The sequence below is a fragment of the Salvia miltiorrhiza genome, chromosome 2 (assembly GCF_028751815.1).
Source record: "Salvia miltiorrhiza cultivar Shanhuang (shh) chromosome 2, IMPLAD_Smil_shh, whole genome shotgun sequence".
Classification (NCBI taxonomy): domain Eukaryota; kingdom Viridiplantae; phylum Streptophyta; class Magnoliopsida; order Lamiales; family Lamiaceae; genus Salvia; species Salvia miltiorrhiza.
The window spans coordinates 30182628-30243575 of NC_080388.1; the positions used below are offsets into that span (position 1 = coordinate 30182628).

Below are 60948 nucleotides of genomic sequence, written 5' to 3' on the forward strand. Positions count from 1 at the left end.
TTAGCGGCGGCGGTAACGCCGTCGGTAACTGTGGCCGGACGACGGTGTTTCTATTGCCGGACCTCACCGGTGGCGGATGCCGCCGGTAACCTATTTACGTATATAAATTAATTCATATTATTGCTGCCGGCGGCGGCGCCGCCGGTAATCACCGGCGGCAGTGTTGCCGTCGGTAATACCGCTGTTATTTTGACAAACACGGGTCATCCGCTCCGCCATCGGTGAGCCGCGGCGGCGCTGCCGCCGGTAATTTTCGCCGCTAAATCGACGTTTTTTTGTAGTGAGCATCCACATCGAGCTGGCTCATTGCTTGCTTCGAATAAATTTTCACGATGAGTTGATCGATACAAACCCCCGACTCGAATCTCAACTCATTCATATGAGTCGGGCTCATCTGATCTTATGTCAAATTGCATGCATATACACGCTGAAATAGAAAAAAAAATACTTACCTGACTGAGAAGCAACTACACGCAGAGAAGGAAAGAGAAGATGGTGGAGAGGAAGAGAGAGGCTTGTTGATTTTAGGATTTTTGTTGTTTTAATTTTAGTTTTTGGACTTCTTAAAAAAATTAGTTTGGGCTTTTAATTTTTAAAAAGGATCCATTTAATTTTGTAATTATTTTAAATTTCATTTTTTTAATTACTTTAACTTTAATAATTTAAATTAATGTAATTAATTTAAGAAAATATGTTATTTAAATTGGTGTCATTTAAATTAAATTAATGTAATTTAAATTAACATAATTTTAGTTCAAGTAATTTTATTATTTAAATTTGTATTATTAAAATTAAATAAATAAAAAGGCAAAAATCAAAACTAATTCATATGAATGAGTAGGGTGAGTCAGATAAATGCAGACCTTAGTTGATATGTGATCCCGAAACATGGATGGCTCAGTAACGGCAAGTGAATTAGTTTCAATTTATCGAAAGAAATTCTAAATTTGTTCAAAACTCCAAAATCTAACTTCGACTTCTTTAATACAAATACATACATCCGTAAAAAAGTTAAACCATAATTCCTTTCTTTTTCATATAATTGAATTCACATTCATGACTTCACTTCACTGCCCTAAATTACAAAGGAGTAGGACAAGACAAGTGGAGGGAGTCAAAATTAGACAAATTTGAAGGATTAGTATACGCGTAAAATGTAACCATAATTTAATTACATATGTTAAATGTTGATAATACTATCACTTAACCCACCCTGCCTCAAATAATATTTACAAATTGAAAAAAAGTGTGGAATACACAGTTGAAAACACGATCACAAATTATATAGTATTGGAAACTTGGTTGTTGGCCTTGAATTTCCTGTCATTGTTACGATAGCTTATGTCGGGATTAATACTTATATAAAAGCATAAAAGATGTTGTCAATAAATAAATTTAGTAACTAAACATGAAGCGGGGTCCACAAAGTCCTGCGGCGACAGGCTGGACAGCACCATGTGTGTACGGTGGGTGTACACACGGTGGCCGCCATAAATACACACGCAGCTCCTTCCACCATTTCACTCGCTCTCTCCTTCCTTCCTTATCCTCTCTCAGATTTCGATTCCTCCGCCGCCGCCCTTCCCCTGATTTTGCATGGCTATCAGTTTGTCAGCCTACCAGGTGGCTGATCTCTGCCTCGGCAAGCCGCCTCTCCGCTCCCTCTCCTCCTCCTGCACCGTCGCCGCCGCCCTCGCTGCTCTCAAATCCGCCGACGACACCTTCATCAGCGTGTGGAGCTGTGACCACAAGAGGAATCTCGACTGCGACTGCGTTTGCGTCGGCAAAGTTTGCATGGTCGACATCATTTGCTACCTCTGCAAAAAAGAGAATACGTCGTCTCCGGCGTTGGCTCTCAATAAACCTCTCTCTGTTCTACTCTCTGATGTCAATGACGGAGTCAGACACGTCGATCCCTCCGCCAGGTACAATCTCTCTCTCTCTCTCTCTCTCTTTGGATAGGCATTGAAGCTATCTGAGCTAATTTTAGGTTATTGAGCTTGATTACAACAAAATTGATACTTAATTTGGTAATTTTGTGATTGCAGCTTACTAGAAGCTATTGATCTCATGATCCAAGGAGCGCAGAATCTGGTGGTCCCGATAAGGAGCAGCATTTCGAGGAGAAAGCAGCTCCAGAGATCATTAACCACCATCCACAACGCCCAGGAATTCTGCTGGTTAACGCAGGAAGACGTGCTGAGGTTTCTCCTCAGCTCGATCGGCCTCTTCTCCCCCATCGCGCCGCTCCCCATCGAAACCCTAGGCATCATCAACACCGAATTCCTCTCCGTCGAGTACAATAGCCCCGCTTCCTCCGCAATCGCGGCGATCTCTCGCTCTCTAGCGGACCAGACGTCGGTGGCGGTGGTGGACGACGAGGGGAGCTTGATCGGAGAAATTTCCCCCCTGACGCTCGCCTGCTGCGACGAGACGGCCGCCGCGGCCATCTTAACCCTCTCCGCGGGGGATCTCATGGCCTACATCGACTGTGGCGGCCCCACGGAGGACATGGTGAGGGTCGTGGAGGAGAAATTGAAGGAGAAGAAACTCAAAGGAATGCTCAAGGAGATCATGGCCGGTACCACCAGCTCGCAAGATGTGTCGAATTCCTCGTCGTCCGACGAGGAGCTGTCCTCCCCGACGACGACGTTGTACAGACGGACGAGCAGCCATTCTGGGCGGATGGCGAGACGGGCGGAGGCTGTGGTGTGCCACCGGGGGAGCTCGCTGGTGGCGGTGATGATCCAGGCCATCACGCGCCGCGTGAACTATGTGTGGGTAATGGAAGATGACTGCAGCGTGGTTGGGATTGTCACCTTTGCTAATATGCTTGATGTTTTCAGGGAACATTTGGAATCTCTCATCTGAATCTCATCTCTTTTTTTCTTTTCTTTTCTTTTTTGAGTCATAAAAGATCAGTAAACTGAAGAGCTTATTGTGAATATGCGGCTCTACTGCCTTATTTTTTTTTTCAATAGTAAATGTTTTGAATGATATATTTAAATGAAGTTGAGGTTTTTTGATGTTGTATTGTTGAAGCGTGCTACACGATTTTCGCCTCCAAATCTTGGTTTTCGTATTTTTAATGTTGTATTGCAATCATTAGTCATCCAAAATAATTACACTTTTTGACCCTTTTTACACTTTCCCTTTCTTGTTTTGATTTTTAGTGAAGAGTAGGCAGAGGCCATGGCCCAGCTAGTAGTAAACTTGGTTTTGTATACAACGCAGTCTTAGAATTTCAAGATTCAGTTGCAATCATAAATCATAATAATTGTATATTATGCAAGTGGATAGTTTTAAAAGTGCACATTAGATACAGACATATATATTCTAAATCTAGTCTACGTCAACGTGCATCATCTATAAATATTAGTATGTGCGATCGGTATGGAAGTTGGATAGTTATTGATAATACCAATATTATACTGATTTAAGTAGGCTATTGATGGATTAATTGATAATATCATTAGATTCAACAATTATTTGTTGATCTAGGTTTCTATTAATCAATACTCTGATGTATGCATTAATGTCATTAAATTCATAATTGTACTTTGCATAATTGTAGTATAAAAATAGTAAAATAGGTGAGCTGCATCCACTTGTACTTTTTTCTTGAAAGAGAAATGATATTAAAGGATAATCAATGTTTTCATTTACAATATCAAGCAACCATTGCGGAAAGTCCTCCACCCAAAGGTGAGGCTGCCGAGCCAAACTATGAGCAGCCAAGTTGGCATCTCTACAAAAGTGGAAAACCCCAATAAGGAGGTGTGATCTCACAACCTCAAAAAACACCCGGATATCATCCGGGATAAGATCCTCGTCCTCATCCAGATCAATTAAGAGGCGCGCAGCAAGGCATGAATCTCTGAACACCTCAAACGGAGACAAATGATATTCCATACACACTGTTATGCCACAGACCACCGCCATGATTTCTGCCATAAGCAAGCCGGATCTCGGTGCCGTTTTTTTGCCATCACCAACTTGATTCGCCCGGTATGATCTCGAACTATCACTCTCATGCCAAAACAGCCTACCTTAGGAATATAGCTTGCATCCACTTGTACTTTAATTATTAGGTAACCGTACATAATGTTTGATGTTTTTCTTTCTAAGATTTTTTTTAAAAGGGCATCAATAGTGATTCTCATTTTCTGTCAATAGCGATTGAAATTCATCTCTCAATCTAGTGATTGTCCCGACCTAGTGATGGAAGGAAGACGTCTTATCAATTAAATTAGGCTTCATTATTCTATAAAATTAATATTACTTTCACATACGTTTAAATTTGGTCTATTGAATTTAAGGAGAATTACAATCAAATAGTCTAAACCCCATAAAACCAAAAGTGGGGAGGGAGGGGTAAAACTATGGTACCATTAGAAAGCTCTGATCGTGAGCTTTGTCCAAAGATAGTTTTAGTTTGACTATTGCATGTCGCATGGAGTGTAATTGAACATAGAGGTTTGTTTTAGAGTGAAAATTTAAAATGCCTTATTTCTTAAGTTATATGTGAAAAATGCTCTCTTTTATAAATACTAGTACACTCGCCTGTGCGATGCACGGCGAACATAGCTTTGCATCAAAATTAAACGATGTAGTGTGTGTATCGACTAAGTGTTAGGGGTTAATGTCTAAAACCGAAGGTCTTGCGTTCGAGCCTCCTGTGGCGCGACCTTTAAATTTCTTTATTTAATCATGTTAATTTATCAAAAAAATAAATAAATGATGTATCATGTTGGGTTATCCAACAGGTGTAAAAGGATATAGACTCTGGTGTATAGAGTCTGGTAAAGGGAAAACTATAGTCAGCAGAGATGTGGTGTTCAAGGAGAATGTCATGCCATTAAAAGCTCCATCCACCACCAGCACTAAGAGTACAGAAGTTGTAGTAAATATGGAAATTAAGGAATAATACCAGTACAGCCATTGATATTGAGATACCAAGAGCACCAGAAGCAGATGTAAAGCAGGAAGATGGTGATCAAAATGTGGTAGAATCTGATGACCTTAGTGAGTACCATTTAGCTCGAGATAGAGTTAGAAGAGTAATCAAGCCTCAAGCCAGATATTCTGAGGCAGACCAAGTGAGCTTTGCATTCACAGTAGCTGAAGAAATAAGCTATAAAGAACCAAGAAATTATAAAGAAGTTGTTCAGAGTCCAGAAAGCAAACATTGGATCAAAGCTATGGAGGAAGAAATAGAATCATTGCTGAAAAATAAAACTTGGAAACTAGTGGATAAGCCAAAGAATAAGAAGTGTGTAACTTGTAGATGGCTGTATAAGAAGAAGGTGGAGGTTCACAAAGGCATTGAGGCAATCAGGTATAAAGCCAGGTTAGTTGCTAGAGGTTTCTCTCAGCAAGAAGGTATAGATTTTAATGAAATCTTTTCTCCTGTTGTTAAACACTGTTCTATTAGACTTATACTTGCTCTAACTGCACACCTAAATTTAGAATTGCAACAGATGGATGTTAAAACAACTTTTCTAAATGGTGAGTTAGAGGAAACCATTTACATGAATCAACCAAAGGGTTTTGAAGTAGCTGGCTGTGAAGGTCAGGTATGTCTCTTGAAAAAGTCTCTGTATGGACTGAAGCAAAGTCTAAGACAGTGGAATAAAAGGTTTGATGAATTCATGATAAGTATAGGTTTCAAGAGAACATTGCATGATAGATGTGTATACTTGAAAGAAGTTGCTAAGTCTGTGGTTGTTTACTTACTCTTGTATGTTGATGATATGCTTATTGCTAGTAGTTCTAGTACTGAAATTGATAAAGTAAAGCAATCATTGAGTGCTGAATTTGATATGAAAGATCTAGGGGTTGCTAGAAGAATTCTTGGTATGGATATCAAGAGAGATAGGAAAAATATGAAACTTATGCTTGTTCAATCTGATTACTTGAAGAAAGTATTGTTAAAATTCAATATGAATGAAGCAAAAGTTGCTCAGGTCCCTATAGCTCAACATGTTAAAATGTCTAGTAGTCAGTGTCCTGTTACTAGTGAAGCGCTTAAAGACATGAGTGTTATTCCTTATGCAAATGTGGTAGGAAGCATCATGTATTCTATGCTTTGTACTCGGCCTGATTTGGCTCATGCTGTTAGTCTTGTAAGTAGATTTATGGTAAATCCAGGAAAACCACATTGGCTTGCATTAAAAAGAGTTTTAAGATACCTTAAAGCTACTATGAATAAAGGAATTGTATTTCACGGTGGAGCTACTGATTTAAATCAAGTTCTAGTTGGCTTTACTGATTCTGATTATGCAGGAAGTATAGATACAAGGAAGTCCCAATCTGGATATGTATTTACACTTTATGGAACAGTAGTGAGCTGGAAATCTACACTACAATCTGTGGTAGCTCTTTCCACTACAGAAGCTGAATTCATGGCTGTTACAGAAGCAGTGAAAGAAGGTATATGGCTGAGAAGTATGCTATCTGAGTTAGGTATTAATCAACAGGTAGTCTCTATTCTTTGTGATAATCAAAGTGCCATTCACCTTATTAAACATCAATCTTTTCATGAGAGGTCTAAACATATAGATGTTAGATTTCATTTTGTTAGGGATTTAGTTGAAAAAGGTGAAGTTGTGATAGAGAAAGTGTCAACTGATGATAATGCTTCAGATATGCTTACCAAATCTTTACCAACTATTAAGTTCCAAAAGTGTTGTTCTTTGATTGGTATGAGCTCTCTTGAGGAGAGCAAGTTGTTTGTCTAATCTATGCAGGTACATGCAAGTAACTCGGTGTATTCTAATTGTATTAGAGAAGGTGGAGAATTGTGAGTAAAGTATCTGCCTACAATTAGTTTATAGCTGAGGGGTCAGTTAGCAAATTAGTAAGAGTTAAGGGAGTTCATTTAAAGGTTGATAAAAGTGGTTAAAACAGATCCAACGGATCTGTTCCTTCATTCCAGAAGTCAGTTCACAGCTCAACCTTCCCGATTGTTGTTTCTCTTGTTTAAATACTTAGCTTAGCATTTTTTAGTTGTTGCTTAAGATTTTCAGTTGTTGTACATACTAGTTGAGAGTGAGGAATTATAGCAATCTTGATAGATTTGTAGGCTATACACTTCTTCTAGTGTTGAGAGTTATCAATTGTAATTGTAAAGTTCTTGAGTGTTCATAGTGAAATAGAGTTGATCGTTTCTTCTCCGTGGATGTAGGATTGAAAAATCCGAACCACGTAAATCTTATTTGTATTCATTTCTTTTATGTTCTTGCTGCGTTGATTGTCTTCCCAAGCAATTCCACAACATGTAAGAATTATGGAGAAAATATTGCGGTCACTAACCCCAAAGTTTGAGCACATTGTGGTGACGATTGAAGAAACTAAAAATTTGGAGGAGATGACAATTGATCTCTTGTTGGGATCGTTGCAAGCATATGAGGAGAAGCAAAAGAAGAAGCAAGAAATTTCAGAGCAACTTTTAAAGTTGCAAGTAAGTCCAAAAGATAAAGAAGAAGGTCCAAGCAATGGCTGTGGACAATTCGGGAAAGGACGTGGCGAAAGACAAGATCGTGGCAGAGACCGAGGACGTGGACGTGGTCGAGGACGAGGAGGTTTTGTCAACAGCAACGAAAGAAATGAGTATACAAGTGGTCGAGGGAGGAGCAATCCGCAGTCGAGGTATGATAAATCTTCAGTAAAATGTTACAATTGTCATAAATTTTGGCACTATGCTTCCGAGTGCAGAAGTGAAAGATTAAGGATTGAAGAGAAGGCCAATTATGCTGAAAATACAAGTCAAGAAATTGGTAGTGTGCTTCTTGCATATAAAGGAGAAGCTGGAAGACAAGATGACACGTGGTACCTCGACACTAGTGCTAGCAATCACATGTGCGGGAAAAGAAACATGTTTGTGGAGCTCGATGAGTCGGTAAGTGGCAACGTCTCCTTTGGTGATGAATCTAAAATTCCAATTAAAGGAAAAGGAAAAATTTTAATTCTCTTGAAGAATGGAAATCATGAATTTATTTCCAACGTTTATTATGTGCCCAATATGAAAAATAATATCTTGAGTTTGGGACAACTCTTACAGAAAGGTTATGATATTCGCATAAGAGATTATAACCTTTCAATAAGAGACGGCAAAAATAATCTTATTGCCAAGGTGCCAATATCTAAAAATAGAATGTTCTTATTGAATATTCAGAATGACGTGGCAAAATGCTTGAAAGCATGTTACCAAGATAAGTCTTGGTTATGGCATCTTCGGTTTGGGCACTTAAATTTTGGCGGTTTGGAGTTGCTATCAATAAAAGAAATGGTGAGAGGCCTACCATCCATCAAGCATCCCGATCAGCTATGCGAAGGTTGTCTACTCGGGAAGTAGTTCAGAAAGCCATTCCCAAAGGAGTCAAGCTCAAGAGCCCAAAAACCACTGGAGTTGATTCATGCTGACGTGTGTGGGCCAATAAATCCCAGCTCCCTCAGTAAAAATAATTATTTTGTACTCTTCATTGATGATTTTTCAAGAAAAACGTGGGTATATTTCTTGAAGCAGAAGTCAGAAGTATTTGAAGCATTCAAGAAATTTAAAGTTGCCGTTGAGAAGGAGAGCGGACAACAAATCAAGGCCCTGAGGTCCGATCGAGGTGCAGAATTCACATCAAAGGAGTTTCTAGAATTTTGTGAAGCAAATGGAATTCGACGGCTCCTGACAGTTCCGAGATCCCCCCAACAGAACGGAGTGGTGGAAAGAAAGAACAGAACAATCATGGAGATGGCGAGGAGCATGCTAAAGATAAAGAATCTGCCTAAAGAGTTTTGAGCCGAAGCAGTGGCGTGCGCGGTGTGCCTATCCAACCGATCGCCGACAAGGAGCGTGTGGGAAATGACTCCATAAGAAGCCTGGAGCGGGAGAAAGCCAGGAATTTTCCACCTATAGGTATTTGGGAGCAAAGCCTACGTGCATGTACCAGATGAGAGAAGGAAGAAGCTCGACGATAAAAGTGAAACATTCATCTTTATCGGGTACGACTCTGTTAGGTCCGGAGGGTCTCGAATAAGTGTATGGGGGGGAGGAATACACCTATGGGCTATTTTCTCCTCTAAAGCAGAGGGATCTCAATGATAGAGATCAAAATGAAACTTTACAAGCAAACTAAGACACCTGTTAACAGAAAAGAGTTTTGGCCAAACAGGGTTGACGACTGATACTGAAAAACTCTTCAGTAAGGAGTTATCAGTTAAGTTACTGGAACTTAACTGATGCACATAAAGGCTTCAGTCGAGTTTGCTAAAACAGAGATGATATCACTCTTCCTGACTATCAGAGGATAGATCAGTCAGACTAATATCATACGCAGCGGAAATAACTTTGTTTCGTAATAGCCTCGGTTGAGCACGTTGTTAGTCTTAGGTATCAAATGAAAGAACACAAGTAAGAATGTAAAACTGAAAGTTATAAATAACACAGAGACTTTTACGTGGTTCGGAAAACACTTCCTACATCCACGATCGGTTGATCAGACCAACAATTCACTCCGCAAGTGCTTAACTGGTGCACTGCAAACCGAATCGTGTGCTTGCCGGGTGCACACAACCGTACCACTGAAGAAAACCCTTCTTCAGTACCCACACTTCACTCGTGTCGGATTTCTCTTGCTTAGCACAACCCGCGCTAAGACTCTCAGAGTCAGAATACCTTCTTGAACTCCGAATCACTCAAACACTCAAATCTTTCTGTCTGAAAGGAGGTTTGAACGGGTGCCAACTTTACTGCAAAGAACAAGTTCTTTGGAGCAAGTTTGACCTTGGCTTCTGGGTAAACAGAGGTTCGCCTAAGGTCTAAGAGAATGTGTGTAATCAGCAGTGACTGATTTTTAGCTTTGGAATTCTCTTCTTCGATTCAAGCTTTGGGGAGGTTAAACTTTTAGCTGAGAAACTATTTTGGCAGAGTTTCAGCTTATGTCGTTGAATTGGTGAAGATTGAAGTGATCCTCGAGCGCTATTTGTAGGAGAGGTCTTGAATAGATCCATTGGCGGAGAACGTCTTCAAGATTTCTTCCATTGGAGAGCTTTTCGAATTTGGGCTGACGCTTCAATCTTCGAGGTTCCTTGTTTGGTGAGAACGGCTATGTTGAAGAACGCCTGGCCTTTTCGAATGACCTCTGCAGAGAGGGATGATCTTGAGATCTCTGCATTTAATGCGGCTGTACTTTTGGAGTACGTGGCTTCCTTTGAACGTTGGAAGTTCAGTTCGAGGAAGAATGTTTAACTGATACTTGACTTTAGTATCAGTCCGCTGAGTCCACGCGGCACGCATTAAGTAATCAGTTCCGAGCTGATTCTTCAACTGATACTTCAGTTGGTATCTTCAGTCTTCAGTCTTCAATCCTTCGTCCTTCAGTCTTCAGTCTTCAGAAACGTAAGCTAAACTAGAAATGAACTCTAACACTTGAGTTCAAATAGTTCTAGTCTATTACAATTAAGACCTATGGATTTTGGTATCATCAAAACAAGGATTAGGATATTCCATAACGTTCCCAACAATTTTCCCCTTTTTGATGATGCCAAAACCACACAGCAGTCTAGACAAACAAAAAGACTGAACTCAGAGCACAAGTTCTAAAACAGGGTGAATACTATTCCCCCTTAATAATATAACCTAAAAACTTGTACTTAGAGTCAAGAACGTAACAGTTCTAACACAGAACAAGGAGAAGACAGTAAAACATTAATCAGAGCCTGGACAAAGAGTCATTGTCTTTAGGTTGAGATCAAAAGAAGTTCTTTTCATTAAAAATAAGACTGATAAGTCACCAGTCGAGGTACAGAGCAAGACTTACATTGGAGTAAAAAGAAAAACAAAAACATCATGGGAAACCCATGGACTCCAGCAGTCTGCATCGCTGTGCCTTGAACTTTTTGATCTTCATCTTCTGTCTTCGTGTTCCTAAGCTTGTTCCACTCTCACTTGTTTTCCGTTGATTTGAGGTCTCCCTGGCTAATCTTCCTCATGATCATTGTGATGATAATTTTGCTTAATCGACTTCAGTCTTTTGACTTTTTCCCCTTTTTGGCAACATCAAAAAGGTAGAATTGACTGAAGGATGAAGCTAAGACCATGCGAGGAAACAGAATCGTAGAATGGTCCAGAGAAAGATGCTGAGAGTAAGAGGGAGGTGGAGAATATATGCGGAGGTTTAGAGAAAGAAAGAAGTGAAAGAGGAGGGAGAAGATGAGAAAGGGGGAGACGAAGAAAGGGGTAGGGGTTGATTTGCATGGCTCTCCAGAATGGGAAGAGAAGAAAGCGGCTATCATGCAAACCAAAGGAGGTTGAGGAGAGAGGTTTTGATGAAGAGAAAGAGACATATGAGGAGAGGTGTGTGGGTAAGAAAAATCGAATCAGTGACTATCGTGAGGATAGACACTGTCGATGTTGCACCGGGTGACAACGAGCTCCTGCTCATTGCTGTTGCACCACACGGAAGCTTCACAAAAAGGTGAGGCTTTCCTGAGAGACAGGTGAAGTCCGTTTTCTTGAGACATGTACTTCAAACCGTATGGTCCGGGCATGAGGATGAAAGACACTCGCTTCGCTGGATACAAGTGAGGGTAGAGCAAGCTTTGACGTCGGAGAGACGTTGAGATCCAGTGGAAGGGTCCGGTGAAGACCAAGTGTGTGAGCGTCATTCTCCCACTCCATGACTTTGCAGTCATTGAATTCTCCTATCGTCGGAACAAATTTTTCTGCAACTTTGAAAAGATTGGAAATTTTTCTCACATTGAAGGTTGTGGAGAGTTGTTAGTTGATGCAGAAAATATGTGAAGACGTCATGGTATAAATATACAAATTTTACCAAGTAAGAAGATGAAAAAGTTTTTCGAAGACTGTGCCTAAAATGTTTTTGAAGTAAAAATTCACGTCCGCCGTCACTGCAGGGGACGGAAGCTTCAAAAAGGTGAGAGATATCATTGCATTATGTCATGTCAATGAGATTCTCAAGAAATTTGATCACAGAGGCGAAAGGTTGGAAAGATTTTTAGAGAAGATCAAGACAAGTTCAATCAAATACGAATTTTCCCTTTTAAAAAGTACTTGTCCTTCTCGGATATTCCATTTTCCAACAATCAGTTAAAGTTTTTGAAAGAAACTGATCAGTTAGAGAAAGATTTTGAATTTAAAACACAAAGCTCTTAACTGAAGTAACTGATTTTAAATAGTAAGCTTTTTAAAAATACTTACTGATCGACTGATCATTGTAGTCAGTCGATACCACTTGATCCTGGTTGACTTATCAGGATGAGTTTCCTTCAGACGAGCGCTTGTCTTCATTGCTTTCTGATTTATGCTTATTTTACTCCATTTTTAAGGGTTTGTTTGTGCGTGTTTTAAGATAATCTTCTGGAAATTGGTGTGTTTATGGTGTATTTTATGCTTTGCAGGAGATTTAGGCTTTTCAGATGGAAGAATGCAGTTTTGGAGAATTTTGGATGAATTTGGCGTTTTCTAGGTGTTCTGGTCTCCAGAGCAGAGGAACCGACATCTCCAGAGCAGAGAAATCATCATTCCTCTGGAGTCAGAGAAATCAAAGACCAGAGCAGCGACATCAAGTCTCCAGTGCAGCGGAATTAATTGCCAGAGAAATCACCATTTCTCTGGAGTCAGCGAAATCAAGAAGCCAGTGTAGCGAAGTCATCACCAGAGGAGTCAAGAGTCAGAGCAGAGGGGAGAGAGTCCATTACAGCGGAATCGAAAAGCCAGAGAAATCACCGTTCCTCTGGCGATAGCAGAGAAATCCCCATGCCGCTGGCGACTCATTTCTCTGGCGAGGTCAGAAGAATCATCCATTCCTCTGGCGCGACCCGTTTCCCTGACGACACCCGTTCCTCTGGCGAGAGCTGCGAATTCGGCAAGAGTAGGAGTATTTTCCGGAGCGCGCATCCAGCTGGAGAGTTGCCTTATTTTACACGATTCTATTACCATTAGAATTCTACTTTGCATGGCAACTTCCATGGTGATCCGAAGGAAATCTGAAATCTATAAATAGGTCCTCTGTTGACCTATTCAAGAAGACCCCGAGATCCTTCGAACCCTAGCATTCATATTTTCAGTTTTTTAGCTTTAGAATTTTATTGCTTTTCAGTTTTCAAGGCTTGGATCAAGATTGAAGATTCAAGTCGCTACAATCGTTTTCATTCTATTTTATTTAATTCAGTTTTTACAATTGCTTTCTTTTTAATTATGTTTATGCTTTCTTTTATTATGTCTGGCTAGTTTCTTTTTCTGATTCTAGGGTTTGTAAATAGTTAATTAGGTTCATGTGATTTATTTGTTAATGCCTATTTACCTTTCAGTTTATGATTCATAATTCCTGGTGCTTAATTTCTTGTTGATTATTTGGCCAATAATTTACATGTGTAGCTATTCGGTTTGAGACCTAGCGGAGATAACTATTTAGCGGATTCAGGAATGTATGATATGATTTTAACCTTGAGACCTAGCGGAGATAGGTGGATCATAGAGAGCTATTCTTAGGAGCTATTGGGAGTTAGTAGATTTTCTTGAGACCTAGCGGAGATAGAGAATTTACTAATCTACGATCGTTGCTGCTCTAGCGAGAGTGATTGATTAATTGAGTGATCTCTCATCATAACTGGATTAAAATTGGTTAATAGGATTAATAGATTTATTATGTGGATTTAGTTAATGAAGTTACTACCCTAGGATCAGCTGTCTTTATTATTTGATTTTTCTACGTGATTTTATTTGTTGCTTTTTAAGTTTAGTTTTAATTAAACCTTCTTTATTTTCGTTTGCCTGTCTACTGTTATAGTCTGTTTAGGAGATAGCTAGAGTTATTTCGGTTTTCAGTCCCTGTGGATACGATACTCGGTTACTGATTATTTGCTACAATTGCACCGTGTTAGTTGCGGTATTTGTTGCTAAGAAATTAGTGATCAACTTTTTGGCGCCGTTGCCGGGGACTGATTAGAAGTTTCTTTAATATTTCCGATAGGACTTAGTAGTACTTCAGGCGTTTACTGTTTTTTTTGTTCTTTCTAATTCTCGTTTTTTTTTCAGGCACTACCATACGATTGCTACTAATGAACAGATTCGTGCTCTACAGGAGCTGCTGCAACAGCTGTTGGGCGCTCAAGCTGCTAAAGAGGCTCGGAAACAACCAGCCATAAATGAAGCGTTCATTCTGCAGTATGTGTATCAGGAGCCTCCACGAGTGAACGTTAACAACTTTGAGCTGAAAACGGGTTTGATCACGATGGTCCAACATAGCCAATATGGTGGACAAGCGATTGAAGACCCTAATGCGCACCTGGCGCATTTCCTGGAGCTGTGTAGCACGGTAAAGATAAATGGTGTCCCTGATGACATTATACGTCTTCGTCTGTTTCCCTTCTCACTGCGGGATAAGGCGAAGTCGTGGTATCATACGCTGCAGCTGGGAGAGAATATAGTGTGGGAGGATTTGGCTCATGCATTCCTACGCAAGTTTCATCCGCCTGGCCTTACGTTGAAACTGAAGATGGACATTGTGCAGTTCCAGCAGTTTGAGGGAGAAAAGCTGGCAGATACATGGGAGAGGTATCAAGAGAAGTTGAGAAAGTGTCCGAGCCACGGATTTGATGAAGGCACACTCATTATCATGTTCTACAATGCTTGTGGAGAGCGTACAAGAATGCATTTGGACACAGCTGCAGGAGGTTCTCTGCTTCAGAAAGGCAGTTCAGAGGCTTGGAACATCATAGAGAGTATGGCAGCTACAAGCTATCAATGGCCAGTAGAAATAGTACAATTTAAAAGGGTGGCAGCTGCTTCCAGCTCTGATCCTATGGCAGCGATGGTTACACAGCAGGCAGCGATGGCTACGCAGCTGGCAGAGCTGACTACTAAGATCAGTGAGTTGAATCGAGGTCAGCCAGGAGTATATAGCAGAGGTCAGCAGTACCAGCCGAGTCAGCAGCAGTTCCAGCCAGGAGGACGCCCGCATCCGAATATTTCTTATGGCAACCCAAATAATGCTGTGCAACCTCCACCAGGATTTTCTGTTTCTAGTGGGGGAGTTATCAATGAGCCAAAGAAAGATTTAATGGAGGACATGATGAAGCAGATGCTCATGAGGATGACTGGAATGGAGACAAATGTGGGAAATAAAATTTCTAACATAGAAAATAATTTCTCAGCACTGTCCAAGCAAGTGCAGATGTTGGAGACTCAAATTGGTCAGATTGCCAACCAAGCAGCCGCGCAGCACAAGTCGGGCCAATTTCCGAGCAACACTACTGTCTATCCAAAGGGCCAATGCAATGCTATTTTCGATGGCACTCTGTCTCCAAAAGACAGGAGGATGAGCAAGGAGAACGAACAACCAAGTGAGGAACCATACAAATCTCCTATTCCACTTAGGGAGTACATCCCAAAAGCTCCATTCCCCCGTAGTCTGATGAAGAGGGAGGTGCTTGAAGAGCAATGTGTTGTGAAGCCGAGCAAAAAGTGCAACGCAATTCAATTGAGAAGTCGGCCAGAGCAGAGGGACGACAAGGATGCCAAGGAAATCAAGCTAGAGATCTCCCGTTGTAAGAAGGAGAAAAAAATTGCCAATCCCGAGGAGACAGAGCATGGACGTATAGTGGATGAGCTAGAGAGACTACTTGAAGAATCAGACCGACGTGCACAGCCTCAAACTCTCTCGCAATTGCAGGACCCCAAGGATAAAGAAGAAAAGGCAATTGTTCACACCAAGAAGATGGGGGATGAGGATAAGAAAATCTCGCAGGCGACAACTGTGGGCACTGAGCTGCCAATGAAGCTACTTTCGAAGAAGAAAGATCCGGGTAGCTTCACCATTGAGTGCGAGATTGGAGGAGAGCTCTTTCCCAAGGCTCTTTGCGATTTAGGGGCTAGTGTCAATGTGATGCTCATCTCTGTTTTCAAGCGGTTGGGAATTGGAGATCTCAAGCCGACCTCGATGGAGATTCAAATGGCGGATAGATCAAGAGTGAAGCCGAGAGGAAAGCTCGAAGACATCTTTGTGAAGGTTGACAAACTCATCTTCTCTACGGATTTCTTGGTCCTCGATATTCCTGAAGATGCAAATCCTCCGTTGATTCTTGGTCGATCATTCTTAGCTACGGGGAGGGCTATGATAGATGTGCCCAATGGAAGTGTCGTCTTTCACGCAACTGATGCACATGAGTCCTCTGTCTCTGTTCGTGTCAGGCGATCTGTCACGCCCGCTGTGTTTGATGTTCATTGAGACCATGAGGTATCGTCGAGCTCTAGACGTTAAATTAAGCACTTGTTGGGAGGTAACCCAACTGTTTGCCTTGTTTTGTTTTTCGTTCTTTTAGTGTAGTTTTGTTTCGTTTTGTTTCTTTTTGTTTTGTTGTCTTGTTTGGGTTTTCGTGCAGTGTTGAGCTTGGAAGTTGTGAGACTCGCGCTTTGTTCATGCCACCGCCAGAGGAACAGGTGTTTCTCTGCAAGATTTCTGGAGGTCTTCATGTCCAGCGCAACCTTTTCTACACTTCGCTGCCCTACCCAGTGCAGCCACTCTCTACTTTGCCCAAGGTCACAAACCTTTTCACCGCCTCTCACGATGGTTCAGCTTTTCATTGCCGATAATCAAGGACGTTTTCTACACTCTTCGTATTTCTTTTATGCCCTGAGGACATGGCATGCTTTAAGTGTGGGGGGGTGTTTTGTTGCTTATAATTTTCAAAAATTTGGGTGAGATCAATCTTTCTACGCTTAGTTTTTGGTCTTTGAATCTTGCTAATTTTTATGAATTTGTGGAAGAGAAGATGGTTTTCGATGTGCATTTCGGGTTTGTGTTTGTTTGGTGGTTATTCTTATTTTACTTTTGATATATGTTTCTTGATTGTGCAAAGAATTATGAGTTTTGTTGCAACACTTTTGTAAGTTAGTAAAACGTGATTTGTCCGGTAGATGCTAGAAGGAGTGTTGTCATTGTGATTGCCTACGATCGTATCTTATCTGTGAAAATGTTGGACGAATTGCCAACTTCAAAATTGCCAGCTCTAAAACATCTGGCCTGTTCTGAAAACGTGATAGCTCTGAGTCTCTGCTCCTCTAGTCTAACTATGAGCATGGGAAACCACGTGAAAAGACTTTGGATTACATCCAAATGGTTTTATTTCATGAATTATGGCTCAACTGTCGAAATCTCAAAGCACACAAAGTGTGAAAATTGGTGATATTAATTATAAAGGCGATCACATTAGGGAATTCACTTACTTGCATTACTCTTTTGTTGCTTCTTAAACTTTGAGTTACTTGCATGATCGAGAGATGTATGTTGATTGTAAAGTTTTGAATAGACTTTGTGAATGTTTCGATGGAAATGAACATTGTTGAAATCAATCTCTTCCTAGGATTCATATAGATTTTGCTTGAGGACAAGCAAAAGGCTAAGTGTGGGGGAGTTGATTTATGCTTATTTTACTCTATTTTTAAGGGTTTGTTTGTGCGTGTTTTAAGATAATCTTCTGGAAATTGGTGCGTTTATGGTGTATTTTATGCTTTGCAGGAGATTTAGGCTTTTCAGATGGAAGAATGCAGTTTTGGAGAATTTTGGATGAATTTGGCGTTTTCTAGGTGTTCTGGTCTCCAGAGCAGAGGAACCGACATCTCCAGAGCAGAGAAATCATCATTCCTCTGGAGTCAGAGAAATCAAAGACCAGAGCAGCGACATCAAGTCTCCAGTGCAGCGGAATTAATCGCCAGAGAAATCACCATTTCTCTGGAGTCAGCAAAATCAAGAAGCTAGTGTAGCGAAGTCATCACCAGAGGAGTCAAGAGTCAGAGCAGAGGGGAGAGAGTCCATTACAGCGGAATCGAAAAGCCAGAGAAATCACCGTTCCCCTGGCGATAGCAGAGAAATCCCCATTCCGCTGGCGACTCATTTCTCTGGAGAGGTCAGAAGAATCATCCATTCCTCTGGCGCGACCCGTTTCCCTGACGACACCCGTTCCTCTGGCGAGAGCTGCGAATTCGGCAAGAGTAAGAGTATTTTCCGGAGCGCGCATCCAGCTGGAGAGTTGCCTTATTTTACACGATTCTATTACCATTAGAATTCTACTTTGCATGGCAACTTCCATGGTGATCCGAAGGAAATCTGAAATCTATAAATAGGTCCTCTGTTGACCTATTCAAGAAGACCCCGAGATCCCTCGAACCCTAGCATTCATATTTTCAGTTTTTTAGCTTTAGAATTTTATTGCTTTTCAGTTTTCAAGGCTTGGATCAAGATTGAAGATTCAAGTCGCTACAATCGTTTTCATTCTATTTTATTTAATTCAGTTTTTACAATTGCTTTCTTTTTAATTATGTTTATGCTTTCTTTTATTATGTCTGGCTAGTTTCTTTTTCTGATTCTAGGGTTTGTAAATAGTTAATTAGGTTCATGTGATTTATTTGTTAATGCCTATTTACCTTTCAGTTTATGATTCATAATTCCTGGTGCTTAATTTCTTGTTGATTATTTGGCCAATAATTTGCATGTGTAGCTATTCGGTTTGAGACCTAGCGGAGATAACTGTTTAGCGGATTCAGGAATGTATGATATGATTTTAACCTTGAGACCTAGCGGAGATAGGTGGATCATAGAGAGCTATTCTTAGGAGCTATTGAGAGTTAGTAGATTTTCTTGAGACCTAGCGGAGATAGAGAATTTACTAATCTACGATCGTTGCTGCTCTAGCGAGAGTGATTGATTAATTGAGTGATCTCTCATCATAACTGGATTAAAATTGGTTAATAGGATTAATAGATTTATTATGTGGATTTAGTTAATGAAGTTACTACCCTAGGATCAGCTGTCTTTATTATTTGATTTTTCTACGTGATTTTATTTGTTGCTTTTTAAGTTTAGTTTTAATTAAACATTCTTTATTTTCGTTTGCCTGTCTACTGTTATAGTCTGTTTAGGAGATAGCTAGAGTTATTTCGGTTTTCAGTCCCTGTGGATACGATACTCGGTTACTGATTATTTGCTACAATTGCACCGTGTTAGTTGCGGTATTTGTTGCTAAGAAATTAGTGATCACTTTCCATGTCAGCGATCGTAGAACAGTAGTTGGTTGAGAAAATCTTCAAACACAGCATCACTCTTCTGGGTTGATGAGGCCGATCCTTCCACACAGGTCGTTGAACCTTTCTTCTGGAAGAGCCTTGGTCAGCAAGTGCGCTCTCTGAACAACAGTTGGAATCCATTCTACAGAGATATCATTCTTTTCGACGTGGTCACGAATAAAGTGATGTCGAATGGCGATATTCTTGACTCTGGTGTGATGAACTGGATTCTGGGATATTGCAATAGCACTAGAGCTGTCGCAATAGATTGGGACTTCCTTTTCGTCTATCCCATAGTTCTTCAACTATTGGACTAACCATAGGAGTTGTGAGCAGCAGCTTCCCGCAGCAACATATTCAGCTTCAGTTGTGGAGGTGGCGACTGAAGTCTGCTTCTTTGAAAACCATGAGATGAGCTTGTTGCCTAGGAATTGACAGGTTTCGGATGTTGATTTACGATCAATTTTGCATCCTGCAAAATCTGAGTCTGAATATCCGGTGAGCTTGAAGTCGTCGTCAGCTGGGTACCACAATCCTAAATTGGGTGTGCCTTTGAGATATCGCAAAATTCACTTTGCTGCATCCATATGAGCTGCATTTGGATCTGACTGATATCTCGTACAAACTCCGACTGCATATGCGATATCTGGTCTGCTCGCAGTCAAATACAGCAATGATCCAATGATTTCTCTGTACTTGGTTGAAGATACAGATTTCCCTTCTGATCCTGGATCAACTTTCTAGTTTGTATTCATTGGGATCTTGACTGATTTCATGTGCTGTATACCGAACTTGGCTATCAGTTCCTTGGCATACTTGGACTGATTGATCAGTATTCCTTCGCTGGTCTGCTTGACTTGCAATCCTAGAAATAAATTCATTTCTCCCATCATGGAGATCTGGAATTTGTTGGTCATGATATCAACGAACTTCTTGCACATGCGTTCGGATTTGGATCTGAAAATTATGTCATCGAGATAAATCTGAACAAGTAGAAGATCTTCTCCTTCTTTGAGGGTGAACAACGTTCTGTCCACGGATCCTTTCTTGAAACCTTGTTCAACAAGATACTCAGAGAGAGTATCATACCATGCTCTTGGAGCTTGCTTCAATCCATAGAGCGCTTTCTTCAGCTTGTACACCTTTTCTGGTCCTGCAACCTCAAAGCCTGGAGGTTGTTCCACGTAGACTTCATCGGTGAGCACTCCATTGAGAAATGCACACTTCACATCCATTTTGTGTACCTTGAATCCTTTGTGAGCTGCGAAGGCTAAGAAGAGTCTGACTGCTTCCAATCTGGCAACTGGGGCAAACGTCTCATCGTAGTCGATACCTTCTTCTTGACTATAACCTTTTGCTACAAGCCTTGCTTTGTTTATCACAATATTTCCTTCTTCGTCTTTCTTGTTTTTGAAAATCCATTTCAAACCAATCACCTTTGCATCGTTTGGTCAATCCACAAGCTCTCAAACTGAATTCCAGTTGAATTCATTGAGTTCTTCTCGCATTGCGATGACCCATTGAGTGGACTTCAGAGCTTCTTCGACATCCTTGGGCTCTGTAGATGATAAGAAACAGCTGAAATTTTTATCTTCGTTGATGCAGTTCTGGTTGATATCAAAGACGAGGTTGCACATTGATCTTCGAGTCTTGACACCGTCTGATGGTTCTCCAATGATGTTCTCCTTTGAATGGAGTTCAAACCATCTTCGATACTTCTTGATCTCTTCTGGTGATGGTGGGACTTCTTCAGTTAGAATGGTTCTGAGGTGTTGAGCACCTTCTGGAGCAGTGGAGAGTTGAGCTGGAGCTGCTTCGGCATGATCAACTCGTTCTTCGGTAACTGGAGTTCCCCCTTGACTGATGCCATCTGCATTGGCTCCAGTCTGAGCTTCAGACCTTTGGCTGATCTTCTGATACTAAAGCTTTTCAGTATCTTCATATTTTCCAGGTCCCCACAGCAGGACAGTAGAAGGTTCGGTGTTGTCGATTTCAGTCTTGGAAACTTCAGTGTTCTCAACACTTCTTTCAGTTTCCTGTTTCCTGAAATCATCTGTAGATTCATCAAAGACAACATGTGGTGTTTCTTCAATACAAAGGGTTTGAGAGTTAAACACTCGATAGGCTTTGCTGGATCGTTCTGTTCCAAAGTATCCAAGAAAGATTCCTGGATCAGCCTTGCTATCAAATGTGTTTAACCTCTTCTTATCATTGTTGTGTATGAAACACCTAGGACCGAAAGTATGAAAATATGCAATTGAAGGCTTCCTGTTCTTCCATAGCTCGTATGGAGTTTTTCCATGTCTTTGAGTGAGAAAGGAGCGATTTTACGTGTAGCATGCGTTGTTGACTGCTTCGGCCCAAAACTTCAAGGGGAGTTTTGATTCGGCTAGCATCGTCCTTGCTGCTTCCTTCAAAGACCTGTTTCTTCTTTCTACAACTCCGTTCTGTTGAGGAGTCCTTGATGCAGAAGTTTGATGACTGATTCCTTGTTTCTCACAATACTCACGAATGACGGTATTGAGGAATTCAGTCCCACGATCTGATCTGATGCTGATGATGTTGACTTCCTTTTCAACGCTCAGTCTTCTCAGCAGCTTTGGCAATTCCAGCAGTGTCTCTCTCTTATTGTAGAAAAAGATAACCCAAGTATATCGTGAATAATCATCCACAACAACTAAGGTGTACTTCCTACCATTGTAGCTTCTTGGAGAGATTGGGCCAAACAGATCCATGTGAAGTAGTTGAAGAATCCTTCCAGAGGAGTGTCCTGACTTTGACTTGAATGACGTCCTTGTCTGCTTTCCTCTTTGACATGCTTCACATTCTTGCTTCTTCTAGAATACAATAGAAGGCAAACCTTCTACCAGTTGATGTTTAGCAAGCTTGTTGATCGTCTTGAAGTTGAGGTGGTTGAGTCTCCTGTGCCACAGCCAGTTGAGCTCCGAGCTGCTTTTACTGATGAGACATGTTTCTGGAGGGCTGTCTTCCCATGAGACGACGTATAGACTTCCTTGTCTGAATCCTTTCAGAACCACCTTTCTTTGATTGTTTCTAACAGTGAATTCATCTTTTTTTATCTTCACTGTGAAACCGTTGTCACAGAATTGACTCACAGACAACAAATTATGTTTAAGACCAGAAACAAAGCTAACATTACTGATACTGGCGTTACCCATGTCGAGCACACCATAGCCTTTTATTTCTCCGATTGAGTTATCTCCGAATGCAACTTTGGATCCAGCTTTCTCAACATACTGAGATAGATATTCTTTGTAGCCTGTTATGTGCTTCGAGCAGCCGCTGTCCAAATATCATGTTCTGATTGAAGCTTTAACTTCTTCCTTCTTTTTATGTTTCTTGTTTTTTACCTACAAGGAAGAGTTAATTTAGGTACCCAATCAAGATTTGGGTCCTTCAATGTTAGCTCGAGTTTCCTTTGGAACTCATATCTACTTTAGAACTGGTCTTACTGATCTCTTGCGTTTTGCTGGTCGTCTGACTGAAGTAGTTGGCGCCTCAGTTGGCACATGAGCATTCTTCTGTTGAGTTTTCCTTTTGAAGGCCTCACTCTTGTAGGAGTTCTGTCTGATGAGTTGTTGAGGTCTTCTTTGCTCGACGAAGTATCTTCCTTGAGATACTCGAGTCATTCCAGACTGATGGAGACTTGACTGATGTCGTGAGACATGAGTCATCTGATGTCCAGTCGCTTGTCGTCGTGGATGTCGCTTGACTCGTCTGGTCCCATCATTGCTTTGTCTCCTTGGATGTTGTTCTTTCTGGAACTTAACTGATTTCAGTTTCTGACTGATGTTGTTATTCTTCCCCTTTGACTGGTGAGGAAGATTCTTCTTAATTTCTGATGTTCCTTCCCCGATCTTTGACTGAAATCTGCCTTCCAATCTTCTCAGTAGGATGATCTGGTTGGGGGCCTCCCTTGCTCGTCTGTAGCTTCGTGGAGGAGGAACATTAGTCATTGCCATCAGTTTGCGTTTGCGAACTTCATCCATGTCATGATCTCTTGATTCTTCTGATGTGTTGTTTTCAGAAGTATCGTCCTTTGCATTGATCATAACATTATTCCCTTTATTAGCAGCTGCAATCTTTCCTCCAATGCTTTCAACGAGGCCTTTTGATGGAAAGTTGCACATCATGGGAGACTTCATCATGCAGTCCTTGACTGTTTCTTCCAGTTTGTGATTGAGCCTCTTGATTTCATGAGATGCTCTGTCACATTCTGAGTTGGAGATTCTGAGCTTTTCTTCCAGTCGACTGTTCTCCATGATCAGCTGATCAAGACAAGTTTCATCTGAAAAGTAGATGATTATCTGATTCTTGGCTCGTTCATCATTGATCTCCTTTTTCATCTTCTGATTCTGCTTGAGGAGATCTTCGAACAATTTCCTCAACTGACAGTGATCAGTCATGAGCTGATCGAACTCGTCAGTTTCATCGACAGAGCTTTCTCCAGATTCTGAGTGGTCTCTTGAAAACATCAGGAAGTTATCAGTATAAGGAGTTTTTGAATGACATATTACCTCTGAGCCATTCATTCCATTGTCGTAGCTATTGTCAGCCACGCTTTCAGTTTCATTGGCCATCAGGGCTTGGTCATCATCTGAGCTGGTAGAGTTGAAGTCGAATGATTCTGATGTGTCTTCGGAAGATTCAGCAACGTCAGCAACCATCGCTTTCTTCTTCGCATAACTGCAATCCTTCTTGGCTTTCAGCTCTTTGCGCTCAGATTGAGTCAGTTCAGGGCATTCATTTCGAAAGTGCCCTTTCTTTCTGCATCCAAAGCATTCCATATCTTTGATGTCGTAGGCGGCTGACTTTCTTTATCTGCTTCGATCAGTGGAATGTCTGAAGTTGCTTTCTCTTTTCTTTCCTTTGTAGTGCTGCTTGTGGAACCTTCTGTACTTGCAGAATTTAGACTCCATCTTGTTGAATCTTTCAGTCAACAAAGCGTATTGACTGAAGAAGTCCTCAGGTTTGAGTTCCACTGGTTCCTTCGTTTGCTTCTTGCTTTCTCTCGCTGAAGCTTTTAGTGCTGCTCCTCTTGAGGTTGATGGACCATCTTCGTCTGATCCTCCAGCCTTCTTGATTCCAAGAGATCTCTGGATGTCGAACTCATTTGCCAAGAGATCAGAGAAAAGCTTATTTGTCGGGAGCTGACTGAATCCAGGCTTATTCTGATGAGCGACTGAGTAGATCTGCCATTCTCCTTGTGGCAGTGCTCGAAGAATCTTCAAGTGGATTTCTCGTTGAGTGTACTTGTCTTTCGAGATGGATTGAACTTCATTCAGGATTTGATTGAATCTGAGTTCCATCTCGTCGACAGATTCATTCTTGAACATGAGGAAGGAGTCGAACTTCTGGCAAGCAATGGATAGCTTGTTCTCCTTAATTTCCTCGGAACCTACGCACATTCTTTCAAGAATGTCCCACATCTCCTTTGCAGTTCCGCACTTGATGATCTTGGTGACATGCTTGTCAAGAACGGTGCCGGAGATGATGCTTTTGGCGAGGTTGTCTAGCTCATCTTGCTTCATTTCTTCTGTGGTGAAGTCTGCCTTTTTCTTGATCTGGACCTCATCGTATGGATCCCGATTTGGATCAACAGGAACTCTTTTGACGATTTCGGTGATGGTGATTGGTCCGTTGGTGATAACTTCCCAAATTCGGCAATGTTGGGCGGTGAGGAAGCTTTCAAGCCGAAACTTCCATATGCCATATTTTTCAATACTAAACATAGGTAGAGAGGATAATCTGTTGTGGTTAGTCTCCATCAAAAAAGAGAGAACAGATAGAGCAAATAGCAAGCACCTTTTTGAAAGAGAAAAGTTTTTCGAGAACCTTGAGAAAAATGATCTAGTTCAATTAGAACCTAATCAGAAACAGAATGTTCTTGCGAACAACCTGCTCTGATACCAATTGTTAGGTCTGGAGGGTCTCGAATAGGTGTATGGGGGAGGGGAGAATACACCTATGGGCTATTTTTCTCCTCTAAAGGAGAGGGATCTCAATGATAGAGATCAAAACGAAACTTTACAAGCAAACTAAGACACCTGTTAACAGAAAGGAGTTTTAACCAAACAGGGTTGACGACTGATACTGAAAAACTCTTCAGTAAGGAGTTATCAGTTAAGTTACTGGAACTTAACTGATGCACGTAAAGGCTTCAGTCGAGTTCGCTAAAACAGAGATGATATCACTCTTCCTGACTATCAGAGGATAGATCAGTCAAACTAATATCATACGCAGCGAAAATAACTTTGTTTCGTAATAGCCTCGGTTGAGCACGTTGTTAGTCTTAGGTTTCTCTTTGCAGTTATTCATAATTCAGTTTATCAAATGAAAGAACACAAGTAAGAATGTAAAACTGAAAGCTGTAAATAACACAGAGACTTTTACGTGGTTCGGAAAACACTTCCTACATCCACGGTCGGTTGATCAGTCCAACAATCCACTCCGCAAGTGCTTAACTGGTGCACTGCAAACCGAATCGTGTGCTTGCCGGGTGCACACAACCGTACCACTGAAGATTCCACTCTTCAGTACCAACACTTCACTCGCTTTGGATTTCTCACTCCTAGCACAACCCGCGCTAGGATCTCATGAAGTCAGAGTACCTTCTTGAACTCCTTTACCACTCGAACACTCGATTCTATCTCTCGAAAGGAGGTTTGAAAACTTTCCAACTATACTTCAAAGAACAAGTTCTTTGGAGCAAGTTTGACCTAGGCTTCTGGGTAAACAGAGGTTTGCCTAAGGTCTAAGAGAATGTGTGTAATCAGCAGTGACTGATTTTTGGCTTTGGAATTCTCTTCTTCGATTCAAGCTTTGGGGAGGTTAAGCTTTTGGCTGAGAAAATATTTTGGCAGAGTTTCAGCTTATGTCGTTGAATCGATGAAGATTGAAGTGATCCTCGAGCGCTATTTATAGGAGAGGTCTTGAATAGATCCGTTGGCAGAGAACGTCTTCAAGATTTCTTCCGTTGGAGAGCTTTTCGAATTTGGGCCGAGGCTTCAATCTTCGAGGTTCCTTGTTTGGTGAGAACGGCTATGTTGAAGAACATGAGATGTGACGTCTCTGATAAAGTAGCCACCAAATAGGAATGACCTCTGCAGAGAGGGATGATCCTGAGATCTTTGCATTTAATGCGGCTGTACTTTTGGAGTACGTGGCTTCCTTTGAACGTTGGAAGTTCAGTCCGAGGAAGAATGTTTAACTGATACTTGACTTTAGTATCAGTCCGCTGAGCCCACGCGGCACGCATTAAGTAATCAGTTCCGAACTGATTCTTCAACTGATACTTCAGTTGGTATCTTCAGTCTTCAGTCTTCAATCCTTCATCCTTCAGTCTTCAGTCTTCAGAACCGCAAGCTAAACTAGAAACGAACTCTAACACTTGAGTTCAAACAGTTCTAGTCTATTACAATTAAGACCTATGAATTTTGGTATCATCAAAACAAGGATTAGGATATTCCATAACGTTCCCAACAGACTCTAACTCTAAAGGCTATAAGTTATATAATCCAAATACCAAGAAAATAGAAGATAAGTCGAGATGTGAAATTCGATCAAGAAGGAGTATGGGATTTCAATCCCAGTGGTGACTTCACCTTCATCCCACAATTCGAAGATGAAAGGACAGTCGAGCAAGTTGGAGAAGTCCAACAAGAGGTAGTGACTCCGCCAGCTTCACCTATACAAGTTACTGAAGACTCGCCACCATTTTTCTTAAATGAAAGAGCCACACCACGTGCAAGGAATTTGGACGAGATATATAAGGACACTGAAGGTTCGAAGATCTCACCTTATTTTGCCTATCTGTTGATTGTGAACCTATTAGCTTTAAAGAAGCAGCAAATAGTGAAAATTGGCGAGTCGTAAGGGACAAAGATATCAAAGCCATAAAGAAGAATGATACGTGGGAGCTCGTGGCACTATCGGAAAGGCACAAGGCCATTGGAGTCAAGTGGGTGCATAAGGTTAAGAAGAATTCCAAAGGTAAAGTTGAAAGATATAAAGCAAGGCACGTCGTGAAAGGATTTCGCCAACTTCAGAGTTTTGCTCAGAATGACAAATCAAGTTTAAGGGGGAGTGTTAGAATAAAGTAATAAACTTGATTTGTAAAGAATATTCTAGAATTAGAGGAAAAGAAAGAAAAAAAAGAAATTAGAAGAAATTTGTAGAAATATCTAGAATAGTTGAGAATGAAGAAAAATGTAGAATGGTTGAGAATGTATTAGAGAAAGAAGAATAATCTAGAATAGTTGAGAAAAAGTTAGGATGAAGAGAACTAGCTAGAACTAGAGAATTCTAGTGTGTATAGAGAATTCTAGAGAAGTATTAGAAAAATAATAGTTGAGAATATTCTAGAGAATGTAGGAATCATCTACTCACCACTATAAATATGTAACCATGATATATTGCAATGTAATGAAGAAAGAAAGTTAGAAAAGTGAATTGAAGAAAGATTGTGTTAGTAAACTACAATCCTCCCCCTCAAATTCCTAAGCACACACACGTACACAACCAATTTCTCCAAATTTCCTCCTACCAATTAAATAACTTCTCCATTATATATACTTAAATTCCAACACATAGACCATACAAGTCAAATAGAAAAGCAATTGCACATCGAATTTCACAAGTGCTTAAAGAACATGCAGTTTTAGAAACAAATAACGCAAAGAAAAAATAAATAAAAATTACCTGTTTTGTATGTATCTACTAAAACACTTAGTAGATCTGAAAAAAATCGATAGAATTGGTCACTGTAAAAGAAGCAATAACTATGTTACAACATAAATATAGAATACCCAGATCTATTGATGAATACCAGAAGAAAAATATGGAGAACGCTGGAATTAAAGATGCATACGAGAGAGAGGGCCGAGATCTGGAGCCTAGGGCCTGGATGACGCTGGACGACGCCGTTGTTTGAAACCCGGACCGGCGGTTGGATACGGGCTGTGCAGAGGGAGGCGACGCCGCGTGGAGCGGCGTAAGTGCCTAAATGTGAGGGCGGAGTCATTGGTATGGGGATCTGGGGCTTTTGGACGGCGGCTTTGCAGCCGGTCGCAAAACCAGAGGTCGAGAGAGAAGACGAGGGAGAGAATCAGCCTTATCGCCGCTAAACAGCCAGATGAGAAAAGGGGGAAGGATGGATTTCCGCCCGGAGGGCTGAGAGAGTGAGCATAGTTTAACAATTAATTTTTATTTAGTTTTTGATAAATTTATAATATTAAATAAAGAAATTAAAAGACCATAATTTTTATTTATTTTTTGATAAATTTACAATATTAAATAAAGAAATTAAAAGACCGCATCACATGGGACTCGAACCCAAGACTTTTGACCTTAGGCATTAACCTCTTACCGCTTGGCCAACACACCCACACACAATTAGATGGTCCCCAAAGATCACTATGAACAAGTGCAAAATGAGTATTATAGTCAGTGTTGGAAACAGCATAAGGTAGTCTATGAATCTTAGTAATGGAACAAGAATGACAGTAATTAGAAGTTGGCATTGATTGAAAAGAGATATTACAACTGTTGAGTGCCTTTTTTACAATGTCAAGAGCACAATGACCTAATCTCCTATGCCAAACTTCTAAAGAGTCAGAAGAAGAAGACCTGCCACTAGAAATAGAGGAAGAAAGAATAGTTGGGAGAGTGCAGTCTGAGGAAGCCACAGAAGGCGCAACATTACTCTTGATTGAAGGGGAAAAGGCTGAAGAAGACTTATGGAGAGTGAACTGATAAAGCCCATGCTTAAGGATTCCCTTGAGAATAGGAGCTTTGGTGACCTGGTCCTTGACAACACAAAAGAATGGGTGAAATTCAAAGAAGACCTTATTATCATTAGCAAACTGTGCAACACTCAAGAGGTTTTTCTTAATCTGAGGAACATGTAAAAGGTTTTTGAGAATGAAATGTCTAGAAGTAGCAGAACAAGCAAGGATGGAATCACCAACATGATTAATATATATTAACAAGATAACCATTACCCATCTGTAACTTCTTACCTCCATGATAATCAGAGGCTGAGTGGAAGGAGTTATAATCGTGGGAGACATGATTAGTTGCTCCTGAATCTGGGTACCAAGTAGAGGCATTTCCAGTTTCAACCCAAGAGTCAGTTGAAACAGAAGGAGGTGGAAGTTGTGCCATGTTCAAAACAGGTTGTTGAGGATAGCCATTTGGCTGAAAAGAGGGTTGAAAGTGACCAGCCATGGGAGAAGGAGCTCTCATATTGTTATTTCTAGGTAGAGCAGGAACATAGTTGGGCTCAAATCTGTGCCAACATTTGTCGGCTATGTGACCAGTAATGCCACACACTTGACAAATTGGTTTATTGTTTCCAAATCTGCCTCCACCTCTTCCACCACGACCATTTCTGCCTCTGCCACCAAAATATCCTCCTCTAGTAGAGTTGTGATGAGGTTGGTATCCTTTTCCTCTTCTACTTTGATGTGAGTTGTTGTTGCTTTGATTTCTCCCTTGAATCAGATTGGCAGAGGGGAGAACCTTAATTCTGTGTTGATGGACTGAGATTTGCCAGATTCAATCCTATTTTCAAAGCTGGGAAGCAAGGAACTAACATCACCAATAGTCCAGGCTTCTGGCTTAGATGTGATAGTGAGCATAACAGAATCATATTATGTTCCCAAACCAACAAGAGTGTGCATGATTTGGTTTTCTTTAGAGACTCTGTATCCAGCAGATCCAAGAAGATCACAACAAGTCTTGATCTTGCTTAGATATTCCCTCATAGTGAGCCCTTCTTTCTTCAACGTCTGTAGTTACAGCTTGTATTGCATCACTTTGGCTGTAGATTGATTTGAGTAGTTTGAGAGAAGAGCTTCCCAGATCTCTTTGCTAGTATCAAGACCAACAACAAGAATCATGATGCTCTCAGTGAGAGAGGATTGAATCCAGGCAGAAAGCATTTGATCTTGCCAGATCCAACTTATGTATTCTGGATTTGCACATATTTCTCCACCATCAGTGGTGAGAGTGGATGAAGGTGGATCTCTGATGAAGTATTTTTCAAGTCCGAGACCTCTCACATTTGCCATAATTTGTCGTTTCCAAATGAGAAAGTTATTCTCATTGAGCTTCACAGATATTTGATTGTTTTGAGGTATTATTGGGGTTAGTGTGGCTGGATCTGCCATGACAAAGACAGATCAAGGGAAAAGAAAGAAAGAAAAGGGTAAGAGAGACAGGCCCTAGATGTCCTGCTCTGATACCATGAAAGAAAATAGATAAAAAGGATGCAACGCAGCCATTGATGCAAAGCTCTCAAATGTATATTGGATAATAACTGATGGTTCTTACATAGCCTAAACTTGACAAGATAAAAACTAATATATACTAAGGAGAAGATGCTTCTAGATGCACTTCACACTAACCCTAAAGCAACACAAAGAAGGTAGTTGAAAACACGACAACAACTCAAACTCTATCTACTGCATATATAAAGCAAAGGAAGGACAAAACAAACTAAAGCAATTCTCAGATGCTTTATGAGTTTACTTCCCCAGACATATCCTTGGCTATAATGTCTTTGGTTAAACTCCTTTGAATCCTTGCTGGCTGACAAGGTAGCAAAGCTTGCTGCTTTATTATCTGACTATGCATATCCACGTAAGGTTCATGCATGGCAGACTTGGGAGATTCTCTAACACAACTTTGCTTTGCTAACACATGGCCACTATTTAATTTCTCTATATTCCAATTACAACCAAAGGAAAACTCTATAAAAAAATTGAGCCTAAGAAGAAAGTAACACCCGAGCTCCATCAATGCCCATGTTCTCCAAAATCATTTTAGATGCAGCTTTTGCATCAGCAAAACCCTACACAAGTAAGCAGAAAATGAGAACTGTATTGGAAGTGAGTTAAAGCTCAAGTTGAGAGAAAGGAGAAAGTGTTCCCAAATATTTATGTGAGTGCTTAAGAGAGAGAGAGAGAGAGAGAGTAAAATGTCAGCAGGCATGGTAAAGGCTGTTCCAAAAACTGTTGTGATGTTTATAAGAAGATTGTTCCTCGAAAATCTATACAACGAAGGAGAGGGCTGCTGGAACATTTTAAATTCTAGGGGAAAAACTAAGGCCCGGCTTGGTGATTCACGAATAGAGAAATTTGGGAAGGAGTAAAAAGAAGAGAAGATGAGAGGGACTTCCGACGTCGGCCATAGGTGGTGCGAGATGAGCCGTGTGTGTGAGTTTTCGATGTAGCGTGTGAATTGTGTTTGATGACAAAATGATATTGGGCCATATTCATTTATTTTGATTTGGGCCTCCACTTAAATTATTTTAGTGGGTAGCTACTTATTTAATGTTTTCGGCCCACAATGATTATATTTTTTGGTTGTAGTTTAATTCCAAAACAAACACAGAGGTTTGTTTTAATGGTATAATATCAAATGCTTATTGTTTTCAAAAAACAAAAAACGAATTTTAATGAGTTTATTTATTATTTTTTGTATAATACTTTCTTACATAATATTTATAATTTAGTATTAAAAGTAATACTATATTATAAATTCTTTAAAATTAAATTATGGAATGATAAATAGAATAAAATGGTTTATATATTTTCTTATATTTTTTAGTAATTCAGCATACTAAAACATTACATTGTACAATTACAAAAAAGGCAGTTGTCGAACTACAAAACAAAAAATCTTAAGACATTTGTGATTTGCCAATTCCAACAAGTACATGCCGAAATATGTACTTGCAAGAATAGGAAAATACATATATTGGTATGTTGCTATTGAATAAAAATATGGTCATATATGTAGTTGCCGAAATTTTAAAACTGCCGAAAAATCTACTAATATGTAAATTTATAAAAAAATTGCCACGAAACATGAAACGCGAAATTATTTTGCCATATCAATTACATAATATAAAAAAGGGTTAAGGTACAAATGCCCCCCTAAACAATACACCCCTAGAGCATATCCCTCCCCATTCTCGATGTTGGCCCAAATAAACCCCCAGAGTCAATAGAAAGGGTACATATAAACCCAGCCTCTTAACGGCAATCTAACGCCGTTCATAGAAATTTTAATTTTTATTTTATTTTCTCGGCCTCGCCGCCGCTGCAGCGCCTCCACTTTCACCGCCGGCGTTGCTCGCCATCCCGCCTTCCCTGGCCACCCTCTCAAAATCATTCCCTAATTTCCTCACCGGGCCGTTCTTCGCCGTCCCCTAATTTCCTCATCGGGCCTTTCTTCGCCGCCGCCACCTCCTCTTCCCCATCCTTGTCCAGCAATCCGACCACCTGACGCCGCTTAATCGCCACCGGAGCGCGCGGCGGGGAGAGGGTTTTATCGATCTCGATTCAGATCTCGTCCTCCTCGTGGCGAGAGGCGGCCGATTTTCTGACGAATTTATTCGGAATTGGGGATCTCTTGAAGATATGTTCCCGCTGCGCGCGTAGCCTCTTGACGTCCACCCTCTCGTCGTTGAATTTCACATTGGTGTAGAAGCGCGGCCGCGGCAGGCTGCCGCTGTAGAACTTCCTCGGACCTAATACCACAACCATATCGTCGTCGCTTTCCCTTACTCTCTCTCTCTCTCTCTCTCTCTCTCTCTCTCTCTCTCTCTCTCTCTGTTGATGCGTGACGTTTGGAAATGTCACAATCCTTCTCCGGTGTGGCACTAAACGCAGCGGCGACGGGAATCGGAAGAAGGCGGCGGCGGCTGCTGCAAACCAGTTGCAGGTGGGCCCCACGAGAAAATAAAAAATAAATAAAAAATTCTGTGAACGGCGTTAAATTGCCGTTAAGAGGCTGGGTTTAAATGTACCCTTTCTATTGACTCTGGGGGTTTATTTGGGCCAACATCGAGAATGGGGAGGGATGTGCTCTAGGGGTGTCTTGTTTAGGGGGGCATTTGTACCTTAACCCTATAAAAAAATGATAAAAACACGACAAACACATACGAAAAATACGATATTATCATGATAAAGAAAACATAATACAAAATCAAATCAACAAAATTCGAAAATAATCGCATAAAACTCATAAAAATTCGTATTCTTAGAATGGAGCTTCTAATTAGTCGAATAATGGGAGTACTTCACAGTGGAAAAATGAAGCTACAATTTAATTTTTCATTTAAGAAAAATTAAGAGCTTCAAAATAAGCTCATATACAATAAAACAAAATCGAATCAACACAATTCAAAAATAATCGGATAAAAATAGAATAATACGTAACCTTTGAATGGAGTTTTTATGTAGTCAAATAATGATACTACACAATGAAATATTGAAGCTACAATTTAATTTTTCATTTAAGATCAATGAAGAGCTTCAAAACAAGCTCAGAATTCGTGGGAAAGAAAATGGACAAAGAAAACCCAAAAGTCTCCATTTGATCCCCACCAAAAAAGGAATTCGAAAAATCGCGCCCAAAAGTACAAATGTGCCAATGTTGCCAAAACACTCGGCCACAAAAATTGCCGAAGTCTGATACCGAGACTTATCTATTCCCAAGAACGTAATGAGTGGTAGACGGGAGAATTTGACGGTGTTAACTATTAGTTGCAAAAGAAAAATAACAATTCATAAAGTTAGCTTTGCCACGTGTCGCGCATCCGAGGTGGGAGTGCTGGAGACCTTGGTGAATGGTAGAATTTACCGACAAGAACAGCTAATAACTCTTCTCTTATGTCGTGGAAATCTGCAAGCTTTATACGGATATCAAAACAATAACCAAATCAGCTCTGATGTACATTTTCCACAGCACGAATCATACTTGACTCATAGATAAAAGATTATCTAGTAGGAATGTGAATATAATACTTGAATACATCACAACAACACATTTAGGCGATGGAAACCGCAAGGCGAAGCAATGAGTTAAAAACTTAACTGGGATACAATTCCAGCTTGATGAAATGCTTTGATACAATAGACAATATTAATTTATACATAACACACCAACGGGAACATGAGTGATATTAAGAGTTTATGCTACTCAGCTCGTCAACGGGAACCGCAAGTTCGCCACTGTCGTCATGGAGGAAATACGAACCTGTTACTGCTGGACAATTCTATCCTTTAAATAGCTCAGGATCGCTTTTGTTCCACGGTCCAAAATTGGCCTTCGAATACTGCATAATCAGTTGAGAATAGACATTATTCAAATGAGCAGTCTATGCTGTCTAATATCTTCAAGCTTGTTAGAGATGTTTTCTAAATATGGGGTACAATTTATAGAGGCACTGTGAAAGTGTCACGTTACAAAACATACCACAAGGTTATCAAGCTAGGTTCGTGTAAGTTTTTCTGTTATTTTAGCAGTTGTCCCCCATTTTATTTAGGGTAAATATCACTTTATATCCCAACGTATTAACGTTTTAACGAATATGTCCTATCGTTTGAATAAGTGCAAAAAAGTACCCAACGTAAGCAAATTTTATCATTTTTGTCCCGTAAAAATTTCCGTCGACAGAACAGTGACATGGCTTTTATGGCCCGAAAAAAAAAAAAAAATACACATCATTAACTTTAACTCAAATGACTAATTAGAAGAAAAAAAAAAGTTGACGGGAAGAGATAGAAGAACACACAAAGTTCCTCTAACTTCAAATTTTATCTTAGCTGAGGGGATTTGATGAGTCAAGAGAGGGGCTGGAGTTTGTGGATGTTGCCGACGGGTGACTGGGGAGGAATGGCGCCGGGAGAGCTGGCTTTGAGCCTTTGAGGGGGGGCAGTATGCCATTGGACGAAGTGAAAGGAGAAAGGGATGGCGCCGTCGCTGGTCATAGCTGGCGGCGAATTTGCAACGGCGGCGGTGGTGTGTTGTTGCGCTGGAATTTTCGAAGAGAAATGGCGGAGAGAGTTCGAACTTCAAATTTGGGAAAATTAGAGGGTTGTATTCTTCTCTCTCTGCCCGAAAACTAAAAAGTTTTTTTAATTTGTTAATTAGTCATTTGACTTAAAGTTAATGATGTGTAATTTTATTTCTTTTTTTTTTTAGTTTTTTGGGCCATAAAAGCCATGTCACTGGTCCATCTATCCACGTCATTGTTCCGTCAACGAAAAATTTTTACGGGACAAAAATAAGAAAATTTTCATACGTTGGGTACTTTTTTGCACTTATCCGAACAATGGGACATATTCGTTAAAACGCTAATACGTTGGAATATGTTGTACGTGTAATTAATGTTATTTTATTTGATAATCTATTATTTTAGAAAATCTATTAATTTATTACTTTTATTAGATAATTTATTGAATGGATATATTTATCTATAAACCTTATCAATAGCTATAGATATATATCACATAGATTAAGTGTAATATCTATGAATTAATATATTCTTATAATATATAATATGAAAAATAACTTTAAAATAAAATATGTAATAAGGGTAAAATAGGCAATCCACAAGTTGTGCCTTAGGATGCCTTAGGCTCTTTTTCTAGTATATATAGATCTTACATACATTTGTAGTTTTCCTCTCAGAAAATAAATCTGGCAGCACCATAATTGCTTAGGCTTACTATGTTCTTCATATGCAACAATCTTTATACAAATATTTTTCAACTATAATTTAATATTTTCATCATATATCATTCAAGTTCATTTTTCTTCGATTTTCTCTCTCTAGCAAAAAAATTATCTCTAACTTATAAGCTCAATTATCCAAACACTTTGACAACTTATAAACTCTTAAAAATTACATCTTATAAGCTCCAAGAGCTTATAAGCTCTTTAAAATAAGCTTAGCAAAACACCCTCTTAGTAGGAACATTAAATTCCATAAGTTCAAGAAAAGATGTGTACCTTCTCAATGGGTTTCCATCAACTTTTAAAACCTGCAGACTGGGTTCTAGCAAACCCTGCATTATCAAATTTCAAGCAAACAATTAGCGCGAGCACACGTAAAAACACATAAGGGGAAAAAAAAAATATTTTTGCATGGAAGAGGTAAAGTGGGCAACAACACTAAACATATTTAATCAAGTAGCAGGGTTTTTAAATTCCCTCCCTGTTTTTCAAAACATGAAAGTCGTAACACGAGGAAACCAATAACTTTAACTAATGAGCATATAGACGACAACACCAACTTATGTTGGAATAGAACTACGAGCATGGAGATAGCTATTCATCAACTGATGGGAAACACAGAGCACTAAAAAAAGACAGAAATTTCTGAACCAACCAGATTTGGTGGAAGAGAAGAAATATTGTTGTCTGATAGGTTAAGCTCTATAAGAGAAGAAAGATCCTTGATGCTCTGCAAGAAAATAAACATTGCAGTCAGTATGACTAAATGGACTCAATAAAAGTATAATGAAACATTAAATCCCTAGGCTATATTCTGTTAAAAATAGGTGGAGTGGAATGAACCTAAAAGTGTTAAGCATAAGAAAGTATTATTTCCCATAAGAAAGTATTATTACTCAAAAGCATAAGAAAGTATTATTACTCATTAGCCTTTGAATTTTGTGATTGAGTATTTACTTATCAAAGTGATATGCAGTACTTGATTGGAGGCAGATCATGTTACAATCCATCAAAATAACTTTTAGCATTTGGTACTTTATTGCTTCAATTTCTCAACTGCATACAGGTGCCAGGATGTAGCTGTAATTTGTAAATCAGATTGATCCCTTCTCTGCAGATTCTTTTTGATTTATTTTATTGGCAGAGAACTATAGTTCTATTTTTAACGATTTCTGAATCATTACAGATGACTAGGTAAAAAGAGCTTCTTCTGCTTCCTTTTCTTTTATAATTGGAGGTAATAAGAGTTTTTACTTCTTTTGAGTTGGAGGTAAAAGTGCTTAACAAATAGTTAAAATTGAGTTTTCATAATAGTTCCGTTTACATGTAATGAGGAGTCATTTTAAGTGGGTAGAGGTTCAAGTGTATTTTTCCGACAACCACTTCAGTTTTATCTCCGCCCAATTTCAAGTTACTGTTGTAACTACAAAAATTATAAAGGTTGTGCTTTTGGTGCAAAGATTTTTCAATCATGTTAGACCAAGAACATGTAAAAGTCATGTATGAGATGTAATTATCCCTTAACAATTGAGTTTTTTATAATCGTTCCCGTTTACATTGAATGATGCGAAACCAACCAATATCCCATATTAATTGATAGAATAAGAATATTTAAAAATAGCAACAAAATCTTTCATTCGAGGAATTACCAAAGGGAAATAAGATTAATTAAATCATTTGATTCATTTATTAATTTATAGTGGTGTATTTCAAAAAAAAATGTACTAGTTATGATTTGATTAGCTTATTTTAGGAATAGATTTTGTTCTTATGTTATTATAAGTAAGTAGAGTAAATCATAGAGGTATGGTTGATGGAGCGAATTTATTGAGGAATTGGGGTTCATGATGGTCAGGCTGTCAGGTCTGACGGGAAATCCTGGGGGCAAGGTAGGGATCCCAATGTCATGTTATTTTCTTCTTATTTGTGTTTTGTTTTCATTTAGCTCATCAATAAACTATCAAGATTATCCCCAAAAATAATCACTTCATTACCCTTTGAAAGATTCTCATTTTATCATTAATTGACCCTACTAGCTCAATTTGCACTTTAGACGCACAATCATTGCATGCATATAACAGGCCCACAAGCTTTCAAGAATCATTCGATGCCAAAAAACCCCATCATCATTCAGTTGATAAGAGAGAGATCAAATGCATCAAAAATAGAATTCAAGCGGAAATGCAGAACTAATTTGCAACAATATCTATAAGTTTCAAACTTATAAATGTATGTGTGTGTGTGGTTGTGGGGGAGAGAGAGAGAGAGAGAGAGAGAGAGAGTGAGAGTACCTCTGGAATTGATTGCATGGAGTTCTGGCTCAAGTCCAGTATATGTAACTGCTGTAAACACATTATTTCCAAAGGAAAAACTGGTATCTGCATCCGCCTGCCCCGTCATGTGGTAAGTGCCAACAATTTTTACGTTCACAAGAAGGAACTAATGGAACCTATCTCTAAAACAAACCTCAGGTAAAGTTCCTCCAGCTCCGGTAAGCTCGAAAATGCTGGGTTTTCTGGAAGTGCACCAGCAGCACCACTTAGATCCAGAATCCGGAGCTTGGATACTGCTCGAAAGCCGTCTGAGGGGATCTGTTCAACAATAAATAAAGGGTCATAAGTGATAAGTGAATCTAATGAGGTAAGCAGTTACATAACAACATAAAAGGTTACACAAGAAAATCCTGACAAGAAATAGTTGCTCCTGTCCCAGCTTCTTTTACATTTCAGGAAACTACAAAGAACACTAGGGAAAATGACAGACCTAATAGAAGCTACTAAGCTTCTCTGAAAACAAACTAGTTTAGTAAGTAGAAAATCATAACCTGCCACACCGAGGAGGCTACCTTCAAGATATTCTTTATTTCATCATTAGTCCTAGATTCTTCCTAATTAACAAATTCATCAGATGGATTGACAAACAATACCAAAGATGAAGAACCATGGATGGTATTTACTGACTGAAGTAGGCCATTGGTGATTTAGCTTAAAAATGTTGAAGTATGAATATTTTATAGGCTAAAGCATATTTAACATGACAAGATTAACCAAATATAGTGTGCATATAAAAAACACTGTCTTTGACATAAAACAAGATGAGTTGAAGCATAATGAGAAAAAACCAGTTAACCAAAACAGAATTATGGAACTGTAAAGACTCTGTATAAAATCTGTTCACCTTTTGGAGTGGATTACCATCCAGTTTCAAGCACAAAAGTCTAGGAAGAGAAGCTAAAACCGTAGTAGGCCACTCTTTTATCTTGTTCTTGGTCAGAATCAGAACCTGCAAGTAAAATGTGTTTGGTCAATGATATTCCAATCTTAGCACTTACTACATGTCCAGTCATTACATCTCGGAACCAATAGAGACACAAAATAAGACTTAAGAATAATATACAAATGGGGTGCCACAACTTAGAGAAGATGCAGTCTTTTTCCTTTTCCGCCACCTCCACTCGGGTCTATGTTTGCAAAACAATGCAATCTATCTAACTTTTACCTCAATGGAGACACAAGATCCAAGCTCAAAGGGTAACTCTTCTATTGAATTTCCTGTAAGATTGACTTTCGTAATATCACTTGACTTCAAAATTTCTGATGGCACAGCACTCAAACTTAACCCAGCTAATGAGAGTTCCTGAAAAGTAATAATGTTGCAAATCTTTGATTTCAATTACCAGAATCACAATTTTAGAAGGGCCAGCAGCACATTAACTATGTCCTGATGCTTGTGTATGACAGCACTAAATATCAACTTGGGATATCATTACCTATACTATGGAGTATGGAGATTACCTTTGAAGTCAGAGATGACTGAGCAGCCAGTGCAAAAGGGTCCTGTTTCACAGCTGAGGGTGCTGCAGACTCTACATACAAAAATTATATAAATATTTAGACATAAATAGGCCAGGTTGCAGCAGGTTAATAGGAAATACAAGAGGCATAATACAGCATTTCAAGTTGGAAATCATTCGAAATTTGTGGATCTGTATCTCTGCATTCAGCTAGAAAATCTATAATGTACACGGAAAAAGTTACTGTTTTTGTGGGTGTCCGTTTGTATAGTTCTACTCATGCAAATAACATTTGGCCTCAACAACAACCATGAACCAACTTCACCTTCATCTTTTGGGAGTCTACTTCGAAGATACTTCAACAGAGCAGTTGTAGGTCCATTTACCAGTGAGCTGAATGAGAATAAGTTCTTTAGTCAAAACCTAAACCAATAGGACTAAATCAGAACAGAAGCGATTCTGACCTCCGAAGTGTTCTCAATGGATTACCAGCGAGTAAAAGTTTCCGCAGTGTTATCATCAAGCCTAGATTTGACACCATAATGTTAGCTCATCATATGCATGTAAGCGTGTATAAATGGATCTGAAACTATGAAAGATATTTACACAATTCCCAACAAAACTTGTAAAACTACTTTTGAATCAAAAGTACAGTATGAGTTTCAGCTAAGCTGGGGGCAGATGCAGGATAAAATAAGAAATCACATCAAACATTCTGTTAAATCACTAATAACTCAACTTAATTTCAGAATGTTTAAGTGTCAGGAATTACTATTAGCAGCATATGCATCCTCACAACATTGAGTGCCCCTTCATCATCGAAACTTCCTCACTTTTCTTCCAAAATTGAATAAAAGGGCTTTCACAACCCACCTCGAAAGACAGCATCCAACATGAAAGTGAAGGGATAAACAACACAGCATAATATAATTCTAGACTAGCTGGAAAAGATTAAATCAGTCATCAGGGTTTGAGCTGGACTCTGTAGTTTTCTAACTCTCCCAAGGAAATAGGTATCTCGTGAAGATATATCATAGTAACAAGCAGTAGCAGATGTCCTACTCAGACAGATCCATGGACAAGATAAAGATGCTACCAACATTTGCAAGGCACAACAAAAAAGGGATGCAAAATATCAACAAAACCTTACCAATCTCAGAAGGCAAACCAGACAGTGAATTATTTGACAGGTCAAGAACTGAGAGGTGCAAACTGCAAGCCTCCACAGGATATTCTTTCAACTGCATCCAGAAAGAGACAATTGACAGAAACTGGAACAGTTAATAAAGTTAATACTTGGCATTTTCATGATCTGTAATCTGATTAAACCCAATCAAGCAGTGATACAGGGAAAGGCCACATCTGAGATTTCATAGAAACTTATGGTTCAGAAACTTTAATTGTAATTTTGGGCAACCACCTGGTTTGACTGCAGATCAAATGTCCCCAGCTGAGTCAGTGATCCAATTTCCACAGGTAACGAAGACAATGCATTGTTCCTATAAAAAGATACAAAGCCAAGAAAAAAGATGATAAGTGATACTTAGATACAAATTGCAGCCTAGGGATAGCCTTGAATCCCAATTGAATCATATATGTGGCTAGCAATTGAACCAACCCTAAATATAACTCTATAAGGGAAGAGCAGCCTTTTATTGATGACGGAATCGAGGAAATTCCTGCAGAATATAGAAGCATAATTACGCATTAACATGGCAACTAGAGTTCAGATGATAAAAAGAAAGCAAAGAAAAACGCAATAGAATTGCTCACTGTTTTGGTGAAGGTCCAACCTAATTACACGCGCAAGGCATCCAATACTCTCCGGGAGGCTGGTGAGTAGATTTTTAGCTTTAAGAAGTAAAAAGTAGAAAAACTTGAGTACTTTAACGAATGGCAAGAAACCAGATAACAGAGAAGTTTGAGACTGAGCACAAGATAGTACATGCGTTGAGTTCCATAAGCATAGGGCACGATGCAATCAATTTATGTGACAGCTCTACTAGCTTATTTCCCTGCCAAACAGATGATTAAGATGACATCCAGAGTTATTAATCTTAATTGACACATGAGGAGAAGGGGTGCACATAGTAGATCCATGACATAATCTGGGTATTGTTCTCAGTACCTCTACATCCAACTTCGTTAATTTTGAACAATTTGCCAGCTCTTCCGGCAAGCTGGAAATTATATTGTTTGATGCCTTTGAGACAATAAACAAAAATAGAAAAGCAAATGATGTAAGGAATTGGACCAAGATTTGTATTAAAAAAAAATCTTGAGGTTGATAGGGATATTTGACAAAGAGAAGCTAGTGAAGGTGCTGAAATGGGAAGGTCCTCCTTAACTAAACGTAGCTCAGGCATTATATACATTAATAAAAGGCTGAAATTGTAAAATATAATAGCTAGTTCGATATGTCAGACCGATAATAAAGCAAAGCATATATAAGGCCAGATTTCAAGTTCAAGACCTCATGAAACCTTGATGGAACTCTAATCAAGTTGGCCATCCTAAAATGTAACTAGCAGTAGGTGCATATGGTAACATATCAAAGCAATTGCAAAATCCCATACCAAATTGGAGTTATTTGAATATTAAGGGCTTCAGTGGCAACAGCAAAATGCACCTTGTGTGCTTAATATGCTGTGCAATTAGCAAGGAACTCTCTGTTGGATAAATAAAGAATTAAAGATACAAAAGACCAATTTGTTTCTGTCTAGCCACAATCATTCGACGTCAGTGCTAGTAAAATGCTAATTGGTGATAAACTCATTAAAGAACAGTGGCAGTGCCAAATGGAATGAAAATATTCCAGATTGGCTCACGAGCATTGTTAGTTCGGATATCGAACAGAATTTAAAGCTTGATTTTCCCTTATAAAAGCTTGCATGTTAATTAATAACAAACTTAAAAACATTCCCCATCCAATGTCCAAAAGAAGAAACATCATAATATGGAGTACGTGTACAAAAATAATACGCATAAAAAGCACCTTCAGTTCTGACAAATTTGTGCAATGCCCAAGGGAACTGGGAAGAGAGCTAAGCCGGTTATTCGAACAGTCAAACCTGCATAGTAAAGTATGCATCAAGCATGGTGCTGTAGAGATCACAAGCACAAACATGACCATGTTCATGCGTGAACAGTTTCGTATTCTGATGGCCATCACATATATGACAAAGAAGAAAGGAGGGAATAATGAAAGAGAAAATAATTATGGTTGTTATATTGGCGGGAAAACACTAAAAAATCAGCTTTCTTACAAAAGTTCAAGGATACGAGGAAAAACTTAGAGCACATACTTCACCAGAGAAGCAGCCGATCCAATTTCTTCTGGTATTTCCATTATCGAATTAGATGTCACGTCTAATGACTTCAGCATCTGAAGCCTGCCAATCAAGATCAAATTCTGTTCTCAGCTGAAGCATAGTTGATCCCAAATAGTTGCATAGTTAAAAAAGGGTAATAAAATCATACTCTCCAATAGCAGCAGGGAGGTGCGTAAGCTTATTATGACTTAGATTCAGCACTACTAACGAAGTCAAATTTCTCAAATCTTCCTTCAGCAATTCAATATCATTATGAGCTAGAATAAGCTTCTGCAGCTCCACAGTCTGCAAGTACGCCATAAGACAAATAAATCGCGCCGCGACCAATGTCAAGACTATCGTCTCTACAAAGACGACATGGGAAAATGTGAAAATCCACGAGCGATTACCTCCCACCACTTCTCATCTCCACCGACCGCATCCAAAATTTTGTAAACCTCATCCGGTACTTCTCTGCAATCAGCAACCGTAACACGCAAAATGTGGGGGGGGGGGGATCGATTACATTCAGTAACAAAATGCAGTAAGATCGAAAATGAAAGTTGGAAATTCGGAAATCGAGGACTGACTTGAGAGAGCGGTTTGAGAGGTTGAGCGAACCGGAAGAACGCGCAGCTTTCAGAACTCGGTCCATGGCAGCTCGATCCATGGCGGCTCGATTGATTACGGATTTACGATCTCTTCGGAGTTCCATATCGAATCAGTTAAATGAGACGAAATGAAGAAAGTGTATTTGACAGCAAAACTCTGTTCTTTGTAAGAAAATGGAGATTGAAGATTCACATTTTACGGAACTCACACGCTTTTACACTTTAGCGACTAACGCTTTTAATCGCGTCTTCTTCCTTTGTTTTAATTACTTTTTATTCTTGTAAATAAAAAAAATACTATAATAAAGTATAAATATAAGTATCACTTTATCTCAAGAATACATTTTTTTATATGTTATTTGTTTTAAATAATAATATATTTATTCTTTTTTATAAGATGATATAAAATTATAACACTCTCGTTGACGTTTAGATATAAAATATTTTGCCCAAGAAAAAATATGTTACTCGAAATTTTATACCACATACATACTTGAATGTTTTATTACATCAAAACAAATGAGAGATAAAATGATAAATAAAGATCGTTCCTTATACTTAAAGTAAACACATAAATATTAATCATTTTATCAGACAGATAGTATCAAAATAAATAAACCCGATCCATTGGGCTTTGAAATTTTACTGAGTTTGATTGGCCCCGGCCCGAAAACAGCTAGGTTAAAAGTTGTCAAGCCCAATTCAGCTCCATTTGGAACACCAGATGATCGGGCCAAAACCTTTCTGTGTTTTTTTTAAGTGCTTTATTTTATTCTCTTTTTCTTGCTTACAGCGCCCGTGGAATTACCAGAATTTATCCTTTTTCCCATTGCTTATTTCATATGTTTTCAATTTGCTAAGAATTAGATGCATTTCATAATTTGTTGGCATTCTTCGTGGATTAGGAATATAGATTAATTAATTAATCATCTGCAGATGTAATTACCCAAGATTTCATACTCAGCGGAGAGGCAGAACGTTTCTTTTCCGGTGGCTATAGGTTTTTTAGGCTCGAAAACCTGAACTTTTTAGACCTAATTTTCTTGTTACCCCTTTTTTTAAGCCCAGCCCAACTTTAAATCTAGGCAGCCTGAACCTATTTTTTCCAGCTGAGGTCCAAGTCCCTACAAAAATTGAAACATATAGAAATGAGGGTTATTAGCCTGTAAATACACGAACTTTTTATATTTTCTGAAATTTAACACGACTTTTATTTTTAGCCCACAAATACATGAACTTAGAATTTTTTCTGATTTTTTACATCGACATGAAAAAACTCTATTTATTGTTGAGGTGGAAGCCGAAATACATGACGTGGACAATGAAATATGCACTTGAATAGTGTAATTTGATTCATTATTTTGATTAGAGAGTGAATGACATGGTATACCTGTCTTCACGTTAATAGTAAATTAGAATTTTTTTCTTGTTGATGTCAAAAATCAGAAAAAATGCTAAGTTCGTGTATTTGTGGGCTAAAAATAAAAACCATGTTAAATTTCAGAAAATATAAAAAGTTCGTGTATTTATAGGCTAATAATGAAGACATGTAATTAAATAAATTATCATCGAATCTCAATTAATAAAAGTAATTAAAAATTGACGAGAAAATACACAAAATCAAGCCCACAAAATTACTTTTGTACCACTTTAACTATTTTCTGTATCACTTCCATTTTTTTAGTTTTTAATTATTTTTCTCAATTTTAATTTTTAGCCATAAAAATGGTAAAAGTAATACGATGAAACATAGTAATAGTATAGGACAAAATGATCTCATCCGCAATAATTTATATACCAAAAGACATTACTATTTTGTAAGGAATTAATGTGTGTCATTTATGTTTATCAAAGTAGGAAGGTAGAAATTGTTAGAGGGCAGTTAACATAGGGTGTACTTATCATGTGTAGGATCCCAATTTAGTGGTTGACAATTGTGAGGAATGCCATGTGAAGCTAATAAATGCTCCATCAAGACTAAGCTTTACATTTTTTGACAATTACAAACCACCCATATGTTAGCAAAATCCAGATGCATCTAATCATTTGAGTTTTGTTTACTTTCATCACAAATTAGGTGTGATAATAATTCAATCTAGGTTGGGACACCTTAATAACTCGTAGCACTTAATTAAGCTATTCGGAGTTTGACTTGGTAAATGTTTGTTTAGTGAAGAAGTTAACTACGTTTGAATTTGATATTATTCAACTCGATAAATGATTTAGCTTAAAAATATAAAATTATTACTAGATACAATTTATATTTATATACCATAATTAGTAATATCGTATTAACTCTATTTGTTAGTTGCAAAAAAATAATTAATATGTCATGTTAGTATGAATAAAACAAATTGTTTTCAATAGAAACATAATTAATATTTTGAACATAATATAAATTTAAAAATTCATTTACGCTTTATTAAGCTCATGGGTATTAACTACACAAAGCTTGAGGCTCCGCTCAATAAAAAAACAAATTAAGCTTGAATATAATGGTATTCGACTTGACGCGGTTGGATTATATCTTTAATAATTTTATCATTTGAGATGACTTAGTTATGAAGTGGGTATTTCCATAACTTATTTTTCAAGTATGATTTACCTATTTTGTGCCAGTAAATTATTGGACAAAAATTTCATAGCACACCAAAGATAACGGCTCAAATTTTCATAAAATGAAAAACAAAACCAAAAAATATGAAATTAACCTTGTCCAAATTGTTGGATTATCTATATGATGACAGTTTGTCCTCCAAGGTAAGGATACGAATCAATTGCTTCAAAATAATATCATGCAGATAAATTGAGAAAATTCAAAATATTGTTGCGCGGAGAGCCGGAGGTATCAAAATTTCTGAAAGCAATATCACCTATGCTTTGGTCAATCACCATCCTATAGAAAAATTTATATATTTAGTAAAACATAATATCAAAATCTATATAATGAGCGAGGTATACAATTTTTATTTTTTTTATAATACATATAGATCCAAAGCTATTTATGATTAGTAAGAAATACACGGTATTTAAGACGTGTTCACATGTATGTCTATGGCCTCATGTACTCCCCCCGTTCACGAAAAAGAGCCATGATTCCCCTCTTTTTTTTGTCCACAAAAAAAAGTCTTGTTTCACTTTTTATACAATTATACCCTCCATGGACTTCAATATTTACTTTATTTTGCCATTCACACATCCACCTCAATAATTAAAATAACCCATTTAATTCTTTAATTAACTACTAATTCTATTTCTTTGTTTTAATTTGAAGCACTAATCCTAACCATTAAATCTGCCAATTTCGTGGACTTCATTAAACCCTAACTCTCTCTCATTCTTGAGCAATAGTCGTCCTGCTATGCGTCCTCCACAAAATCAAGCGCTCCAAGCCTAGGGGCAATGCCTCCTCCGCCGACGAGGACGACGACGCCGCTGGGAGCTCAAGTCCCTCGCTCTCGTCACTTCCCTCTGTGCAGTTGTTGGGATTTTGATTTGGATTCAGGGGAACCGCTGCCACCAGGCCGACTACGAACGGTAGGTCGGAGAGAGGGAGTGAGAAGGAGATCGTGGAGGTTCTAGCTGCGGCGGCAGCGGCCCTCTTGGAGTTCCGACTGAAAAGGGTGTCTCCACCGGCGGCGAGGGGTGGCCTTCGTGGGTAAGCGACGGTGTCGGCCCGCTCTCATGGATTGGAAACCTCGCCGCACTAGCACCTTCGAGAATTTGGAATTTGAAATTTGAAATTTGCTCAATTTCTTAATGCTCTAATTTCTGTTTGGTGGTGATTGGCTGCTGAATTTCTGTTTAAATTTGCCTATAATCTTTGGGGATAAAATCTGAAATTTGAATGGGAAATGAAAATTGCACTTGATTAGCCTTTTGTTTTTCTTAAATTTGAATTCGATGCATTGTTTTACAGTGCAAGACTGAATTTTCATTTTAAGTGTATTCAATTTTGTTTCTTAAATTTGAGTTTGTTTGAATCTGAAATTTTAGTGCACATTAATTAAATCTTCAATTTCAGGAACATAAAGCAATTAATTAAGTTTAGAATTTAATAAAGGATTAAGCATTTAAAATTGTTATTAACACTACCTCTATAAATTTACTTCTCTCTCCACTTACACCTACTTTAACAACTTTCTTAAAACCCGTGCTGAGTCCCAAATGGGACTCTTTTTCGTGGACGGAGGGTGTATAACATAGCTTGATTTTATTTTTGACCATGAAGTATAAATATATATATATATATATATATATATATATATATATATATATATATAGGGGCGCACTCCAGTGAGACCCCCTATTTTTCGTGTAACACTGAGGACAATGAATAAGGCACAGGAGATAAATACAGTGTAGAACTCGAAAATACTGAGAAAATTCGAAAATCCCGCAAAATCCCGAAAATTCGGAAATTCCCTTCATGCACTATTCACTGCTGCGCGCGACTTTCTTGTTCTGACCATATCTTTCTCGTCCGAACTCTGATTTGCGAATCGTTTGCGCCTACGAACTCGTATCGCGATGAACTATAATTTTTATTAGGACCATTCGTTCAAAGTCAGACTACATATTTCTGTAAAATTCATTAAAGTACGAGCAAGTATCATATTTCACAAGATAAAACAATTTAAGTACAAAACAATCATCAAACACTCAATTCCCTATAAAATTAACATCATAAGAACATTAAAAACCATAAAAACATGAGTGTTATCAGTACCTTTGTAGGGTCGGTGCCTTGAAACTGTTTTCTGGTAAACCTATTGATCTGTCAAATTTTAAAGTGTTTAGTTGTGTTGCGTTTGCGCATCAAAAAAGTGATAAGCTTGAGTATGGGTCTAAAAAATGAGTTTTCTTATGCTACCCTAAAGGGGTTAAATGTTATAGGTTGTGGGATAGAAGTGAATCTGGCTTGAAGGCAATTGTGAGTCGTGATGTGATTTTTTATGAATATGAATTTTCATGTTTAATTGCTCATGTACTTGCTTCAACTTCAAATCCCGACACAGCTCCAAGTGAGGTGGATCAATTACGTGTATTGCGTCCTTTTGATGATGTGCATGTTAAATGCACCAATGAACCTATTATGAATGATCAAGTTGAAAATGATTTGTCTGACTTACATGCTAAAAATGCTCATGAAAAGGTGAATATTGAAGATGTGCATGATTATCAATTTACTAGGATAGACCTAGAAGGACGATTAGACCACCAAAAAAGTTTAATGACTTTGAAATGTCTTTATTTTCTTTCAATATGTTTGAAACCACTAATAATCATATACCTGTTTATTTTCATGAAGCTAGGCAATCGAAAAATTAGAATCAGTGGTTAAATGCTATGAGAAGTGAAATGAGATCTCTTCGTGCAAATGATACTTGGATTCTTGTGCCTTATGATGACTACTACTCTGTTATTGATTTCAAGTGATTGTTCAAGATTAAAAATGAGATTGAATCAATTAGGTACAAAGTTAGGTTAGTTGTTAGGGATTGACTCAAAAAGAAAAGATTGATTATACATAATTCTTTGCTCCTATTGTGAAATTTACCATTGTGCGTATTATGCTTGCTCTTGTTGCTCATTTTGGTTGGGAAATAAAGTAAATGGACGTGACTACTGCTTTCTTACATGGTAATTTGGACAAACCTATTTATATGAAACAGCCGGAGGGGTTTGTTGACCTTGAAAAATCAAATCATGCATGTTTGCTTAAGAAGGCATTATATGGACTAAAATAGTCACCTGGACAATGGAACATTAGGTTTGATAAATGCATGAAATCTTTAAATTTTGAAACAAGTGTGCATGATCATTGCATGTACTTTAAAGATCTTAAATTTGTGCCTATGTTTTTGCTTATCTACGTGGATGACATGTTGCTTATTAGTCATTGCCTTGAACCCATCAAGCATATTCAAAAAATTCTAAGTGATAATTTTGAAATGAAAGACCTAGAAGATGCTAGTAAAATTCTAGGCATGAACATTGTTAGGAATAGAAAGCGATGAACCCTTGTGTTAAACCAGATCTCCTATATGAAAAATGTTTTGAGTAAATTTTCTATTTTTAACTCCAAACTTGTGAATGTGCATCTTGATTCTCACTTCGTGTTAAGTAAGGATCAGTCTCTAAAGACTGCTTCTGAAATAGATGCTATGAAAAATGTGTCATATTCAAAGCTATTGGATTTGTGATGTATTTAATGATTAGTACAAGGCCTAATATTGCTTATGTTGTGAGTGTGCTTAGTCATTATATGTCTAATCCTGGAATGTCTCATTGGGAAGCTTTGAACTGGCTTCTTTGTTTTTTAAAATCCTCCCTAAATATAGGCTTAAGTTTTTCTAAGTGTCCTGATGGAGTGAAACTTATTGATTATGTTGATTCTAATTATGAAAATGATAGAGATAATAGGAAATCCACCTCATCCTATGTGTTTAATATATGTGATTCTTGCATTAGTTGGATCTCAACTTCAAAGCATTGTTGCTTTATCCACGACTAAATCTAAATATGCTGCTGCTATATAAGCTTTAAAGGAAGCTATTTGACTTAAAGGCCTTTTATCTAAACTTCGTGTTATAGGTAAAGACATTGTGGTTTATTTTGATAGTCAGTCTGCTATCCAAATATGCAAAAATCCTGTGTACCACGGTAGGACAAAGCATACTGATATTCGCTTTCACTTCATTCGTGACATTGTGGATACATGCATTGTTAAACTTGAAAAAAATCCACACTAATCACACCCCTGCAGACATGGGCACAAAGTGTTTGTCTACTGAAAAGCATTTGCTTTTTAAAAGGCTCTGAACTTTGACTTAGGTTAGCTGCCCTGTTAGAGTGTTGTGACTTGTACAAAGTTTGTGTTTGTGCACCTATATTACTTGTGTGTGTGCAGAAAAAATCGGCGATAATGATACTTTCGGTCTCTTCTCGTTATACTCGTCGTCCACCACGGTTGGGCCAAATGTGGAGATTGTTGAAATTATTGATCCAAACCAAAGCCCATTCCCTGACAGCCCATTATCCTCCTTCATCCCATCAATGGTCGCCCATATCTTGGGTTAAATTGCAGCCCTAGTTGTTGCATTCCTTGAGACTATTTCAGAACTCTAGCCACATTCTTCCTCTAACGATCAGTGAGCTAACATGTGCACGATCTAGCTCTAACGATCAGTGAGCTAACATGTGCACGGTCTACTCAAAAGCTTCACGTGTAGCTGAGCTTCGGATTCAAATTAGGCTCTGACGCGTGAGAACAATGAATCGACGATGAGGCGATACCACAATATACACCAAGTAAAGTCATGATCATCAAAATATGTATATGTGATGTGCATTTTGGGACAACATTCAAAATTAAAATACAACAAGAAGTTAATGAAAAGAATAATTAAGATATATATATATATATATATATATAGATATATATATAATACTCCCTTCGTCCTATATATATAGGCTTGTTTTCCTTTTTCGGATGTCTCATTTATATAAGCTTATGTCCATAAAAAGTAATGTTTATACACCCATTTACTATTATATCCCTATTTAATTCTTTAATTTACTCCAACTTTAATTCATTATTAAATAATAAATATAGACATATTAGGAAGATTATATATATATATATATACACACACATATATATATATTCATTTTCAATTATTTTTTTTAATACTTGTGTAAATTCCAATCAACGTATTTATATGGGACGGACAGAGTATTAATCTTATGGGCTTCAAATCTAGGTAAAATGAAAATTTCCAATTTAAGTCGTACCCGCACGACTGCACGTGATAAAATATAGGTTAGCGTGTGTTTTTTCTTTTTCGAGAGAGAAAAGGTATTACTATTATTTCTGAATTATCGTTAATTTAAATGTTTAATTTTAAATTAGTTACAACAATTATTAATGGTCTAACACCATGACCACGAACAATGTCAATGCACAATATGCTATGCAAAATAATGAACCGCACGATTAAGCGATTTATATATGTATTACTGTTTGACGTAATAACACGAAGATCAAGATCTCGATTAGCTGATGAAGCTCAGGAACCGAATTATGAAACTATATTGTAATTCAATCTTGATAAGAATCTAATGTGACAATATTAGTAAAAGTCAAATGAAATCCAAAAGCTTCATTTAGTGTGTTAAGTTGTTTTGTAAAATGGTAAATATTATATTAAACCTCGAATTATACTCGTTTTATCAAAAATATCCTAATCTATAAGAAATACTTCATTCGGAAATGTCTCATTACTTTTGGGCACATAGATTAAGAAATGTGTAATTAGTAGATAAAGTGGGTTAATGAAAATTATTTAAATATTAGGTATAAAGAGAGAACATTGCTAAAAAAAGGAACGAGACATTTGTAATGGGATATCCCATTATGAAAAGTGAGACATTTGTAATGGGACGGAGGGAGTATATATCATCTAAAATCCCAAACTATTAAGTTCGTATAAAAAATATTTTGCATCCATTTTTCGATCCCCAGAATCATGATGTGGCTCGGTGGATGCCAAAGTGTAATTTGTATATATTTTTTTAAATGACATGACACAAAACGACGCCGTTTCATACCATGTCATTTTAAAAAATAAAATCCACGCTAGAATCCAAAACTCTCCTATCAGCCATGATTTTTGCTTAATTTTTTTCTTTAAGAATAAATTCTTTTAATTCTTAAAGAACCATAATTGAAGAGAACTCCTAAAACTCTTCTGTCGGCCAAAAGTATCCCAGCGATCATCTTCTGCCATTGGTACAATATTGGGTGGTAGTCGAAGGCCGGCAGCTCCGCTGGCGGACAAGAAGCGGAAAGGCGGGATATTATTGAAGCAATATTTTTGAGTTTGCGATATTATTCTTAAAGAAAAAATTAAGGACAAATCACGACTTAAAGGAGAGATTTGGATTGCAGCGTGGATCATAGTTATTAATAGCGCTGGTAGCGCGCACGATCGCGCGTCGCGTTGCGTCGTGCACTCCATCGCGCCGCACCGCTATAACATGGTTGTTTCATGATAGCGCACGCGATTGAACTGATGCCGTGAAATCTCTCAATTGCATGCATGGGCTTGACTAATATTGCATGGGCTTTTCTTAATTAGGCTTAATTAGGGTTATTACTTATTAGGGTGCTGAATTTTGATCGTCAAAGAGGCATGGAGAGACTATGCTAACGCCTCTAACACTCCAACTTCATGAAGAGACTCTTCAATAAGGCAATAAGTAATATTTAATTAGGGTTTTAAGTTTTATTTTATATACTTAATTACTTAGAGTCTTTAGAATTTCCAACGCAGAAGATTTCTTTTATTTCTCTCACGGCAGTCTCCGTCTCTCTCTCTCACGGTTCATCAACCTTCTTCCTCTCATAGTTCTTCATCTCCTTTTGTCATATTCTATGGCAAGTTCAAATTGAACTACTGAAAAAGAAAAAAGATATAGGATGGCTGCATGGAACTATGGTAGAACCAAATAATACAAGAATTGTTCCATGCAATTATTGCTCTAAAGTCTTTAAATGAGGGATCACAAGGCTGAAAGAGCATTTAGCCAGAGGCTATAGAAACGTAGCAATGTGTAAGACTGTTTCTGCTACAATCCGACAAGAGATGAAAGATTAATTTGAAGAAAAAAAGAACGCAACAACACTGATGGATTCGATTCCTCACTTTGATGAGGTAGACAACATGGAGAAAGCAGTAGATGATGAAGTAGACGTTTCACAGGTAAAAGCTCATGGAAAACAGCCATCAGTCGAGGCATCTACAAATTCTGTAGCCTTGAAGAAACCACGGAATATTGGTCGTTTGGATTTGATCTACCAAAAGCTACCAAATGCGAAAAGTTCCAAAACTTCACAATCACAATTTGAAGAAGCTCAAAAGAAGTTAAGGGAGGCTGTCGTTGAAAAGTTTACAAGGTGGATGTATGATGCAGGTATCTCATTCAATGCAGTTCAATACGATAGTTTCAAGCCGATGATTGAAGCCATAGGGCAATACGGACCAGGCATGAAACCTCCAAGTTTTCATGAAGTGCGAGTTCCGTACTTGAAAAAAGAGATTGAACACACAAAGTTAATCTTGAAAGAGCATGAAGAACAGAAGGTGAAGTATGGATGCACACTGATGAGTGATGGATGGAGGGATAAAAAAGGAAGATCACTCATCAACTTTTTAGTGAATACGCTTAAGAGAAGCATGTTCGCGAAGTCTGTTGATGCTTCTGAATATTCTCACACTGGGATGAAGATGTTTGAGCTGCTAGATAAATTCGTTCAGGAGGTGGGAGAAAATCATGTGGTGCAAGTTGTTACGGATAGTGCTTCTAATAATGTTTATGCGGGTACGTATTTTTAAATTATTAATAGTATATATTTTAGTTTATTAACTTAGATCATATATATATATATATATATATATATATACTGTTGAAGTTTAAGAGGACAACATATAGAGCAGCATATAAGTTTTCATATATTTAACTTTGATATATTTTTCTTTTTATACTTATTAGGAAAATTGTTGGAAGAGAAGTACAAGCACATATTTTGGTCTCCTTGTGCTGCACATTGCTTAGATTTAATGTTTGAAGACATCTTCAAAATGCCTGATTTGAAGAGAACACTTGAACGTGCTATCATGGTTAATGGCTATATTTACAACCGCACTCAAGTGTTGAACATGATGAGGGAATTTACTGAGAAAAGAGACATGATTAGGCCTGCAAAAACTCGCTTTGCGACTGCGTTTTTGACATTGAAGAGCTTCCAATTGCAAAAGCAAAACTTGAAGACTATGTTCAGTTCTGAAAAATGGAATAAGAGCAAGTTTGCAAATGAGAAGCAAGGTAAACTCGTGTCAAATGTTATCTTCATGACCTCCTTTTGGAACACTGTAAGTTATGCACTGAAAGTAGGCGCCCCACTTGTGCATGTCCTTCGTCTGGTGGATGGTGAGAAAAAACCTCCTATAGGATATATTTATAGGCGATGAATCGGGCAAATGAGCAAATAGCAGCTGCATTTTCCCATGTTGAGGATAGATACAAAGATGTCTTTGATATTATAGATAAGGGATGTGATGTTCAGCTTCATCGACCTTTACATGCAGTCGGGTATTTTTTGAATCCCGAGTTTTTCTACAACAATCCTGATGAGATGTCTCAAGATGAGGAAGTCATGAATGGGTTGTATGATTCAATTACAAAATTGACCAAGTCTGATGGCCTAGAAGATTGAATAATCAAGGAGTTGGTGGTTTACAAAATGTGGATGGATTATTTGCTAAACCGGCTGCGAAAAGGCAAAGAAATCAATCTTGCCGGCTGAATGGTGGGGGTTGTATGGGGCATCAACACCTAACCTACAAAAATTGGCCATCAAGATTCTAAGTCTAACTTGTAGCTCATCGGGTTGTGAACGCAACTGGAGTGTGTTTGAACACGTAAGTTACTTTTAAATTTTAAATTATAGCACATTCTTTTAACTCTACGAGTATTATATATATCTAATGTATTTTTCTTAATTCATATAGCTTCATTCGAAGAAAAGAAACCGACTAGAGTAACAACGTTTGAATGATTTGGTTTTTATCAAGTACAATAGGGCACTTCGTCGTAGGTACGATAAGCGCGACACAATTGACCCTATCATCTTGGAGAATGGAGTTGATGATGAGAATGAGTGGATGGTAGGAAGAATGGAGAATGAAGAAGATGTTCCTATTTTTGATGATGATGATCTCAATTGGGGTGATGTAGAAACTGCCATGGGAGTGAATGAAGAACCATATCAACTAAGGGGATCTCGAGGTGAATCTTCTCAATCTCGAGGTGGATCTCGAGGTGGAGAAGTTAAGTCTACATATTCTAGGAAGAAAGTGGTGAAAAACAAGGGAACTGCTCCTACATCCACGTCCAAGGCACTCACTCCAAGTTTAGTGGACGAGGATGATGAAGAGAGTGGCGATCATGAAGAGGTTGATGCTGAGCTCTACAAAGATGATGAAGGAGCTAATTCGCTCATTGGTTCGGAGGATGAGGATGATGATTAGAGGCTTTAATACAATTATATATTTATTTTTATTTGAATTTATGACTTTATTTTTTATTATGTTTTTATCTATTTCTGCGCGATATATTCAAATAGCGCGCGATTCGCGATGCGCGATCACCCTAGGACAGGTTTGCGCGATCGTACGCGATGCGCGATTAATAACTATGGCATGGATTTTATTCTTTTAAATGACATGGTACGAAACGACGTTATTTTGTGTCATGTCATTTAAAAATATTCATATACAAATTACAAGTTGACATTCGGCAAGTCACGCCACAATTTCAGGGATCGAAAAATGGATGCGGGATATTTTTTATACAAACTTAATAGTTTGGGGTTTTAGATGATATTTCTTATAGTTTATGATATTTTTTATAAAACGGGTATAGTTCGAAGTTTAATATGATATTTACCCTTTGTAAAATTATCAGTTGAAATATTATTTGACGTAATTGCAATATATACCATGTATTATTAACACTCTATATATATAGAGAGAGAAAAGGATCTATATATATGAACTGGTTCAAATGAAATCCTTAATTATCGAAAGGCTGAATAACCATTTTCATTCATTTGATCACGAAAATTTACGATTGATACATCATTGTATTATGAAATGCATCCAGTGAGATCGAATACCACGAAAGGTGATTTTTTTCTTTTTTAAATATATTAAATTTACACTATATATACTCACTTTGTCCACCAAAAATAGTCCTAAAGGTGGACGGCACGAGTTTTAATAAAAATAGTTATTGTATTGTAAGTGGAGAAAATATCTCACTTTAAAAAAAGTGTTTATAATTAGGCCTGTAAATGAACATAGCTATTCGCACGCTATTCGAAATTTGGCTCGAAAAAAGCTCGTTCGGAGCTCGATTCACTAGTAAACGAGTCGAGCTCGAGCCTGATTTTGAGCTCGATAATTTTTTCGAGTTGAGCTCGAGCCTGACAGCACTCGGCTCGCTAAGCTCGCGAACATGTTCAAATTCGATTGTTCACGAACATGTTTGCGAGTCTGTTCACGAACCTTTAATCGAGCCTTCAATCGAGTTAGTATACGAGCCTTAAACGAGACGAGCTCGAGCTTGAGCCCGAGTACCGAATCCATAAGCGGTTGGAAGAGTAGTACTTTTCTTACGAATAGAATCACCCGAGGTACGAGGATCATCGAACGTATTAAATGAATTGGGTATTGATTAAAGCCAGGCCGATGATTAGCTATCAACGGCTTAAGAAGTTTTTTTCAATTTTTTTTAAACTATTTCGAGCTCGAACATCATATATACGAACATCTAACGAGTCGAGCTCAAGCTCAAGCTCGAATTTGACATTATCGAGTATCACACGAGCCGAACTTGAACCGAGCTCGAGCTCAGTAAGTGGGTAACGAGCCGAGCTCGAACAATAATATTAAAGCTCGAACACCCAAATATTTAAACGAGTCGAGCTCGAGCCTGCTAATATTCGACTCGGCTCGGCTCGTTTACAACTCTATTTATAATGATAATTAATTGTATTGTGGGTGGAGAATAGGGCCCATCATGTGATAAATAGTTTCCAAAATAGAAATGGACTAATTTTTGTGGACATCCCAAAATGACAAAAATAGACTACTCTTTGTAGAAGGAGGAAGTATAAATTTATAAAAATATATATGAATGTTATCATAATATATGAATGTTATATGGGAATATATACGGCGCTCTACCCTAGCGACCTTTTTTCTTAGCGCCGCCGCCAACCCCGACGGCGCCGGTCGCTCGATGGCCGGTCGCATCTCTCCTTCTAGTCCGATGGAGAACTTTCCTCCTCTTTCCAGCGGCGGCGCGGTTTCTACGCGCAATGGCAGGATGCCTTCGGACAAGTTCGGCGCCTCTCCATCTGCGTCTGAGCGCAAAGATATTCTGATGACTCAGGACAAATCTGGCCTCAAACCCCCACCGGTGTCTTCTAATTTCGCCCAGCCCCGCCCAGCCATGGCCACAATGCTTCGCCTCCATCCTCGCCCAGCCATGACTATCAATTGTTGCCTAGGGTGTCTTCGAACATGACTCATACTACCGTCTTCGTGACGTCGTCGGGGGTGCCCGATGCTAATGCCGGTCATGTTGCAGGCAATGATGGTCATTCTTATGCGGACATCTCTCGTTCGAGGTCTCGAACTCGAAGGCCTGATGTTCTGGTACATCGTCTCAATACTCCTGACCTGATAGTTGATGGCGAGGTTATTACTATTTCTATTCCTGCTTCTATGTATCAACATCGTGCTAAAGAATTTGAGTATGCCGTCATAGGGCGGGCTTATCTTCGCAAAGGCGATAAGCCTAAATTGACTGAGGAGATTCGGTTGGAGCTCCAAGTTTTATGGAGCGTTGCTTCTGAGTGGCAAATAATTCCTATGAGCAAGGGTTTCTATATTTTTCGTTTTGCGTCTGCTGAGGATAAAGATAAAGTAAAACAACGTGCGATTTGGGATTTGTATGGTGTCTTGAGAATTTGAGAATGGGTTCGACATTTTGATCCATACAAAGAAAACTATTCCCTTTGCCAAGTGTGGACGCACATTTATTGTTTGCCTGTGGAGTATTGGACGACTGAGATTATCACGATCATTGGGAAAGCTGTTGGAACGACGATTAAGGTGGATGGGGATACGGTTGCTAGAGTCTTTGGGCATTATGCCCGGGTTTTGATAGAGGTTGATTTGGCCCTTCCTTTGCCGGAATTTGCTCTCTTTGATTGTCCCGACAAATCCTTTAACGTCGAGTTTGGATTCGAGCAACTTTTGTTGTTTTGTTCCAAATGCAAGATCACGAGGCATGCAGTGGACAAGTGTAAGAAAACTCAGAAATTAGAGGTGTCTCCCGTAGTTATGGTGAATGATATGGAAAAACATACGAATGCTAAAGCTCGTGATGAATTTCAGAATGTTAAACCACGCAATAATTGGAAGCCTAAGCCTCATCGTGAGATGGTTGACGTTGGGAAACAAAATCGGTATGCGGTTCTAGAAAAACAAGACGAGGGCATTCGAGGGCCTGATTTGCTTGATGCCAATACGGTTCCAATTGATAAGGATGGCTCGGCTATTTTAGAGGAGGGACAGGTTGAAGAGGTTTTTCATGAATCGAATGATGAGGAAGTTGATGCTCCGAAAGAGGGTGGAGGAGTTGTTGATGAGATACATATGGCTGGGAAGCAGACTGTGGAACGACAACAGGTTGGAGGACAATCTGTGGAATCTAAGTTGGCTGGCAGGAGCGAGCATGAAAATTCTCCGTGTTTGGAGGAAGCAGCAGTCTACGGCTTTAGCAAGTCAGAAGGTTATTTCACCGATTACTCAGTAGTCGGTGGATCGCCAGGGGGTTGGTCTTGATAGGCAGCCCACTCCTGTTCCGGAGGATATTGATAGTCGTATTAGTCGGTTAGAGGAGCAAGTTAATCAAGGGATGCAAATGCTCTCGGAGCCAAAACGAGGACATGGTCGTCCAAAGAGATCAGGAAAGGGCACGAGTAGGGAGCCTGTGTATGCAGCTCCGGAAGGTAGCATTAAAAGTCTTCTAAGAAATGCGGGTGAAATGGGTTATAAGCCGAGAGACTTTGTGGTTGATCTTAGCAATAGTCCAAGTATGCGTGCAATGAATAATATTGTTCATGGACGTTGGTCGGATGAAATGGACGACTATCCTGATTATCGTTATTGATTTGTTATTTTTTGTTTAGTCTTTTCTAGTTTTACGATCTCCTTTCAAGTTTCGTGCCCTTAGTCTGCGTCTTTGTGTTTTCAAGGGATTTTTTTTCTTTTCTTTTATATTAAACCCAATTTAAAAAATATATATATGAATGTTATATAATTGGTCGACGAGATCACCATGCTAGAACCACAATCCTTTGAATATATGTAGTGTCTCTATTTGTGCATCATATGAATGTTACTCTAGTAACAACATAATGTAAAGTTCACTCGAAAATCAATTATGAACTGTTTATTTAATGACTAGCTCATTTAGGCGTTACTCCTAAAAAGATACAAAAAGTAAATAATAAAAATTGATGGTATGAAAAAAGAAATGAGATGCAAGTCAATAAGATATACATAAATAATATCAGTTCAAGTAAAAGTTTATTAACTTTGTTGTATTGTCAAAGTTGAATGATACATTATAATTAAGCTATACACATGCATGAATCTATATTTCTAACATTTTTAAATCATGCTGCATCTTTGCATAATGCTAAAACTTAGAATATATTTACAATATTACATTACACTGAAAAAAAGATTTCACGTTATTATATCATGTCAATGAAATTGCGTTGGTTACTAGCTAGAAAGCTGAGCTCCTATCAATCCTAAAACTGAGCTCCTATCAATCCTAAAACTTTAACTGGCATTTATTTTTTATGATTGTTTCAGTTTTGTCTTTTTATTGAGATATGAATCGAGTAAAATTGACTCAAATGATATAAATTATCAAAGATTTTAAGATATCGTAAAATTTCAATCCATCTTAATAATATAAGAGATTATTATATTATTATTTTGATCAATATATCTTGATCAATCTTCAAAATAAATACCTTTTTAACAATAAATAGTAAAGTATTTACAATATAAAATGTGATATATGAAAAAGAAAATAGATAAAAAAAAAACAATAACTTCCTCGTAACTTTATATCTTTATATATATATATATATATATATATATATATATGTGTATATCTAGAAAGTAGTAGATAAGAACAAGGCACTCTCCACATCTTCTTTTGTAAAGAGCACTTATTGAAGATTTTCATTTTTCTTATCATCAGCTTAGCTTTTGTTTAAGAGCATCTGCACAATGAGTAAGGAGGCCACATTGGGATTACTTGATAGCGTACTTGATTTTTTTAGTTTTGATTTTTCTATTTTTCATTTAAATTTAATTGCATAAATATAAATAACACAATTTACTTCAAATTTAAATTGCATTAATTTTGAAATCCTAAAAATCACATAAAACTTAATAAAATAAAAACAAATCCTAAAAATACTATTCCGGCCCTAGAGGTCCGAAACGTGCTCAAACATGCTCCATCAAATCATGTTGGAGTATAGCATGCATCTGCCTATCTCGGATAATAGTATCTCTTTGCACATATTCCTCGAAGAAAACTAGGGTTGCTCGACCACTCTCCGTCGAGTCACTACTAGACGCCCCGTGTCCTGCGTCGTCATCTCTCCAATTGGTAGCTCTTTCACCTTCGTGCTCCACAATCATGTTGTGGAGAATGATGCAACACAACATGATATCCTTAAGGTGCTCCACGTACCAATTACGAGCCAGACTTCGAATGATTCCCCACCGAGCTTGAAGGACTCCAAAGGCACGTTCGATATCCTTTCGTGTCGATTCTTGCATCTTCTTGAACCTCGCCTCTTTCGGATTGGTCGCCATCGGTGGACTCTTGATGAAGCAACGCCACTCCGAATATATGTCGTCGCACAAGTAGTAG

The 60948-nt window shown here is 38.4% G+C and overlaps 3 protein-coding genes across 7 annotated transcripts; 2 read left to right on the forward strand and 1 right to left on the reverse strand.

The window, feature by feature from the left end:
* Positions 1-1413: 1413 nt before the first annotated feature.
* On the forward strand, positions 1414-3026 carry LOC131013274 (CBS domain-containing protein CBSX5-like). The gene is made up of 2 exons (XM_057941333.1): positions 1414-1925; positions 2049-3026. Exons 1-2 carry the CDS (start codon positions 1597-1599, stop codon positions 2869-2871), a joined length of 1152 nt encoding a protein of 383 aa, XP_057797316.1. The 5' UTR covers positions 1414-1596; the 3' UTR covers positions 2872-3026.
* A 30286-nt stretch (positions 3027-33312) lies between these two features.
* LOC131013275 (plant intracellular Ras-group-related LRR protein 6-like) lies at positions 33313-43538 on the reverse strand. Of its 5 annotated transcripts, none has more exons than XM_057941336.1 (22): positions 43324-43535; positions 43144-43207; positions 42903-43039; positions 42728-42814; positions 42418-42493; positions 41551-41625; positions 41368-41437; positions 41196-41273; positions 41041-41101; positions 40843-40921; positions 40573-40663; positions 39887-39947; positions 39748-39815; positions 39424-39494; positions 39128-39265; positions 38807-38911; positions 38096-38220; positions 37921-38017; positions 36285-36359; positions 35906-35961; positions 34148-34226; positions 33313-33793 (listed from the first exon to the last, which is right to left on the reverse strand). In XM_057941336.1, exons 1-21 carry the CDS (start codon positions 43446-43448, stop codon positions 34151-34153), a joined length of 1815 nt encoding a protein of 604 aa, XP_057797319.1. In that variant the 5' UTR covers positions 43449-43535; the 3' UTR covers positions 33313-33793; positions 34148-34150. The 5 variants fall into 5 exon arrangements, 4 of the variants coding, with proteins under 4 accessions (XP_057797319.1, XP_057797318.1, XP_057797317.1 ...); XM_057941335.1 differs by having other exon boundaries at positions 33313-33800; XM_057941334.1 differs by lacking the exon at positions 33313-33793 and having other exon boundaries at positions 33846-34226; positions 43324-43533.
* Positions 43539-53036: 9498 nt separating this feature from the next.
* Positions 53037-54625, forward strand: LOC131008270 (uncharacterized). The gene is made up of 3 exons (XM_057935157.1): positions 53037-53730; positions 53902-54281; positions 54374-54625. Exons 1-3 carry the CDS (start codon positions 53037-53039, stop codon positions 54623-54625), a joined length of 1326 nt encoding a protein of 441 aa, XP_057791140.1.
* Positions 54626-60948: the final 6323 nt, after the last annotated feature.

Excerpts from the sequence above, each read along its gene's own strand:
- LOC131013274 (XM_057941333.1), top strand. The coding sequence starts at position 1,597 with ATGGCTATCAGTTTGTCAGCCTACCAGGTGGCTGATCTCTGCCTCGGC. Across the intron at positions 1,926-2,048 it reads CACGTCGATCCCTCCGCCAG|CTTACTAGAAGCTATTGATC; the intron begins GTACAATCTCTC and ends TTGTGATTGCAG.
- LOC131013275 (XM_057941336.1), bottom strand. The coding sequence starts at position 43,448 with ATGGAACTCCGAAGAGATCGTAAATCCGTAATCAATCGAGCCGCCATG. Across the intron at positions 43,208-43,323 it reads CTCTCAAACCGCTCTCTCAA|AGAAGTACCGGATGAGGTTT; the intron begins GTCAGTCCTCGA and ends TGCTGATTGCAG. Across the intron at positions 41,274-41,367 it reads GCTTATGGAACTCAACGCAT|CTAAAAATCTACTCACCAGC; the intron begins GTACTATCTTGT and ends TACTTCTTAAAG.
- LOC131008270 (XM_057935157.1), top strand. The coding sequence starts at position 53,037 with ATGGATTCGATTCCTCACTTTGATGAGGTAGACAACATGGAGAAAGCA. Across the intron at positions 53,731-53,901 it reads TTCTAATAATGTTTATGCGG|GAAAATTGTTGGAAGAGAAG; the intron begins GTACGTATTTTT and ends TATACTTATTAG. Across the intron at positions 54,282-54,373 it reads TGACCTCCTTTTGGAACACT|GCGATGAATCGGGCAAATGA; the intron begins GTAAGTTATGCA and ends ATATATTTATAG.